At 35.9% G+C, this 53727-nt stretch overlaps 2 protein-coding genes and 1 pseudogene across 6 annotated transcripts; 1 reads left to right on the top strand and 2 right to left on the bottom strand.

Annotated features, from left to right (window-relative positions):
* Positions 1 to 1118: 1118 nt before the first annotated feature.
* LOC113062395 (MAP7 domain-containing protein 1-like) lies at positions 1119 to 35363 on the bottom strand. 4 transcript variants are annotated; one of them, XM_026232221.1, is made up of 19 exons: positions 35015 to 35363; positions 20179 to 20367; positions 18680 to 18748; positions 18202 to 18222; positions 15038 to 15201; positions 14179 to 14287; positions 12339 to 12443; positions 9390 to 9509; positions 8220 to 8362; positions 7819 to 7949; positions 6796 to 7031; positions 6360 to 6642; positions 5083 to 5242; positions 3511 to 3615; positions 3332 to 3379; positions 3193 to 3241; positions 3011 to 3089; positions 2679 to 2911; positions 1119 to 1601 (listed from the first exon to the last, which is right to left on the bottom strand). In XM_026232221.1, exons 1-19 carry the CDS (start codon positions 35079 to 35081, stop codon positions 1591 to 1593), a joined length of 2322 nt encoding a protein of 773 aa, XP_026088006.1. In that variant the 5' UTR covers positions 35082 to 35363; the 3' UTR covers positions 1119 to 1590. The 4 variants fall into 4 exon arrangements, with proteins under 4 accessions (XP_026088006.1, XP_026088008.1, XP_026088007.1 ...); XM_026232223.1 differs by lacking the exon at positions 12339 to 12443; XM_026232222.1 differs by lacking the exon at positions 18202 to 18222.
* Positions 35364 to 41582: 6219 nt separating this feature from the next.
* Positions 41583 to 49715, bottom strand: LOC113061943 (O(6)-methylguanine-induced apoptosis 2-like; annotated as a pseudogene).
* Positions 49716 to 50121: 406 nt separating this feature from the next.
* On the top strand, positions 50122 to 53556 carry LOC113061994 (chromatin modification-related protein MEAF6-like). 2 transcript variants are annotated; one of them, XM_026231493.1, is made up of 6 exons: positions 50122 to 50271; positions 50761 to 50876; positions 50963 to 51050; positions 51190 to 51235; positions 52112 to 52301; positions 52670 to 52771. In XM_026231493.1, exons 1-6 carry the CDS (start codon positions 50182 to 50184, stop codon positions 52728 to 52730), a joined length of 591 nt encoding a protein of 196 aa, XP_026087278.1. In that variant the 5' UTR covers positions 50122 to 50181; the 3' UTR covers positions 52731 to 52771. The 2 variants fall into 2 exon arrangements, with proteins under 2 accessions (XP_026087278.1, XP_026087279.1); XM_026231494.1 differs by lacking the exon at positions 52670 to 52771 and adding an exon at positions 53470 to 53556 and having other exon boundaries at positions 50123 to 50271.
* The last annotated feature ends 171 nt before the right edge of the window (positions 53557 to 53727 follow it).

The following is a 53727-nucleotide window of genomic DNA, read 5'->3' as shown; positions in this document are numbered from 1 at the left end:
TGCAAACCTGAGACCAGTTTTTGTGGCAGCATGCTCTGTCACTCATTAAGATCCCATTCGTTCCTGTCATACCAAATGAATTAAAACCCAGATGACAGCGTCTGCTATCCCCATAACTCACTTTGTATCTGTTATCATCCGTCTAAAAATACGGTGCCTGAGACAAGCATTGGACTATCAGGGCCAAGAACACATCAGTGGGTGTGTAGTGGTGAAACTTCAGGTGGACGCTGCCAATGTGTTAAAACAATGTGAATGGAGCAGTTTATTTTCTCTCTCTAGATAAAAGGATATTAATAGCATACTGTTTTCTTCATACATGCACCTAAAAATAAAAATACAAAAATTGCTGAAAATATATGCACCTCATGTCATCCTGGATGAATTTGTTTCTTCATCTGAACAGATTTGGAGAAATTGACCATTATACGGTATATCTTGCTCAACAATGGATCCTCTGGAGTGAATGGGTGCCGTGAGAATGAGAGTCCAAACAACATCACAATATCTTACAAGTAATCCACACAACTCCAGTCCATCAAATAACAAAAAGGCTGCGTGTTTGTTATAAACAAATCTATCAGTAAGGCATTTTAACTTAATAAAAGTGAGTCCATCCCAGGTTTTTCTTTCACATCAAAATCCAATAATTCATCAACATTTTTGTTTAGAACAGTTTTGGGCTGTTCACTTGATCTGTGCATATTTCTCTCAATTCAGACGAGACGGCTTTTCACTAAAGAAAGCTATATTATGGCTAAAGAACTCCTCTATTTTAACCAGAAGCAACGCAACTTTTTAAATTTTTACATTTATATCTCTGAATGATGTCCACAACTGGGTGTCCATATATGCACAGACATTCTCAAGGAGAACGATAAGATATGGAGTTTGTGAACTTCATAAATACAATATGCATAGGAAAATTAGGAGATGAATTGTTGAGCAAACATGGGTGGAAGGCTGAGTTTAGATTCTGCGCTGCGCTCTTCTGGCTGAAATGATCCACTGCACAGAAATTTTATACTACAATGTTTTTTAGTTAAAAATTGATGTGTCGAGCCCTTTCCACATTTCTGGTGTTTTCAGACGCAGACAAAAGGTGAACTGACACACAGCCCCTTTCATAAAGATTTATTCCACAGGTCTGTCATAATCAGGCAAATATACATTAACATATAGAACATCGCCCTCTTCTGATGCTCCTCACGTTAAATAACGCAAAAATTCAAGACACACGTCTACTTAAAAGAACAATAACAATACATCATAACAACAATAACAATAATAATTAATATCAGAATGATAGCCAAACATTGTGTATTTCCAAGTTCTATCATATAGTGACTCTTTTAAGGTGCACCACATAATTGGCAGGTGACTTTTTAAAGAAACACAACAATTTTGCACCATGACACACAGTGAAATACACAGAGGCTTCTCGCAAATGTTTAATATGTATATAAGTATCTTTTGAAGGTTCTCCTCCACTTGCTCAAAGTGCTGTGTTTCTAAAGTTGAAGCAGTCTGTTTGTTGGTTTGGCACACGTCGGGGTGGAAGCAGCGGTAGCGTAAGGCTTCTCTTCTCTTTCACAGGACCTCTGCACGGAAAACAAGACAGAGACAAACACATATAAAGAGTTTGACTGAGCCTTAAAAGTTTTGTTCACGCAGAACATCCACGTTGTACCAGGCAACTGAAACAGAAGTGATTGACACTGTCAAGCTCCCAAAAAGTGACAAAACAACTAAATGTTCTTTGCACAAATCTACCACATGGCTTTAAAGACAAAGAAATGGAAATCGTTCATTTTCATGCAGCGAAGAGAAGCTTGGTGATTCTAGTGTCCATTGGATCAATATGAGATAAATTATGTCAGAATTGTTATTTTTAGGTGAACCATTTCTTATAAAAACTCATCAGTATATTATTGATGAAATTTCAGTTTATATTGATTATTCTTTAATAAATATGCTTCTGACAAAGCATGTTATATATCAAATTACTAGTTATCAGGGTATCTGCATGTTTCAGGAAATGAAAAATTTTAAGATTTTTGTTTTATATATATATATATATATATATATATATATATATATATATAAATAAAATGTACAATAAAACAAAATGTTGTCAATAGAAAAAACTTTTATTCGCTATATTTATTCACTATTATTTACTAAAATACATTCACATAGAATAAAATGACTTAAGTGGTTAAAAAATACATATATATATATATATATATATATATATATATATATATATATATATATATAAAGACACTTGCTATTACCTTACATTTTTTATATATTTATTCACAAAAAATCTATGTATATATATATATATATATATATATATATATATATATATATATGTGTTGAAAAATTTAAAAACATTTCAAAGCTTTTTACCAGTATCAGTGTATCTGTGTGTTTAAGATAATTAAATGTAAGACCTTTTTAGTGTATTTGAATTAAATCTAATAATTGTGTAAAAAAAAGAATTATATATGTATATAATATATAATATGTATGTATATGTATGTACACCATACATTTATATACAGCTGTACTTTTTATGACTTTATGTTTAAAAAAAAAACTATTTTTTGTATATAACATACTTTTTATGGTAATATGGTCATTTCATCTAATCTAATAATATCCAATCTTACCTGCCACATGTTGAGGTTTCATAGGCCCCGCCTTCATCATGAACGGTTCCCCTCCCTCAAAGGCCATGATTGGATCAGCAGCTTGGCCCTGCCCACTGTTTCCACTGCCACTGTGATTGGACAGCTTGATGATCTCCTCAAAGTCTGCTGCCTCTCCATTGGAGGACAGTCCATTCTGATGCTTAGTGGGCTGGACACCATTAATGATGGGTGCCACGTCCCAGGACACAGAGCTGAGGAGGAAACATGGGTATGATTCTCATCTTTCAGTCAGATAACATGCAAAATATCTCTTTGTACATTTTGAATCAGGCCAAATTGTGCAACTTTACCTCGTCTTCACGTCTCCTTGTGATTGGTTAAAATTTGTCGCCCCACTATGAAAAGTTTCTAAAGGATTTTTCTGAATTACTGCAAGACAAGAGAATAACAGCATTATATTTTTCATTTAAACTTAAATCTTACATTTCATTTTAAGTGTAACATCGCATGCACACTACAAATGGCCTTTTACCGCTGTCAGAGACTCTGCCGTTGACTTGAGCTGGAGTCTTAACGTCTTTCTGCAAAGAAACAAGTACAGCAAGTTCATTTTCCTTTCTCTGTGTGTGTGAAATGAATTCAGACTTAATAAAAACACAGATGTGTCCCACCTGTCCTGCATCACTTTTACGAGTCCTTTTCATGATTTCTTCCAGACGCTAGAAAGATGAACACAGACGTTAGTCAAACCCACAGGAATGGAAATCACTTTAATGTCTCATGTGTTTCTCCTAGAAAACAATATATTCTTTTTTTCTCATTAAATGCATTTGAGAGTCTCTAGTTTTACCTTCTTTCTCTCCAGCCGCTCCTGTTCCTCCTTCTGGAAGTGTTTCTCTCTTTCTATCCTCTGTCTCTCTGCTTCCTCTCTGGCTTTGGATTCAGCCTCCTCTCGCTGGAAAAGACACATGAAACATCATTACCCATATATCCATTATACATCTCTAAATTACCCATAATTACCCTACAACATGATGCCAAGTGATGGTACTGAGGCAACATCAGTGTTTTTATTATTAACAAAAACTAAAACGACATTTTAAACTGTTAAAATTGTTTATATACTTAAAGCTAAAAAATAAAATAAAAATATTAGATGAAATATAAAAACTTAAAATAAAAACTTAAGGAACTTAAAATAAAATAAGTGTTAAAATTCTTTAAAAAACTGAAACTGATTTTTTTTGCTATATAGAAGTATAAAAATGAATAAAAAATGACAAATAAAACATATACATTATTAAAATTACTTAAAATGAATAACTAAACTAAAATTGAACTAAAATTAAAATGAAAACTGAAAGTAAATGCATAATAGATCAAATTAAACTTAAGCGATTTTTAAGTTGAAGCACTAAGTTACTGAAATAAAATCAGCAAAATAACTCAAGTTTAAAATTCAAAATATAAAAATAAAAACTATTTCAAAATTTTAATAAATACTTTAAAAGTATATAAAAAGTACTAAAATAACAATGATCACATCAGTAGTTGGCCAAATAATGTATTGAATATAAGATATAATATGTAAAAATAAATAAATAAATAAATACAATTTTATATATATATATATATATATATAGTTTGTAACGTCACTATTTCAAACAAACAGAACGTGTTTTAATTTAACTTTTCAACCACAAGGGGGAAGCAGCGGCCAAATATTCCCTCTGTTTGATTCCTTTTTAGTATTTTTTAAACACAGTACCTTTCAACTGCATATCAGAAAATGATATACATTGTGAATCATAGGCATAAATCCATTAAAATGCATCGCAAAAATGCTTTAGTTTAATTGTTTAAAGCCAGATGTGGCATCAAGTTCAATCTGTTCATTTACTGTACATCTGTGCCCTCGCTCACAGTTTTTAGGTCTTGAGAAAATCCTTTTTTGATGCTGCTCAGACACCACAGATGAGCTTTGTACGTCCAGAGAGCCATTAGGCCTGTCCTGCATGATCAAATCAGACCAGAACACAGGCTTCGTCTGTGATGAAACGAGAGTCGCCTGGAGGCTCACGTAAACCGCGGGAGACTCAAGCTAATGTCCTTTTATCTGACTGTGCCTCGGTCACCTTGATGCCTTGAAGGTGTTTTCTATTAAAATGATTTTACTGAAGACTGATGGATTTTAAAATATTTCGGTAATAGGCAAAAGAAGCAAATCTAATTTTTTTCAGATTTTGAATCGATAAAATACAAAACATATAAATGTATACTAAATCATATGCCACAAATATATAATTTAAAATGAATATTATTGAAGCCAGTGAAAGTGGAAACTAAAAGAAGCTTTTTAAAATCTTCTAAAACTTGGTAAGCTTGTCCTAATGGTCTGGATTAGCCCTGAAGCGCTGCTCACCTGTCTCTGCAGACGCAGGTTTTCCTCCTGCTCAGCTCGGGCTCTCTCCTGCGCCTCCCTCTCCTCCTGCAGACGCTGCTGCTCTGCCATGAAGCGCGCCTCCTCTTCCCTTCGCCTCCTCTCCTCCTCCTCACGTCTGGAGTGCTCCTCACGCAGTGCTCTGAATGAAGATAAGGCGGTGTAAATACCGCTAGTCACTCTCAGTCAACACCTCTAAATCAAAATACATTTTTTTATTACCTGAAAAAAACTGAAATGAAATATAATATAAAAAATGTACACATTTCTCATGTTCATTTAGTTTAATGTACAAAAAATAATCTAAAACTGAAATAATAAACTACAATATAAAGATATAAAAAAATTATAATGATAAAAACACACAATTTACTAAACTAAAGTGTACTAAAACTTTACCTAAAATTAAAATGAACAGAACAAAAAATATCAAACTAAAAACTAATGCAAAATATGAATAAATATCATAATAGTATTTAAATGATACTAAAATATTACTGCTCAGAGGGAACACCTATCAATTGTTAGAGTGGTCTGATAAATGTAAAAGTCATGTAAATCACAGTTTAATAATAAAAAAATATATATATTTAATTCTAAATATCTATTATATTTAATTATTTATGTAAATATAATCAGATATAAAATATTTAATCTGCTAGAATTAGCAGAGTCTCTAAAATATAATTTTAAAACCTCATATCTGATAATCATAACAACTGGAAAGGTCCTGGAACTTCACTGTTTAAAAATGACAGAAACTCTGTTAACGAGATTTATTATTATAGCTTTTATTCTATATTTAAAGTTATTTTTATTTTCATTTTAGTTTTAGAAATTTAGTTATGTGCTTTTGTCATTGTTGTTAGTTTTTTTTAAATTACTATTTCTTTTGTTTTAATGTAAGTGTTCATTTCCAGTAAGTAGCCTACAGTAATATTAGCCCTTCAAAAAACTTATTTCAGTCAGTTGCAAAGTCAGCTAATTTTTCATATTTTTCAAATATCATATATTTCAAATTTTCTAAATACACAATATTTTCAAATATTCATATTTTAGTTAGTTTCAGCTTTATTTCGATGAACAAAAATGTTTTTAATACTTTTAGTTTAACTAATGATAATGACCGAGCTGTGATCATTTTAAATGTCAGTCAAGCTGTATCTTTCTAAGTGGCCAGTTTTTTTTTTTTTTTTGCAAAAGGTGGTCTATGCAATATGTTGGCTATGCAAGACTAAAGAAGTCTGTAACCAGCTGACCTGCTCTTCTGCTCCTGTTCTCTCCTCTCCTGCTCCTCCCTCTCTCTCTGCTCACGGGCCTGACGTCTCTTCTCTGCTAGCACACGGGCCGCCTCTTCTGGATCATTGGTCCCAGCTGAGGGCTTGGCGATCGGAGGGCCGGGCTCAGGAGAGAGTGATCTGGAAGTTGTGGCTGCCACATTGGCCACCTCTGGTGTCTGAGGAGCTGCTGTGATTGGTGCAGAGGGAGTGAGGGGCGTGGCCGGTGCAGACGAGACGGTGATGTCAGGAACACTGAGGACAGCTAAACAGAAAAAACAGGAGAAAATTCCATCAAGAAGAGTAAAAGCATATGTTTCATTTATACATATTAAAGTCTTTTAAAATCATTGCTGTCACACTGATTTATCTGAAAGCAAATGCCTCTCATCGCCCGTCAATATGACATCACACTCACTCTTTGTGTCTTTGGGAGGGTCAGCCTGACGGGGCTCCTTGGCTTCCATGGAGACAGCAGCAACGGCGGGGGGCTGCACGCGGACGGGAGTCTGAGCTCGTTTGGGCCGGGTCTTGGTGCCAGGAGTCCTGGCTGAAGATGAGGGTGGTTTGGGGGACACCGCTGGATTGGGGGAGAGAGGGCGACTCCTGGGTGTCGCAGGTGATGGAGCTCTGTTTTTAGCTTTGATATTTGGGCTAAAAAGAGAACACATCCCAATATAAACCAATACAAATTTGGTTTCAACACCAAAAAAAAGTTTAGTTTAATTTAATTTCCTTTTTTTCTTTCAGTTGTGTGCTTTTTTTATTTTTAATGTATTTTTTTATTTACTATTTAGCTTTAATTTCAACTTATTTTAAGTAGATGCCAAGGCAACATTTCTTATTTTTTACTTTGCTTAGTTTAGTTTTATTTTGTAGTTTGTTGATGGTGATGGAGCTGTACTTTTAGCTTTGATTTTTGGACTGTATTTCTGGTAACACTGTAAATATAACTTAGTTATTTAGTACTTTTTTATCTTGAATTATTTTCATATTTTCATCTTTTTATTTAATTTCATTTGAAGGTGTTTTTTGTTTTTTGTTGTTGTTGTAATTTTGTAATGTGCTTTTGTCAAAACTTTTTTAATATTACTGTTTAGTTTTTATTTTCAGTTTTAGTTTAAATTCAGCTTAAGTTATTATTTAATTCATTCTTTATTTCCAAATAAAGCATAAACTGACTTCATTACATTTTTCAGAAAACAATACTTTACTAAGCTGAAAAAATAATAGTGATGCTTGCCGTAGCAATAATGTAAGAGTACAACCATACTGCTTTAATTTACTGCTAATTTATCACTTTTTCCACAAAGCAAAAAAAGCATGTACTGTGTGTGTGTGTGTGTGTTTGAGAGAGAGAGAGAGAGAGAGAGAGAGAGAGAGAGAGAGAGAGAGAGAGAGAGAGAGAGAGAGAGAGAGAGAGAGAGAGAGAGAGAGTCACCTGGCTTCTGTTTTCGTTCTGGTTATGGATTGGGACTGTCTCTTCTTCTCCACTTTTTCTTTAGACAGAGCGCATTTCTCCTTTTCATTCTCTCGTTCTTTGTCTTTCTTTTCTTTCTTCTTCTTCTCAAACTAAAAGTAAACAGTGATCGATCATTTCCAAATTCAAATCATGACAAACTGGATTTTTAGAATTAATGCTTTTATTTATAAACACTAAATGGATCAAAGATGACACTGATGACGTTTATATGGTTACAAAATATTTTCTCAATATTACTCCTTTTGCTATATAAAAACAATAAGAAATGAAACCACAAACTTTTGAACGGAAGTACATATGAGCATTATTATATGAATATTTCTGCTTTTGTGAGTGAGTTGTTGAGTGCATGGGTTCACCGGTGTAGAGTTGCGTCTCAGCTGGCGTTGTGTGATATCTGGTGTGCTGGCTGAGACCCTCCAGCGTTCAGCGCTGTGCTGGTGAGGATGATGATGGGAGCACGGCGTCAGAGGAGATACAGAAGCAGAGCGGGAACACTGATCTGTAATCAGAACAAGAGATGTTTAGACACACTCACTTGTTGTTGCTGTACAAAACACTACAGACTGAACTGAGATCATACATACACTACAGTCCAAACGTTTAGGGTTGGGAGTCTCTTATGCTCAGCGAGACTGCATTTATTTGATCAAAAATACCATCAAAAACTGCAATATTGTGAAATATTATTACAATTTTAAATAGCTGTTTTCTAATCTAATACATTATAAAATATAATTTAATTATGTGATGCAAAGCTGGATTTTCATTTTATTTAATTTTCATAATTAAAACAGTCTTCAGTGTCACATGATCCTTCAGAAATCATTCTTATTATTATCAGTGTTGAAAAAAATCTTAGTAACCCCAAACCTTTGAACAGCATTGTACATTCAGATGATCTATTATATTCAGAACAGTCTTCTAGCATACTATTGTGTGTGTGTGTGTGTGTGTGTGTGTGTGTGTGTGTGTGTATATATATATATATATATACATATATATATATGTGAGCATTATGTAACATTTCTATAAGAATAAAATGCCCAGATACTGAAATGGAGTAAAAAAAACAAAAACAAACAAACAAAACATCTCAAACAGGGTATAATATATTCTTATCTAATAAATACGTACAAATTGTATTATTCTAGCTTTTATTCAAGGCAGTTTTACACAAAACTGGATAAAAATACAACATAAAATATTTTCAAAATCATAATTGGATATTGTTTATATGCAGGTATGTAATGAGGTCATGTGGGAACAATGTTGCATCTTACTGTTTAACATACATAATGAACATAAAAGCGCATTCAGTTTTATAATATTACATACCGTGCAATATGCAGTTAGTCTCAATTACATCAAACAAAAATAGTACATACTAAGCTGGGTTTTTAAATTGCATCATGTTAATCTGAGGCTAATAAAATGTACTCATTACATGTGTGTGCGTGTATTATGTGGTGAGTGTAACCATTACCTTAAGCTCCTGACATGTTAAATGTGTGTGATGTGTAACTCACGGGGGTCGCTGCTGTTCTGGAGGGTGGCGACGCTCCGGCTGCGAGCCAGAAAGGAAAGGGTGGGGGTCATCAACCTCTCTACGATGCGGCTCTCCCATGGGCTCAGACGCAAGCTGCGGGCTGACACAAGAGGGCGCTGTTAGCATCGACACATGAGGACACATACTGCAGGTCACTCAACAGAGGGCCGAAGTAAACGTTCATCCAATCGGCTGAGAGTAACATCCAGTAACAGGATGCCTGACCAATCAGAGCAGCTGTTACTGGAAGCAGAATCCTCAGGCCCTTCGCTGAGTGAACGCTGACAGCGATTTCACGATCTGGACATGTTTGTGGACTTCTAATTCACATTACCTACACAATTGTGAATTATGATTGCAGTACTTATTTAAATTCACATTCACACACTTTATTTGATTATTTGCTCATTGTAACTTCAAGGAAGCTGAAGTTTCAATTTAATTAGTGAATTTAACCAGTACTATAACTCATGCTGGTTAAATCAAGAATGCAGAAACTAAAGCATGTTAGACTTTGATGCTTCGTTGAACAAAGTTTGCTCTTTCTTAGCTCATGAGATGTAAGGAGCTCATTAAGTACTTTTCTCTAAAAATGTCTTGTGACAACTAGAATTCTCAAAAGAGCCAGTCACTGACATATATGTAGAGTACAGAGTGATCATTTTTATATACACTACGTACCATTCAAAAGATTGGGGTCAGTAAAAAATAATATTTGTATTCAACAAGGACATGTTTAAATTTAAATTAAAATATTTCTGTTTCAAAGAATCTCGAAGAAAATATAAAATCCAAAAATATTAATCATATTTATAGTGAAATAAGAAGAATTACTTCTTGAGTTGCAAATCAGCATATTAGAGTGATTTCTGAAGGATCATGTGACTGAAGACTGATACTGAAAATTTAGCATTGCACCACAGAAATAAATTATCTTTTAAAATATATTCAAATAGAATAGTTATTTTAATTTGTAATAAAATGTACTGTTTTTGCTGTATTTTTGATCAAACAAATTCAGTCAAAAGAGACGAATTTCAAAAGCATTTAAAAAGCTGACCCCAAACTTCTTAATGCTGTAGATGGAAAGACATATGAGCGACTATGAGTTCATACTGAGATCTTTTGAACGCAAACTTTAGTATCTGTGGCAAAGTTAAACAGTTTGAGATATTATTGAGATCTAGAGGAGACAAATCTGAACACTTTGCTCTTCATTTGATCTCATTGCTTTAGATACTTTTGAGAGTTCATTTATGAATTTTCTTTCAACGAACAGCACTCTTATACCAGAATAAACAGTTCATGGATTCAAAGACATGTTAAAACTGGTTTTATTCTGGGAATTATGGCATGCTGTTGTGTTAATAATCTGGGAGCACATTAAAATGAAGTGTGTGCTGTCACACAGATGACTGAATGACAGTTCTCATGAGAAAAACAAGTTATGTGATGAAGAAATGAATCTGTGGTCTCGGTTTTCTCCCACACATTCTCCCACTCAGGCACAAACACACTCTGGATGTCATATTTGCAATCACACAACATTAAAACAATACTGTGTATAAAACCAGACCCTTGTGCTCTTTATAGCAAAAAGGTGGTGCTCAGATCTGACACACAAGAAAATTTACAACACTTCGTGACGGCTGGTCACTGGCTGTTGCTAGGCAACAGCTGCTTTTTTTCTCCCCCACTGCGGCAAATTGTGCTGTTGCCTGAACTACTGTAACAGAAGGTTGATCACGATCTAGAATATAAACTCTTGCTTCGAAACAATCTTTATACTATATTTTCTAAAAACTGAGAAACAATGTGGTATTTCCAGGAAGCATGATGCAAAAAATCACCTAAAATTGCATTAGACTTCAGCTAAAGCATGTTTAACCCAAATATTACATCTCAGAAGAAAGTGAACTTTGAGATTACTGGTCTTCTCTAATGACAGGGAAATAAGTACAGACCATGAGCTCCACGGTTATCATGCGGTGCACAATGCTGTAGTTATTATGTTGATTTATACACATTTGCATAGCCACAGTTTTGCTGACTTATCATTGGTACGTATTGCTGCATGTGGATATCAGCATTGTAGAAAACCATTATTTCCCCGGACAGGAAACTTCAAATGAGGCTATGTTCAGTATAACTAGCATTCTACTGCCATTTTTGCAGGTTCTATAGTGTGTAAATTATGCATATGTAGACTATCAGGATGGCATACAAACTTTTGATGTGTAGAATATATGATTTTCCATTTTAACCTCTTGTCTTTAATTTGACACTCAAGAAAAATTTGGAAAATAACCTTTATTTCCAATGACTGGACTAAACTTGTGGAAATAAAACATAACATACACATACTGTTAAAACATACTGTTTAGCACTCAACATCACTTATTTATATTAATTAATAAACCAGTAAATATGATCACATTAATGATCATAGAATCTCATTTCCTAATCTCCTAATTTAGTTATCAGTCCTTTGTTTTATTATCACTGATCAACAATCAGCCTTTCAAATCACACACTTAAAGTAAAAACCAACCACCAGCACCACAAACCCACACCAAAGAAAAGAAAAATAATGAAATAAAAATAGATATTGCCACCACTTACTGGACCACAAATAAATAACCATTAAAGGCTATAATGCAACAATGTGTGCACTGATCAAAAAGTGCACGGAAGAAGAGATTACCCACGATGCAACACAAGAACGAGGGGGTTGTGGGGAGGGGAAGTGAATAGGAAAGGTGTGAGAATGACCATCGATCACCAGGCACAGGCACAGGCAAGCAGGCCACCAGAAATGAGCAAATCAAAAGTAATGGATGGAAAAACACAACTGAAGAACCAAAAACCAGACGAGGGTTTGGAGGGAGGGATTTTTGGAGGTGAAACGCGAGAGCCGCTCCGTTCTTACTTCTGCAGGGCGAGTTCCAGAGCGTGGCCGAGGACTTGGACAGCCTGTTGTTAATCACAGGCTCCGTCTGCCGCGGCAGGTTGACCGTGGAGGCCGAGCATCTGCCTGCAGAGCGCAACACAGAGAGCAGAGCGTTCATACTGACCCCGTGAGCGACGGCGGGAGGGAGCGCGATTCTGGTTTTCCCGAAGGAAGGGGGAAAGAGGGAGAGCTGGAGGAGGCGGGACACTCTTACATCAAGTTGTGATCATGTAGCATGATCGTACATTTAAGATGTACATTCAATTCCATGTATTTCTAACAACATAAAGTTACATGAATGCTGACTAGGACAGCACCATTCAAAAGTTTCAGGGTTGATTGTTTTGTTTTTTGAAAAACATTTATTCAATCAAAAATGCAGTAAATACAGTAAAAATGTGAAATATTATTACAAATTTCAAATAACAGTTTTCTCTTTGAACATATTTTAAAATGTAATTTATTCCTGTGATTCAAAGCTGAATTTTCAGCAGCCGTAACTCCAGTGTCACATGATCCTTCAGAAATCATTCTAATATGCTGATTTGCTGTTTAAGAAATATTTCTTTTTATCACTGTTGGTAACTGATACTATACTTAATTAAAAAAAATTCTAACATTATGTGTTTTTACCGTCACTTTTGATCGCTTCTATGTTGAATAAAATAAATCTTTATGACCCCAAACGTTTGAATGGCATTGAGTATCTAGATAAATCAGCACTATCCTACTGAGAAGACCAGCATTATGTCCAGCATGTGATGTCTTATGGAGGATGGTTTCTAGTATGGCATGCTGGTGTCCACATTAGGTTTCTTAACTAATTTAACCATAAAAACCATGCTGGTCATCCATCATTACCAACTCTAAACAGCATACCAGACTTTCATACTGGTCTGATCTGGTCTTTTCAAAAGGGTAGGACTGAGTGATGCAACATAACATCATTGGTCACTTCAGACACTTAAACTTACAAGGAAAAGAATAGACTTATCTTTATGTTCTAATCAAACAATATCATACATACAGCAGACATATCAACACCTGTCACTGAGACATTAAAGGGATAGTTCACCAAAAAACACAAATTCTGTCCCTCATTTCATTCCAAACACGACTTGCTTTCTTCTGTGGAACACAAAAGAATTGTTTGGAGAATTATCTCATTGTTTTTTTGTTCACAAAAGTCAATAGTCACCAAATCTGTTTGATGAACATTTTTCTTCTTTTGTGTTCCACAGAAGAAAGTCACACAGGTTTTGAACAACACGAGGAGGGAAAAACTATTTTCTTTGGTGTACTTTCCCCATTAAGGCATCTCTTTTAACCTCTTTTGTTTAATAATATTGAAAACAGTTAAACCTTAACAAAAGAAAGACAAAATATCACAGTCCTCTTTCTACACACATCCAGCAAAGCTACTACAACACTAGACTAAACCAATATGTTTTAAAGAATAAACACAAACAAAAACTAAAGAAAAACCAAAATAAACCATAGAAATGATGTTCATGCCAATGATTAACAAGTTATCGTAAGATGGTTTTCTTCCCTAACATTTTGATGACAAGATGAGCTTATATTAATTAAGTCAACTAAATCATAACCAGAGGGTTACACCTATTACCCATCTACAGCAGGAACATACTGACCACACAAAACAAACTCTGCTGAAGTCAATTTTGTGTCAACGTAAGAAATTTCCATGTTCATATCAGGTCCTCTTTAAGTTCCATAGTATAGTCTTAGAAGGTGATGATATCTCCACTTCTTATTTTAAAGTCGTCTGAGGCTGTAAAGTTTGACTAATGACACTTACTCTCTCTGCGGGAGGTCTGGTTCAAGCCGCCGGCCCATGACCACCTCTGCTGACGGATCTCAGCCCACGTTTTTTTGGTTGACCTCTTTATGGCGGATTCATACCTCTCCTGCAGAGAAAAAGACAATCACAAGACCACTTGTGGTTCATTTTTTGTCTTAATAAGATTCTGAATTGCTTATATTAACAGTACAGACCAGTAACAGTTACAGTGCCAGTACATTTAGTAGTTAATATGTAGTTTATCTTCAGATTTATAACTATAAACATAATTTTCCCTAATAAACCCTTTTCATCTTCATTTTTAGCAGTACATGCTACTTTTAAATTTTTTTTTAAAAAGAAGTCTCTTGCAATTATTTGAACAAAAATACAGTAAAACAGTAATATTATAAAAAATATTACAATTTAAAATGTTTTCTATTTTGATATATTTCCATCATGCAACGCTGAATGTTCAGCATCATTCCTCCAGTCTTCAGTGTCACATGATCCTTCACAAATCATTCGAATGTACTGATTTGCTGCTCAAGAAACATTTGTTATTATTATCAGTGTTGAAAACAGTTGTGGCGCTTGACCAATTTCATACATCCTTGTTGAATATAAGAAAAAAAAGTAAAAAAAAAAAATCTTACTAACCCCAAACTTTTTTATTGATTATGAATATTGCATGAATATTGCTTTAGCCTATAATTTGAAACTTAACAAGCTTTTTTGTGAAAAGATTAGCTTGAAAATAATTTATGCATTGAATCTTTATAATATTTTGTCATGCTGTCTCAAGGAACATTATGTTTGCAGTTAGTTTGTCCTCCTACAACCCTCATTTTCTGAGCACACGGGGTCTCCTCCACACCTTATTCTTCTCTAGTTTCTGTCTCTGTTTTTCCTCCAGTAGAGCTCTTCGTTTCTCTGCCTTCAGTCGCTGTTCCTCTAACTTCCTTCTGCGCTCCTCCAACTGGCTCTCACGCAACCGCTGTGCCTTCTCCTCCTTCTCCAACCACTGAGCTTTCTTGGCCGCTGAGAGGAACAGAAAGAGTTTTTGAGTGATGCTGCCTGCTATATTTCATGACATTTTCTGTCAGAATTCTCAATTACATTTCATCTAAAAAGAATCATTCACCCAAAAATGAAAATTTGCTGAAAATGTCTCACCCTCGGGGCATCCAAGATGTAGAAGAGTGTTTTATCCTTCATCAGAACAGATTTGGGAAATTTTATTTTGTTTACTCGTTTGGACTGTTTTCACTTGTAAACAGAGTTTGATCTTGTGCATATTTCTCTCCTGATTCAGATTAGACAACTTTTTCACAAACACAAAGCTTTCCTCTTCAGAAGATTTTCTTGTGGATTATTGTGTTGTTTTTATCAGCTGTTTGGAGTCTCATTCTGATGGCACCCATTCACTTCAGAGGATCCACTGGTGAGCAAGTGATGTAACAATACATTTCTCCAAATCTGTTCTGATGAAGAAACAAACTTGGTTTGGGTTCTTGGATGACATGAGGGTGAGTTAATTTTTCAGCAAATTTTCATTTTTGACTACTGAAATATTTGTTTAAATGTATATGTTAAACTTAAAATTCCTTCTGAGCATATTCAAAGGCATTGAGTTCTTTTCAGAAATCCTCAAAGAGATGCAAAATAACATGGGTCTTTTTCTCAGGAAAAATATCTGAAAAGCAGGAAACCTCAGAAAAGTCTTAATTAAGCACAAATCTAATTGCTATCTTGCAGAAATAAATGAAATATAAAAAATATCTCATGTGAATCTATAATCAGAACTGACTTCATTAAACATTAATAATTGCACACCGAGCAGTTGATTTACTTTTGATTTAGTTTTTTTTATATATATTTATAAAATCCATTGCTTAAGGAAAAAAAAACTGCTAAAAAAGCATTTTTCTCTCATGTGGATTCAGTCGTTTCACTTTATTTTAAACCTCAAGCATGCTGTGTGGCAGCTGGATGCATTCTGCTCACAGGCCCGATTTAAGGAGCACACAAGACATCACACTGGAATTTCCTGTTTTTCTACACACACACACAGCAGTCCAGATGGGATATGAGTTGAGGAATACCAACACAAAGGAACTGCTTCCATTCACAACATTGCTTTAGATCCATGTGTGGCAACCAACTGTATTTACTTTACCCTGTTTCATTTCAAAGGCACATCTGCTTTACTGCACAGGAAATGCAGTGACTCAATGATGAGATGAGCTGTGACTCAGATAAAATCTTGTTTGAGGGTTTGAGAAGTTCACTGAACACAAATAAGGCACAAAATCTGAACAGAGAAAAATGAGGAAGGTCTGTGTTGATTAAATCTTTTTAGACCATTTAAGTGAAAAGGAGAAGTACATTGTGGTAGCAAATTGCTACCATGGTGTGTTTTGAAAAATCTATATATATATATATATATATATATATATGTAAACATATGTGTGTGTGTGTGTGTGTGTGTGTGTGTGTGTAATCATATTTTGAACTGAATTGCATTGAGAATATGTATATACATACATACATATATATATATATATATATATATATATATATATAATATTTATTTTTAATTATATAGCTTTTTTACATAAAATTAGAACATTTCAGTTTCACAATTAAATTTTTAGCTTTCCTGAGTATTAAATACTCTATGTTGCCTAATAATGTTACTGTTGCATTACATTTTACATTGATTTATTTTGCTTTCTTACTACATAAAATATAAAAAAAATTCAGCTGCATGACTTCACTTTTAACATTATCTTAAATAGTCTCTTATGTAGACTATTTCAAACTGTGTAGCAGGCATGAAGTTTGTGCTCTGAGGAAGTCATTTATGTGTAATTCTGACTTTCTCTAAATCCAATTACATAAAACCCTTCAATCCTTTATAAATTATATAACAATTCTGTTTTATATCCTTCAAAGTAAGATGATCTCAGCCTTCATTTTAAACCACTGGTCTTAGCTGCAGTGAACCGCTAGTGAGCTAAACAGCGTTTGATAATCCTATTAGTTTCATACAATATGCGACCACACTGAAAAATAGATTTTATACTCAATGCAGTTTGATGTGTAGCAACTATCCGGCTCTAAGCCAGACTTCATTCTAACAGCTAAGCCAGGTCTTTGTATACACAGCATTTGTCAAAATATTTCGTCCCAAGCTACAATAAACCCTTTATGTAAAGTCTGCTGCTGTGGGGCAAGGCTGGACTTGAAATAGTGGTTTATCTGCGTCTCTACAGTTGACAGTGAGCTGATAGCCAAGCAGGCTAATCATGCTAATGGCAAACATAATTAAAGCTAATCTGAGAGAGAGGCATGGCTAAATGAACTGTAATGATGGCACATTTTTCATCCTGTGCCTGTAGGGATCTATCAGATAGTTAAAAGTGAGGAACATGAGACACATGCATTGATTTATGAAGCCTGGTTCACATGGAAATGATAAAATATGCATGTATTTCATAATCATTTGTAGCATGGGGCACATTCTTTACATACTGCAAGAGATGTTACATTTTTTTTGGTTGTTTTATATTAATCACAGAAAGCCAGTGGGGGAAAAAAGAAGACGGATTTGCACAAGGAAGCAAAGTTAAAGTTTCAGTTCATTCAAAATAATATTCCTTAATTGTGGATAAAGAAATAGATTGATTTATGAAGCCTGGTGCACATGGAAATGATCAAATATGCATGTATTTCATAATCATTTGTAGCATGGGACGCATTCTTCACGTATTGCAATAGATGTAAAAATTTTTTAGTTGTTTTATATTAATCACAGAAAGCCAGTGGGGGAAAAAAAGAAGACGGATTTGCACAAGGAAGCAAAGTAAAAGTTTCACTTCATTTAAAATAATATTCCTTATTTGTGGATAAAGAACTGGACAAAACAAAACTGGACAAAACTAAAGGAGAAAAACAAAAGGACTCCAAGAGTAAAGGACATGAAATAAACGGAAATGATCCACTTAATCAAATTATTGATCGCATGGCGTATCTTACCTTGCTCCTGGGTTCGCTGTTCTGCAGCAGTAAACACAAATCACAAGCACATCTGTCAGTCACATCAGTTTGTACCGTTATATGATGCTGCTGACTTCACAGAAATGTGTCTCGCTGAACATCATTAGAAACCAGTTGGCCTTGTATTGGCTGGCAGTTAACGTTTGATTACCTAATTACACATGAGAATAGTATATAATTGGGTTAATTATTATTTGGCCTCACGCTGACTCTTTAGTCCCAGTAGCTTCAATTGTGTGTGTCTGTGTGTGTGTGTCTGTGTGTTGTGTGTGTGTGTCTGTGTGTGTGTGTGTGTGTGTGTATGTATATATATATATATATATATATATATATATATATATATATTGAGATATACTTCAGTCACTACAAGACAAATGTTTTGTGTGGCATAAGCATATCATTAGCTCAACAGGGCTGAACGTGTCTTGGGACAAAAGCTGTGTTTATGAAGTCTCACCCAAATATTTGGCGCGTTCCTCTCGCCGCTTTTTGGCCTGTTTCTGCCGTTGCTCTGAACTCATCCCATCTGTTGAGGAAAAAGCAAATAATGATTTAAAATGTACTTTTCATATCTTTTAAATTACACTAAAATTGACATTGACATAGGTATGTCATTTGCAAAAATAAAATACCATGCAAAAGTATGAAATGCAAATGAAAGACAAACATTAAATGGGCATGTTTTCAGATTATTTTGGCTGATATGTATCGTTTTCATAATTCTAAGGAATAGAGAGAGAATGGAAAAAATTATGAAGTATGGTGCTTTTAATCTGATGAGAGCTGGCTGACACGGTAGGTTAGACATATTCTGAGTAATTTGTCTATTAAGCTACTTCTCTCATTCATTTCTCTTCCCTGACAAATTAGAGGCTTGTAACTGACAGTTTCCATTTTCTTTTCAGCCTCAGCAGTGTATTGATTCAATCAAGATAAGTGGGACTCCAGCTCTTTAACTGCAGAGGTGCTTTACCCAAGGCATTGAAGAGAAATATGGCGAGTCAGGTATTCTGATGTAAAGGATGTTCATTACGACACATGCATCGGTGTTTCATATATATATTCTTCTTGTTAACCGTGTCCTCCTTGTAATGCATTATACATGCAACCCTTTCCCAGATAATCAAACTGTTGCCATGGCAACCGGTCTGCCCAGCGCCCACTATCAAAAGGACTCGACTAAGCCTCATACACTCGAGACTGTTGGAGAACACTCAACAAATCTTCCCCAAACACATACACAGCCCAAGGAGCGACTGAGGTGTTGATGCACAGCCATGCTGGGTTCCAGCGTTTCGTCCTCTTCATGAACAATGACTTGGCTTGCCATCATCGGTTAGGATGAATTTAGAAAAGGGTCTTTTTAAAGTCAGTCTGATGACATGGATGTTCACATGCGGTCTACAGTGACGAGGGTGTATGGATTCATCCAACATGTCTCTACATGCCCTACTTTAAATCTCATTTATATAATTTCCAAAGGTTTATCTGTAATTTTAAGATAAAGCAAACATAATCAAGGATTTGTACATTTTTCAAGAAATGCTGTGATAATACTGAACTTACCAGTAACACATTCCTCAAAATAGTGACTTTACATCTAAAACTGTATTTTTACTGAATAATTTACATATTCTAAATGGTTCTTTTCTATATATTTTTATTTTTATTACACATATTAGATAAAAATAGAAGCAAACCAAAATAAATACAATAAAAATTATTGGATGGATGGATGGATGGATGGATGGATAGATAGATAGATGGATAGATAGATAGATAGACAGCTAGTAGAGGTTTATCTGTATCTATAGACAAATACACGGACAGACAGACAGACAGACAGACAGACAGACAGATTGATAGATAGATAGATAGATAGATAGATAGATAGATATTTAATAAGAATTATATAAACAAAACTGATATTCAACATTGTATTGTGGTGTACTGTACCTTTTTTTGTCTGTGGGTTGGATCCAGGTGTGCTGGGTCTCGGGTCAGATTTGATTGGTTCTGATTTTGAGGGAGGGTCTGTTATGAGGGAAGAATCTGTGACTGTTGTGTCATCAGCTTTCAGGATCTCACTGTCCAATTCATTCTCTTTCTGAAGCGTGCTGCTCGTCCCTAGAGGAGATGTGAGAACTGGAGGAGTGAGAGAAACGAAAAAGAGAAAGAGAGGAAAAAAAAGAACATTACTTTACACTGAGGACATGAAGCATAGTTTTCAAATTAGAATCTTACTTTGAAAACTAAACAAAGATTTACCAGGGTAAGAGTAATAAAATACAGTAATAAAATACTATATGTGACCCTAGACCATAAAACCAGTCATAAGGGTCAATTCTTTGAAATTGAGATTTATACATCTTCTGAAAGCTGAATAAATAAGCTTTCCATTGATGTATGAAAATCTGGAATCTGAGGGTGCAAAAAATCAAAATCACCAAAACCAAAATCACCTTTGAATTTGTCCAAAAGAATTACAAATAAAATATTACGACATGTACAAAATATCTCCATGCAACATGATCTTGATGATTTTTGGCATAAAATAAAAATCTATAATTTTGACCCATACAATGTTTTTTTTGGCTATAACTACAAATATATCCCAGTGACTTAAGACTGACTTCTGCAGATCCTATTTATATGTCTGTATGCATTTATGAACATATTTATTTTTTTGGCAGAAAAGGTTGATGTGGGGGAAAACGTATAATTTTACGACTGTATTGAGGTTTTTGTTAATGCTGTGTAATAAACAAAAAAACTAACTCAAAAAACGTATAATCTGCAAAACACTAATCATAAAAATAACAATGTTAAAACTATGGTTATCATGGTCAATTTTGGCATCAGATATACATTAACCACGCTCATGATTTCAACTCCAGCATCATTTCAAAGACTCATGTGCATCAACACAGATTCTCCAGGACTGTTAATTCAGTCATTAGTATGCTCCAGCATGCAGTATCAGATTTTTTACAGAGATTCACTCTGCAGAAATGATCTCACTATGTTTCCTCGCTAACCAAACACTTAAACCCCATTAGCAGGCCATTAGCAACCTGTTCACACTTTATTCACATGTAAAATACATTCAAGACGGCATATGATCTCCCTCCCGCAGGATTTTCACATGAGAAACACAGCAGAGAATCATTAGACTCTTGTGTATCTCTTTTCTCTGAATATAAAAGTGTGGATGAGGCCTAGAGGAACAGCTGGGCCTTTAACCATACCCCATATGCGATAAACGTTGACCGTACCCTTACTAGACTTTGCTCTTCCAACTTAATGCTTTCATTAGTTTAATGCAAGTCTTAAACTCTCCCGCATTCTTAACATAATGGATTTAGTGGCTTCTGAAGGCTTAGCCGAATGCTATCCTGCAGAACTCCATGACTGCAGCCCTTCAGATGAGTTTGGATAATGATCATGGCACGAATCTAATAAGATAACAGGATCAGTAGTGACTGCTCATTTAACAGCTGACTAAATATGTTTATTCTCTTCTCATCAGATGCAGAAAAGAGCTTCAGATGCATTGAGCAGCGAGACCCTTTTGAGAGACAAAATGAAGAGCAATTAAAGGGAACAGCTGGCTTCAAGCCAACAGCTTCATCTCGGCTTCAAACAGACGCTGCTCAGCAGAGGGAGTTGAAAATTGGCAAGTTCATTTTCATCTGTAACAATTGCAGCTAAACGATGAAGAAACCATTTGCAAAAGTATCAAATGTTTCTGAATCACAACAAACGTATCAAAGTCAATTAATTATACCAAAATTTTATATTAGGGTTTTCCAAACTGGGGTTTATGAGGGAACTGCAGGCAGTTGATTAGATAAATACACATTTAAGATTTAAATGTTAGCATCTCTAGATTTCAGTTACAATATACTTCTTCTGGTGTATTACTATCTTTTATTGGCATCAATATTTCAAAGGGTTTTTTATTTATTTTCTGGATGTTGATTTATGAAGTAGTAATTCAAAATTGACACAGAGAGAGAGAACGCGCGAGAGAGAGAGAGAGAGAAGAAGAAGAATTCTGAATCTGCCTTTATCCAATGTTCAGATTTGTCTTCTGGGAATTTATACACATTAAGAATTAGAATTAGAAATGAGATATTGCTTCATTAACTTCTAATACAAAACAATTGTCAAATAATAATAAATATAAATATAGTCAATCAATCAATCAATTTCAACTTAAAATATATGGATCAGTGTTATTTTAGTGTCATTAAGATACTTATAGTTGTTTATGTATGTATGTATATATATATATATATATATATATATATACATACAGTATACATACATATGTCTTTGTGTATGAAATCTTAATATGTCTTTTATAAATGCATTAATTTTAATTTAAATTTTTTTATTTTAATACATTTACTTTTACTAAATACATTTATTTATTTTTAAACTAAATTAAAATGAGAAATGTTGCAAAATATAACATATTTTTATACTTCATTTTAACATTTATTTTATTTTAAGTTACATTTTTTTATGTTAATTTTACGTTATGTTCTTTTTTTGTTAACTATAACAACCCTTATATGCACTAGACACTGAACAATTGTAGTTTCAGACTACAGGTAAAAATAAAAAATGTAAAAGAAAATGTAAAATAAGAGTTTGCTGATTGACTACTGAAAAATTTGCCGCTAACCTTGTGTCAATCATAACTACTGCATCACACCAAGTTTAAAGCTAACACTGAACACTTGACCTCTGACCTCACAGAGTAAACATGAGGTCAGCGTGGGTCAAAACATCCTGTTTTGATTAGAGGGCATGTCTGTGTTTCTCCAGTTGTTTGAGGTCGATGAAGTTTCTGTCGTTGAATGTGCAGCTGTCGTCTTCTTAGGAACGACCTCATGACAGATAAACAAAATGCTTGACTGCCTAATGACACTACTGCTGTTTAGAACTGCAAAGAGACAATCGCTGAGCTTTGCTACTGTAAACAACTCAGAGAAACCCATGTAGCAGTAAATAAAGTTCACTGTTAGCAATTCAATTCTGAGTGCCCATGTTCGCTCTGTAAAGGTTAGCAGCAGGCCAATGTCTCACCGCTGAGACCAATGCGATAAACTGTCTGCATTAACAAAGAAATGCCATCTGTCCTGGGAAAGACACAGAAGTGTGCCATTTTTCCTCTGCTTAGAACGCTCCCACTGATCAGATGCTAAATCACTCTAATTTGGAGATGGAATTAATTAGTTCTTCACAGAAGCAATTATTCTGGAACATAAAGCATGTTAGACGTAAGATACCATAAGCAGACACTGATTTGTTATCAGAAAAATGCACCAACTTTAGGACGGGGATTTAATGTATCAGGAAATCTTTAATGGCGCCCACTGACTGCCGAAGTCAAAAGTTCAAATGTCAAATCTTCCACATGAAAACAAACGCACACTCTGTGATTAAGATTTTCAATGATGCATCAACTGCATTTAGACCTGCTAGACTTCAACAGAATTATAGAAATGACCTTCCATATGTTTGCAAAATACACTAAAAGTGGGTCACATGGGGGACTTGAGGTTATTTTGATGTTAGTTAGGGCTGCAAGATTAAATAAATAATAGAACCGGGCTCTCTGTGGTTTGAAAATGAAGAAAATAAGCTGTAAATATCAGTATTGTAATTTTAAAGCTATATTGTAAAATAGAATGATTATCACTTACATTATTATATCACTTTCAAAATCATCATTCTGAGATGGGGTTTGACTGTGATTTATAATATCATGTAAAGAAAAACTGATGACAGATTGTTGAATTATTAAAAAAGAATTACTGCACCACCAGAGGTTGCAATGCCAGATGAACTGCGCTTTAGTAAGAGTAATTGTACTAATTATAAAGGCTGAAACTGTCTTTAATTACCCATCAACAAAACCTCCAAAGATGCACTACGAGGGGAAAAAGAGGTCATCCCAAAGTTTTGTGAGCTTGAAAGAGAAAGAAAAACATTGCATGTGATCCAGGGATGAGGCAATGTTTGGGCAGAGGGACAAAGAGATAAAAACAGCAGTAAAACCCCAGACGAAAGCATAAAAAGGGTTTAGGACATGTCCAGGCAGATCATCTGAGACACAGCAAGGGAAAACCTCAGTACAGAGAAGAAAGGGCTGGCATTTCGGGTAAAGAAAAAAAAAACAGAGAGAAAGATCTTCCTGACAGGCTTTGTGCTGTTTCAGAGAAAAGGCCAGGAGGAATCTTCATCCTGATGATTTGGTTCATGCAGGCAGCTCTGTAGCCACAGCAGAGGACATCGCAGCTTCAGCACATCTGACTGCAGTCAGCTAAACATGAAGACACTTGGGTTTGAGTAGAAAAGTTCACGTGAACACACAGACACCGATCTGTCAGGCCCATTGCAGCTGGATCGAGTTTCTAGCTGCCAGTAAAAATAGACCCCACAATCAGCCATAAAAGGAGATTAAACTATTAAAGACTGAATAAAAAAATAAAAATACAAATGAATATAAAATATAGGGTGTTGCTATGCAAAAACTAAAACTATAAAATAATAATGAAATAAATGAAGTGAAATTAGATAAAATATAAATATTAGATGAAAAACCAATAATGAAATAATAGAAATAATGCTTTTTCTAGCAACAACTAACTAAATTATTAACTAAATAAAAACTGACCTAAATAGTAATATATATATAAAAAAATGGTTTGGTGACATGGTTATCATCGCTAATTAAAACTAAAATAATAATAATAAAAATTGTTAATTAAGCTAAAATTAAATAAATAAAAACTTAAAATTAATACAAATTAAAATAAAACAAAATTTTATTTGTAATATAAAAATAGTAATATAAAAAACAAATGACAAATATTACATAGTTTAAAGAAATATAACATCGATATTATATTACAACTGTAATAATTTCATTACAATTTTAACAATTATAATATTCCGATTTTTTATTATTTTGTTATGTACTGTTCATTTATATATATATATATATATATATATATATATATATATATGAAGAGTCATGGTACCAAAATGCAATAAATCCATTTTGATTAAAGAGTCAAAGGCAAGGAAAGTGACAAGATGAAAACCATTATTTTCTGTTTCAAACTTTCATATAGCATCTTAAGGTTATAATAACATTAAAAAATCAAATCCAGGTTTTGATTTTCAAAGATTTATTATAAAGTTGTATACATTTTTCCCCAAAATGCAATAAATCCATGATACTTTTCTTTCATTTTTAATCCTTTGAATCAATATGAAAGTTATTTTTCATATTGAAACTGATGAAAAGACACAACATTGTTGATAAGTTGATCCACATATGACATCCTCTGAACTTGGCCAGTACTAAACTTATAAACAGGCACTGGACAAAAATACATTCATCAACCATCGCTTCCAACATGAATTCAACAGGTCATCTTGTTAATGTTATAAATTAATTACAGCAATAAAAGAAAATTTCATCATGATAAAGAACATGAACAATATCACATTAGAGCAAAGACATTCCAAAATGACATTTACCTTACATTCAACTTCCGAAAGTGCATTCATCTTTGCCACGTTACATTCATTCAGTTGATCAGTGCTATGTGCTGTATTAACAAAAACATAAATGGCATTAATAAAAACACTAACACTGACAAGCTATGCTATTTCGCATTCATAAGTGATATACTCTATCGTGTTTAGTGCATTTTGGAACTAAAATCTTCAAATATACATGTATATAGGCTTAATTAAATTTGTATTTGTGTTTTAGTTTTAATTTATTTCCAGATAGCAATTTTTTGTGATTTTACATTAATTTATTTTTATTTATCTGCAAACCAAAAATGTTTTTTTTTTTAGTTCAGTTCATCTCATTTTACATTTAATTTGAATGTTATTTCAATTAACAAAAGTGTATTTAATGGTTTTTGTTAATTATAATAACCCTACATTGAAGAATGAATCCATACAGAAATTAGACAACTAATTTCATAGGGACCACCTAAATTATAGGTCTACAAAACTCACAACTATGAAAAATAGTTCATACTGAAATCAAGCACAAAGTGGAGACACTTCTGTTTGCTCTATTTAATCACACTCCTATCTAGATGAAAGGACGGACATATGAACAAGATCTTCCTTTGAAAACCCTGATGTGATTTAAATATACAGCTGTAATGTGTGGTTGTTGCATTAGCATATGTGCTCGGTGAAGGGATTTACAGACACAATGGTGTGAAGTGGGTCAGTGGCACGTCCATAACAGGTCTGTGTGTGTCGACAGCGGAGGGAAGAGCACAAGGCTCAGTGGATCTGGGTCAGTCGGACCTCAGGCATGTGCGGCATGTGTCTCTACTGTTTGTGTGGATGGCAACAGAGCATAACATGGCACAGGACACCTGAGATCTGCACACACAGATGACGGACAGAGAGCAGCAGCGGAGCTAAACAAGGAGACGGAGAGACGCAGAGAGACCAACAGAGTGCAGATCTCCTACTGTTTACACTTGAAAATGCCACAAATACCAACCGCTAATTATTTTATTGTAAGTGTCCTGCAGGCAGTCAACTCATTCACAAGAAACTGTGTCATTTGTGTTCCAATGACTTGCTGCTGCTATAATTAAGACGATTCTGAAATGAATCACAGTATTTGATAGATTTAACAATTTTTATTAAATAGTGCAAAAGAAACCAAACTTTTTATTTCGCTTTTTATCTGAACATCAGATCATTTGCATCTACTGTACCACCTCAACTAATTTGATCTAAATTCAGATTCTACATTGAATATAAAGGTTTGACATTTCTGGCATCATATTTAGGCCAGTTACATAATTAGAAATCTTTTCTGACCGGTTCAAACATGCTTAAGCACTTCAACTTTGCATGAAAAAACTATTGATTCGTTATATATATAAATTAATATGTTTTTCTTGGCATAAACAGCAAGCAATATTGATTGTGATTAATGTGGTGATCTGTGATGTCAACAATTTTTCTAGTTTAGGTTATTATTAGCCCTTTATTATGACCTTCACCGCTGTTTAATTCATTTTAAAGTAAAATATTTTTTTTTATCAAGGATGCATAGAAGTGAAGTGACAGTAAAGACATTAATGTTGCAAACTTTCAACAAAGCACAACATGATACCTGAAAATTACAGCCACAAGCATAGTTTCCTGAGAATGACGCAGTTGTACGTCTGACGGAGTAGTAATAAACTACATTAACTGTGTATATCTGATGTTTTAACAAAAATACTGAAATATTGTAAGCTGTTCCTGTCAATCTTAAAATCTCAGTGTTTCAGTAGCCCTGATTTACTATACTATATGTTCTACTTTTAAATAACAAACTATGCAGTAAATCACTGTTACTTAAATAAAACACCTGTTTCTACATGTCTAATACTGAGCATATGTATTATTCTAGAGCCTTTGTAATGTGATGAGACTAAACTCGACCCTTAAGGTATGTTTAAATCCAAATCAAGTACATTCACAGCACTAAAAATACAAAACAGAACAATGAAGAGCATATCTCTCTTGGGGTTCTTCAGAAGTTTCCGATGGAGTGGCAACAATCTGTCTCGCAGATCAAAATGCCGGATAAACTGGGTTACACTCATCTGCATTGACACACACACAGTACTTCAGAGGAGTGCTGGAATCGTCCAAACACCATTAATAATTTAAGAACACTCTACATCTCTCCCACTCAATGAAGTCAGACATTAGCACAGACAGAAACCTTCAGAAACAGCTCATATCTTTATATACGGCTGAGAGATAGTAGGGCAAGACTAAACGTGGTTCTTCATTAGACAGCTCATAGCACAAAAAAAAAAAAAGATTACCAGTCCAACAACCACACAGCCTAAATGGTTGCCCCGAGTACAGACACAACAACGGCAATTGTTTTAAACCAAAGCTATGCCTGTAAGCGCTATATCACATCATGCTGCAATTAGTCTCCTACTGAGATACTTCATGTTTGTTTGGTGTGTGATTATTGAGATTGATCATTTAGCACCAATAAACCCTTCAGCGCATCCAGGGTACAATGAGACGTTATATTTTATAGAATGTATATGAGAATATAACAGTTGTTTGTGTTTTTCATGGTGTTATTTTCAGCAAGCATCCAAACCCTCAGATGAGTGAAAATCAGATAAGCCGCATTAAGGGATTTTATCAATCTACATTAAGAGGCTCTGTAATGTAGGTTTAATGGAAAGAGCATCCAATTGTACATTTGTGTCCCTGTGTGTGTTATGTGTGTGGACGTGAAAGATGCTGGCACGGTGACTTTGTTTACATGTGAGTGACCTACATCTATCTCTCCATCCACATGCCTTCAGCAGCACAGCCATGAACTGTCAACGTGAAATAAAATGAAATGTTTTTACTTTCTTAATGCACATTTCTGCATATACTGCTTCCTTTTACATTTAAATGTATCAATTTGGCAGATGCTTTAACCCAAAGTAGTTTACATTGTCTTTGCTAGCGCCATGTCCCGCTGTATGAGCTACAGGAAGGCTATGTGCATGACTTATGTGTGCCTTTGTAATCTTATAAAGTGCAACATAATACAAAAGTGGACTGAAAAGTATGGGTGCCGTCAGAATGATAAAAACCAAACAATAATCCATATGTAATCCACACGGCTCCAATCCATCAATTAAAATCTTGTTAAGTGAAACACTGTAATACGTCCTTTATCCATAATATTGCTTTCTCCACTGAAAAAGTTACTCATCAGAATCAGGAGAGAAATATGCAGAGGTCAACCAAAAACGGGCCGGAAGAGGATTTTGATGTGAGAGGACAACTAGAGGAATTGTTATTATGGATTATGGACACCCAGCTTTTTGTTTCACAAAATGTTGAAATGTGGACTGGAGTGGATTATTGTGATGTTTTTATCAGCTGTTTGGACTCTCATTCTGACGGCACCCATTCGTTGAGGATGCACTGGTGAGCAAGTGATGGAATGCAAAATGTCTCCAAATCTGTTTCGATGAAGAAACAAACTCATTTACATCTCAAATGTCCTGAGGGTTTCATTTTTGGGTGAACTATTGTACACATAATATCCTTTATGTCCAGGTCCACACAGAATCCGCATCTACAGAATTCCACTGAATGCTCAACAAATTTTCACTAGAATATTCTGGCTAATTTAATCATGCTTTCTGCTAACAATAAGAGTGCAGTGCTCTCAGCTCAATCTCTTGGCCTGAATTGTGGTTGCTTAAGCAGGCCACAAGAATAACAATAAAGCCTAAACTAAATGAACTGAAAACTATCCATGGCCATGCTGAATTTTCAGCATTATTACCCCAGTCTTCAGTGTCACATGATCCTTCAGAAATCATTCTAATAAAATAGGTGATCCGAATGAAATTACTTGATGCACAATTTCCACACAAATAGACACCTAAAAACATGAAAAAGAGGATATCTAGGTTTGTCTGTGTCACGTCTAGCTGTCTCTGTGTACACTGAAGCATAAGAGGACAGATATAAATATGTAAAACAGAGCAAACTTATGCTGCCTGCCATTGCAGCTTATCCAGCAAAAGTATCAAGGGTAAAGGCTCTTTGACATATTGCAGTATAAAACAACTGTCAGAAGTCTTAAAAATAATGAAAACCATAAAAAATGTGAATTGAATGCCCTAATGGTTAGATCCTTGAACTACAGGGTTTTGATCTTTAAGACTTTAAGATCACCTTCTGAAGCCAAGTGCTTCAGAAACAACAAATTACTCCAGGCGCACATTGCAATAAGCTGCATTTAGAGTTGCATATCGGTCGAATAAAAAGTCATTGTCTAGATGCAGCCAAACAGAGATAAGCGCTGCATGTTTAGGAGGAAATGCTCTATAAATGCACACTCCTTCCATTAAGAGCCACTTGATACTGAGGTCATTTTACGGAGGACGGTCGACCCGTGTCCTTCACTAAGCCTAGATGAAAATGGAAATGACACAACCTAGCAAAGCCAACATGACTCGACGTTTAAAACATATAAACCAACGACCATGCAGCGTTCTGTGAAGAGCATCTAATATTACTCTCATCATATGACCGCGTCTATAAATACCTACTGGTCTATTCAGACACACTTGGGGGAAAGTATTAATGTGGCTTCCTGTGGGCTACAGCGACAGATGATTTACTCTGAAGGTCAACAGAAGCAGATGTGAGAACATCAGGGAAAGAATCCAAGAAAATATGAGGCATGTGACTCTTTCCCAGCATGAAGCACCTTCTGAGATCACAACACATGCTGCAAACACTCTCTTACTGCACTGTGTCCTTATAGATGTTTCTCTAAGCAATTATACTGCATCTGTTTTAGATTATATTATGGCTGCTGAAACAGTCTAAGGTGTGTGGCAATGCTGTTTCTAGATCAGTGTTATAGCTGTGGCGCTAATATTAGCAGGCTGGTCCTGTGACAACGGGACAGGCAATGGATGAGTGTGTGAACACACACACAAGCACATGCTAATGACTGTTTTCTCTTTCTGACACACACGTCTCTCGTCAAAACCATACTGACGGCTACAGCTGCTGGGGAACCAATTGAGACTTCATATGTGCACCACACAAAGTTCATACTAACAGCCTTAACATACACTAAACAACAGCATCTGACAACTAACACACATTGTTTTCAACGTATACAAACCAGGGGCAGATATATACCTATTTGATTTGATTTTCAGGAGCACTTTTTATCTTTGCGTACAATTATTTTGCAGTCACATATGTCACTCAGTCTAAACATTTATGAGTGTCACTTAGATATATATATATATATATATATAAATTAAAACAATTAAATTACTAAAATAATTTAATAAAAATAACAACAACAATAATAATAATAATAACAGTTGTTAATAATAAATGTGCTTTCTTTTAGGCATTGCGTCTCGCCAAACATAACTTCTTCACTTGATAAAATCACTTTTAAGCATAACCTGTAATAGCTTTTGTCTGTTGGTTGGTAAAGACATATTCATTCAGCTTAATTGGAAATATTCTGTCCTTGAGGGGATCCTGTTTTCTCATGTTTGGACTCAAAAGGAATTCACACGCCTCGCTTACGTCAGACGGAGACTGATTTCCACTGCTTTCCTGCCGCCAAGACAAAGTCATTGTGCAACAGTGAAGACGTGATCTAATCACGCAAAATTCTCACTTTGTTTACATTTCAGCTGCCGCGACAAAACAGCTTTGCCAACAAAAACTGGATCGTGACTTCACGGCCCTGCAGATGCCACACCTTATTATGGAAGCAGAACTGCAAATTAAGACGATCGCTCTCTAATTTCAAGATGCACACAGTCAGTTTAAAAAGAAATGCCTATGGGATCTAAAACATCATTACACGCCATAATGAGAGCTTTAGGGTAAACAAAGCTTGGAGTGGAAAGATATACCAAATTATGGAGTTTTTCCATGTTAAGATCTGTCTATTGCCACTTTTTTTTTTCTGTGATTAATTCAGCAAATAAATCATATTAAAAACATATATTTTCTCACATATCACTAAAATCCATGCAGACAGATTTTTATAGCACTCTCTAGTTCTCTCTTTTTTCAGATTCAGGCTTCTGGAAACATCCAAATGAGATCCTTGCTGCTGCTTCCTTCCTCCTCCCTTTCCTTCTTCCCACACGGTTATGACACACAGCTCTTGCCAAACATACCACCAAAAATAGAAGTCATCCTCTCTCATTACTTGGTCTACTTGTATATAACGACGTTATGGTGAAAACAGTCACGATTACTCGTGGCCGACACCATCTACCATCATGTTTGAACCACTAAATCATACAAATGTGGTCAAATGCCATAAACTACTCAAATTTTCCACTGAAAACAGAAGTGAAAATGGATCTATATTTATTATGGCATAAAACCATGTTGGTTTATTGCAACATTTGTATGATTTGCAGATTTAGATTATTAGCATACTGTTCAAATCACCTCTGGAAGCTTTGTAGGATGTTAGTTTTGCAGGAGAATGCTTTTAAAGCATGTTTCTTTTGATATAGCAGTCTGTTGGTAATATTATAAAGAAATTCTTAGTTAAAACCTGTCGCAATAATCCCACGCAGTCTGCTGAGCTGGCCACTTTGGCCAGATATCGAAATTTCCAATCCTCAAGACCTCTTGGAAATATTTCGTCATTGGCTCTGAGTGTCTGAGAATGAGAATATCCACGTCACACATTACTAACACAGACAAGAGCCTTCGGCTTGAACAATACATAACTCCATCCCACAGGAAATAAACCTTTTCTCATCTAAGCCTGGTTTTCAAACATGAAGGCTCTTTAATGGTCCTCTGCAGCACTTTAGGTTTAACTGCAGCACTTTTTTCTTCTGAAATCGTTTTGGCTGTACAGGGTTTGTGGAGATTTTTAAGATTTTATGTATGCGCATGCCTTGCAACATTATATGTGGATAAACATTTGTAACTGCAAATTCTGCTGATTTGAAGTGAGTCACCATACTGAAACTGAAAAATGCAAGAATGAAAAACTGCAAAAGAATCAGTATATGACATTATAGCCGCAATATTAGCAAAAAAACAATAACAACAACAACAAAAACATTTTATGACCTAAAGGTTTTCGTATGTCAAAAGGCTCTAAAACCTTCTAGGTTCTTATTGGTATCTTTACTGACACGAGAGAGCAAATTAAAATAGTGTAAAATTAAGTTCTATGTTATCAAGCAGAATCTATATGTGTAGCGTACAGAAAATGTCTTGCAGTTTGTGTGAGAGAAAACCTGACAAAGTCTTTGTATAGTGTCATCTGTGATGGGGAAACAGTGTCCCTTTGAACAAGTTCAGTCCTGAAGAATCTTGGTCCTGTGCCCACAACGCTCACCACACAGCAATCAATGTTGCTGTACAGAGGATTCTCTGCCTGTCTCTCTCTCTGGTTCTCTGGGCCTCAGTCTACAGGACAAGGCCTCCATCAGAGCTAATAATAATGACACACTGGTGTCCATGACTCAAATGGCCCAAGGTGTGAGCCATACAGCTGCCACTGATCTGAAATCAGCTTCACATTCACAGGACATGAATAACTGACACAAACAAATGTGGGAGGAGGTCTTTTAAGATGGCAATAAAAACACAAAATAGTCATTATACAAGCTTTCAGACATAATTCAAAATAGTAAAAAGCTTGGACAGGAGGATAAAAAGAGAAAAAGTGAAGGCAAAGTATTTTATTCATTATTGGATGCAGTCAGATGCTCATGGAAGAGATGCATTTTCAGTTGGGCATGTTGGACATCCAGCCAGAAGAGCATTGCAATAGTCCAACCTAGAAATGACAAGGGCCTGGACGAGAAGCTGTGTTGCATAAATACATATACCAAGAGACAGGAATGTTCACAAACTAAGATCTTGTGGGACACTGACTAGCTGTTTCCTTAGTATAACTCACACCAATCTATTGATATTGCTATACCTGCAACTGCAAATCTGGAGGCAGCATCTGACCTGGCCGTTAAAGGAAATTTATTAATGTACTCTAGTAAAACCTATGGGGTTGCATCCGATTTCAGAAGACACTTTCATTGCATCAAAACAGCTTACATTGCATTATAACTATTCCTTGCTCAAGAACACAATAGCTGTTGATCATGAATTATGCCTTATGGGATTTGAACCTGCAACCTCTAGGTTTCAAGCCCATACTGCAGAATCCTTTTCAAATATGATCCCGTGCAAAATTAATAAATCAACATCAAATTTGCACTACAAAGGAGGCACAGAAACATTTCTAAAGTGGCATTTAGGCTAGGTGACGGTTTTATGTTGCTCAGAGGTGGCATAAGTGCATTTATGCAGCAATTGCACCTTTCTAATACTGTTGAGGCGGGCCAAAACAGGTGTAATTTAGCCTGGGTTTTATGTGGTATTGCCACTTTACACAGAAATTACTCCAAAGCTATGCAAGTTGGGAATCAGTATCTTTGTCCTATAGCCTAGACCTATATATTATTAACTATATCAGATATTTAAATATATGACTAGATAATCAATATTTTACCACATTGGCAAACTGCTTAAAATTTAGCATCACAAGTAAATAAATCTTGTTTTAAGGATATTTAAATATTCTTTTTTATTCAAAAGATATCGAAATACTGATTAAGAACTTTCTTTCTTTTGTAGTTTCTAATTGCAGGATCACATTGAGTTTTGTATTATATCAAGAGGAGGCTTAATCACGATGCAACAACGAAAAACCTGTGGGCTTTCATTTGGTGCTGAATAAGGACTGTTAGCGGGCATTAGACATGAGCAGGGCTGTGAAACCTCTTAATATATAAACTCACTGACGCTTTTCTCGTGGAAATATAATGATCAAGCAATAACAGCGAATATGATGTCCGAATCATCAAAGAGTGCTGACATTAAAACGCCACTGAATGTTGCTCACTGAAGTGCGAAAAGCCCGTTATCCAGGTCACAAACACATATGGGGACGCTACTTTTGTTGTTTTCTTAATGACAGGTGGCACAGAAACCCAAATGAACAAGCTTTTACATAATAATAGCTTCATACAGAATATAAACACTATGATACATGACTTAAAATATGCGCACATTGTATTATATTCTGCGTCCTTTGACCGCCCATGCGTTTATTCAGGGTTTCATGGACATTTTGTACGTAGCCTATTTGTTTTATTTCCGTTGTACTTACGTTTGTCTGACAGCGTCAGTTTTTCTTCAAAGCTGCTCTCTAGAGCCTTGTTCTCCATTTTGTTCATGGTTTGCGGTCAGTCATTCCTTTACAGGCTCCAAAAGAGACGCGTGAAAAAGAGGAACTCCCAGTTATGAACACACCCGAATGCAGTGGCCCTTTAAATCTGGTCAATAGCGAACAGTTGAGTCCAATTAAAAGAGCAGTACGATCGATGGTAGATTAAATTCGCTATTCCCACTGAAATGTGTGATCTCAGCTGTGAAAACTAAAGATAGAAAAAGAGGGGGGCCCAGGTCCGGGGCCCTGCCCACCACACAGCAGCCGTTCGCCGAATAGTGCCGCTGGATGCGGGACGGTCTGTGCCTATCCACTGGAGCGTACCATTAATCTGGAGGGGGGACACTGACGCGCAGTTTGCACATTTGAAAAGGTTATTCGTGGTTATACATTATTTAAATTTTTATATCTCTAATTTACTTTAAACACATTTATGAAAATACTGGCGTCTTCACATGTGCTGTAAAGGAAAAGGTAGATCTGTAGGTTTTTGCAGAATGGCTCCCTCTCTCGGTTTCTAAAAGCTGGATCTGCGGAATCAGGATGGAGGCTCAAGGGTACACGTCCTTTACTGTGTCCTGCTGCAAAACTGAGGTGGTGGATCCCACATTTTATCAATCACCTGATGTACACTATGACCTGGTGCACCTGCAAACGCAATATATTTTATTCCACAGGTAACAAAACAAAAAGAAAAAAAGTGTTACATTTGTTTCTAAAAAATGATTCATATTTTTAATTTAGTATTACGTAAAACATTATATATATATATATATATATATATATATATATATATATATATATATATATATATATATATATATATATATATATGTGTATGTGTGTGTGTGTGTGTGTGTGACATATCAGGACACAACTTTGAATAATGGCATGACACAGGTATTACAAGGAGAGGGTGACTTATGAGGACATAACCCATGTATATATATTTTTAACTTTGTAACAATCTTAAACAAATCTATTGCAGGTAATTCTAGTTAAATAAAAATAAGCTGTAAAAATAAATTGCTTTACTTGAAATAAGATAAACATTAACTAAAATAAAACAAAAATCTAAAAGAAACCTTTAGTTTAACTTGATGTACTAAAATAACTAAAGCTAAAACTGAAATAAAAATGTACAAAAACTTTATCGATATAAAACAAAACAATAACTAATAAAAATTACAAAAACAATTAACTAACTGAAAAAAAAGAAGAAGAAAAAAAGTAGAATAACATCTCATTAAAAAATAACACTGATTTCAGAGAGTGGTCCAAAAAGTACAGTTCTCCCCATTAAGATGTATTAAAATAAACCATGCCAAGTCTTATAATAATAATAATAATTGATTCATTAACTGAATTTTACTGTACATTTCTACCATACAGTATGTACATCAATTTGTGATAGTCACCACTGACAAGCTACTACTAAATATATTGTAGAAACTTAATTTTCAGCAAAGCTGCTTTGCAACAATTTGTATCGTGAAATTGCTATACAAATAAACTTGAATTGAATACAGTGCCAATCAAAGTCCCCTCACTCAGACCCGTATTACTGTGACCACACCTATCTGAGACTGCTGGAAATGTCAGTATAGTTCGAACTGGATTGGGTCATGTGTAAACTAATGTGAGTCTGGTCTTATTTAAAGGGGCCATATGATGCGATTAAAATTTTTCCTTTTTCTTTGAAGTGTTACATGCTCTTGGTGCATAAAGAAGATCTGCAAAGACTAAAGTTTAAAATCCAAAGAGATATTCTTTATCAAAGTTAAGACTCATCATGGCCCCCTAAAATGACTCTTTCTAACACACCCCCACATCTCTACGTCACTATGTGGAAATATTTGCGTAATGCCATCCAAATGTTCATACCTTTTATTCTCGCTGTTGCCGCCAATGCCATTTCGTGGAGAAGCTGTGTATTTCATTGTGAAAGTGAAACTACTTTGTTTGGCCTTCCAAAAGAGAACGATATCCGCTTCGTCATGCCTAGAGCTGATCCGTACTGGTCGCTGAGGAAATACATCAACTTCACACTGTGGATCGCCCGATCAGCTTTCACTGTGGACGAGGTGGAGTCCAGCCTGGGGCCGTCACATGTGGTTGCTATAAGCCCCGTTCCTTGCTCTAGCCGCCGGCTGCTGCTCACTCAAGCCACTGGCCATTCTTCACGCTTTACAAGGACAGTCTGGCGCTTCTGAATCACGGTTTGTAAGAAGGTTTGTCATTCCTCTGATCACAAATGCAGACATGGTTTTATGTTTACGCGGCACGATATGCAATGCAACAGTAAAAAGACGGTATAAGTCATTATAATGGATAATTATGTCCCCACTGGATGCAACAACTGCCTCGTTTGTAAGGGGTTTTATTGTTTTTGTCCAGACACTTGAAACATTTGGCCAATCACAATGCATTGGATAGCTGGCCAATCAGAGCACAGCTCGCATTTCAGAACGATGAGCTTCGTGAAAATCGATGCGTTTCAGAAGGTGGGGCATTGAGGAGAAACAATAATGTACATTATGTGGAAAACCACATAACCACAGAACCACATAAACACATTTCATTACACCCAATACACCAAATATTTTTTTTTTGGCATCATCATATGACCCCTTTAATACTTTAACTATAGAGCATTTAAGAGTTGAAATCAGGCCATTATAGCAGCACGAAGCAAATCAGCAATCTGGTGCCACTGATATAACCCTGCCAATAACAACTACCATACCTACACTGAACCACTTACATTTGTGTGAATAATCTACATTTCCAAAACATACTATGTAAATGGTTAAAAAACATTTAAAACAGACATAAAAATAATGCATGGGTCAAAAAACAGCATACACTGCAGTCAGGCGGAGTGTTTCTCAGACTGCTTTACATAAAAAACTTGTCTAATGTGGTCTGCAAGGCAGAACCCACAGATAGTGAAGAGGTTATGACTGAAGGTATTTAACAAGCACTATCCATCACTGATAGATCAAGGGCAAATTTTTTCTTTTTTGAAGCCCAATTTAGTCACTGGCATCTCCTTCAAAACACCTTCACTGCACATTAGTGAAATGTGTTTAGAATGAGTCTCAGTACGTTTAAATGGTTAGAAACACAAAATGGATTGGATATTGCTTTCTTGTTGTGGCTAAGTAACTCTGAGAGTCTAATATAAAAATAAAAATAAAAATGAGGGACAGCTAACCTTACGATGAAAAAGGATAATACACCCAAAAATGCAAATAATACTAAAATACCTAAAACTGGAATAAAAACGCGATATAGATAGATTAACATATTTAAAGACGCAAAAGAAAAAATAATACAAATGACAAAAACACAACAAAATTACAAAAACTTTAACTAACATTAAATGTAAATGAAAATACAAAATTAAAAAAATTAAAAAAGGATACTATTTACATACTATTATAGTATTTATTAATATTTTGAATAAACTATTATTTTTATATTTTCAGTTTTCACTTTTATGTAAATGTTTTAGCAATTTTTTATGCACTTTTTTCTTTTTTATATGCTAAATAAAACAAATATGGTCAGAGTATGTGTAAAAAAATGCTATTTCAGTCTTTCTTTTTCAAAAATTCTAAATTATGTTTTGTCGTTTCTAATTTCTTAACATTAACATTTAGAACTTAAGGTTATGGTTAATATTTCTCTTTTATTTGATTTCAGCTTTTAATTGACAATAATGCTTTTTAATAGTTTTAACTTTAGGTAATGTATAATTTTCAGTAATGACATACAGCACATTTTGGGATACTGATCACACAAAGGAAGACAGACTTTAATTAAAGGTATTTTAACTTTTTTTGGACAACCATATGTTTCCACTTTCATTGAGTTCAAACATCTCATTTTGTGTTCAACCAACAGAAACAACCTATAGGTTTATCATAAGAGCATATTTTCCATTTTGAGGTAAACCGTTCTCTTAAGGAACCCCAATTAAGGCTGATTTCTTCTCACATGAGATGTACAATGACCGTTCAGACTATGCTCACAAGAAGCACCAGCTCTCAAAAACCTCACATGCACATTAACAGCTAAGATCAATTCATGAAATCTGTAAGATATACACATGATATTAAAGAAAAGCCGTTTTGGACAATGGTGAGGTCAGAATTTGAATATATTGACAGCTGCTGACGGGGCTGGTTGAACAGCTGCAGGGATTGAGATATCAGCAACAGACCACATTGCTGCCCTCTTATTACTCCAGATATTTCATTGAATTTAACTGTAAGGATTCCCATACTGAAAATATCTAGAACACAACAAACCAAAGTAAGATAAAAGTAGAAGTATAATGGCTGCTGAAAATTCAGCGTTGAATAACACTGGAATAAACTAAATTTTAAAGTATACTCAAATAGAAAACAGTACTATTCAATTTAAATAATATTTCACATTATTAGTTTTAACTGTATTTTTTGATCAAATAAATGGAGCTTTGGTGAGCAATTGTCTTTTATATTTGGTAGCAAATAACATAACTGTTTTAGAATCATAACTGAATCATCTTTTATATTGTTACATCACAATCTATAAAAGTTCAATCAGATAAAGGTGGTATTAAACAGCCGAAAAGTAATGTTGACCGTGTCCCGAGGTCATTCCCTGATGCTCCAGAGGACATTTTCCTGTCACGATCGTCTGAAATCCCCTCAGAGATTTTCATATTGTTCAGATGAGCGCAGACCTCCACACCCTCCTCTCCCACAACAGCTGCTCCTAGCCCTGTATTACACCACTGACCCAGGATCAGCTGAAGCACATCCCTCACAATATAATGTTGCCCATCCAGCAGGTCCACGATCAGCGGCTGAGGGATCAAGGGTTTGGAGCTCAGCTGTGTCTGCTTTGACTTTCAGCTGTTCAGACATGACTCAGACAGAGAAAGCAGCTTCATGTTTCTGAGAATGCTTTGATACATTTAGTGACCAAGCCTGCATTTATTTGATCAAAACTACAGCAAAAGCAGTAATAATGTAAACTATTATCATAATGTGAACTATTTTTCTATTATAATATATTTAAAATGCTATTTATTGATGCAACTTACTGTCAGTGTCACATGATCCTTTACAAATCATTCTAATATGTTGATTTGCTCCTCAGTTATTGTCACGATTCCCAATCTGTGTTCCACTGTATTGTGTTCAAGGACTTTTATGTTGAAGTGTTTTCTGTCCCCAGTGTTTCTGTTTTCACTTCCTGTTATTCTGTTCTACCTTGTTTGTTGTCATAGTGATTCACTGGTTCCACCCCCTTGTTAACCTTGTATATATACCTCTGTGTTTGCCTTTGTAAGGTGTCAGTTTTTGTTTCCTGGTGTTGATGCTATGCTGTGTTTTGTTTTTTGTACCCTGTGTTTAGTTCTTTGTTTATGCTCCTAATAAAGGCTACTGCAAGTGGATCATCTGTCTTGTGTTTCCGTGCCTCCTGCATTACAGATATTAAAGCTGAAGTCTGTATCTTTTGCCGCTCAAGCGGTTAATAAACAGAACTGCTTGTGTCATGTGGAAGAACATCATAGCCAGAACTACTTCTCTCTGTTTATGTCTGAAGAATCACAAAGGTACTGGGTTACTCCGCCGCGGTACCCCCGAAGCAAACAAAGTTACGGACCGCAGCTCTGATTGGTTGTTTCTTAACGGGAGCGATGTATTTCTGCAAATGACAATAGGACCACTGGGAGGAGCCAGAGGAGCTTGATTTTTTTCACAGATTATCTGTCTCATATTCTACTGTCAGGACATAATGACAGGTTTAACAAATATGTAAAAAATATTTTTTTACAAAAGTTACCTACTGCAGCTTTAATAATAGTCCTAATATTATCAATGTTAAAAACAATTTTGTTGCAATGCTTTCACAGCTTAATATTTTTTGTGGAAACTGTGATACATTTTCAGGATTTTTTGAGTATAAAGTTAATTGAACATTTATCAGTGCATTTATTTAAAATGTATTTTGTTGTTGTTGTTGTAATATTGTAAATGTCTTTACAGTTACTTTTGATCAATTTAATGCATCCTTACTGAATAAAATTATCCATTGTTTTCTTATTTTAAATCATGCTTACCTCAGACTTTTGAATGGTAGTGTATTAAGGTTTCCTGTATACTGTAGATAATGTAATAATATAGATAATAATTCATAATGTTTCTTGAGCAGCAAATCAGCAGAATGATTTGTGAAGGATCGTGTGACACTGAAGATTGGAGAAATGATGCTGACAATTCAGCTGTGTGTCACAGAAATAAATTAAATTTGAAAATATTAATATAGAAAGCAGTTATTTTAAATTGTAAAAAATATTTCACAGTATTTATGCTTTTACTGTAATTTTGATCAAATAAATGCATCCTTGCTGAGCATAAGAGACTTATTACAAAACATTTAAAAATCTTATTTATCTGTATAAACTTTTAATTATTATTATTATTTTTTTTTTTCAAATTAAGTTTGTTTAAACTGGTATCCACATTTTTGCAGGATTATACAAGAATGATATCTTTGAAAGGGCCGTGGGTTCATAGAAACTTGGGAGGAGGAGATTTAGGATATTCAGTATATGGATACATGATAAATGTTAAAATGCTACAGTTAAACCCTACTTTAAGGTTCCCTGTCTTGTTATGTAAATTAAACAATAAAAAAAAAAAACAACAACACTACTTTAAATGAAGTAAAGGTTATACAAGTGTTACCGGGACCAGGTGAGTCCTGTCCTTTTTCGTCTTGTGTCCACCTGCTAGTCCCAGACAGGAAGATGGCACTAGATACAAGGTGTTTGGCCAGACGATTGTAGTTACCTGCGTCATAATGTCCCGGGCCAGGGAAGGGTAGGTAACAACAGATACAAGAGTAAATCCTCTGAAAAACCCATGAAAAACAAGACATCTGAGAGATTTCCATGACTATTCTTATTCTGCTTTTGAAAATTAATAAATGATAAAAGCAGCTGTTTTTATTTAAGATATATTTTCAAAAATATCTGAGGCGTCTTCTGAAGCGAAATGTCACTCACATAATGATATAAAGATGGATAGATCCATAATCCGTAATTTATTTTGTTTGTCTGGCACATTGATTTGAGTAGACTGAGACTTTTAAAAATGTATATGTGAAACAAATTAATTAATAGCACAGGAATATCTCTTCTTTTCCAATGAATATTATACCTAATTTCACTTCTGAATTTAAAATATGTACAGTGGTTGTATTTATGTGCACATGCAAACATATGCAAACATATGCTCACTTTCTTGAAAAGCCAACAAAACTCATCAATATTCCTTTGTTTTCATATAATGTTGTTACTGGAGTGTTTTAACAGTTTGCATTGCACTTCTAACTTAATTATCTTCATCTTAACCCGAGTTACTCACAGGGAGAGGGTCCTTTAGAGTTGTCTGAGACACTGGCACTCCGTCTGGATTTAGAGCAGAACGCACTTTGAGCTGAAACGGATGAATTTTTGTCCACAGCACTATAAGACACCTGACATCAACATGAATTAAAACATACATTACCATTCAAAAGTATGCGGTGTTGTTATAAGAAATGCTGTTTTAAAACATTTCGCTGTGATAAAAAGCAATAGTATATGTCTGCCGAAAAGTTATATATTCTGAGTAATACATAGTTACATACATCATATTGATTTGGTGCAGGATTTTCATTTTTTGTTTCTTCTCTCTTTACCTCAGCAGGTGCATGTGAGATATATGAACCAGGCCCTGGATTCTCATTCTGAAATAACCTACTGTAAACAACGTTAATCAGCAAACGCCAATAAACAAAATAAATAAATGTTTTTTTTTTTTTTTTACAAATTAATGAAGATTCTATTTTTATGATCCAATCGGGTAAATCTATATTACTATTGAATACATGTATTATTAAAGGGGGGGGGGGGGTGAAATGCTCGTTTTCACTCAATATCCTGTTAATCTTGAGTACCTATAGAGTAGTACTGCATCCTTCATAGTTTTTAGTTTTATTATATTCATAAGAGAAAGATAGTCTGTACCGATTTTTCCCAGAAAAACACGACCGGCTGGAGGCGTGACGTGTGGGCGGAGTTAAAGAATCACGAGCGCCAGTAGGCTTTTGCGTTGAAAGCGTTTGGAAGCTGTGACATTAACGTGAGGAAAAAAACATCCAAAACATACCATGGCTAACAGTCAGATTCAGCGTATATTTATGATCCAGAATCAGATCCCGAGGCTGAAACTGAACGAGAGCAGCAGCAGCAGCAACGACTCGCTCCGAGCGTGGCTCGAACCCGGGTCTCGGCATGGGAGGGGACGCACTAACAAGGAGGCAGAGATATTTGAAGCAGTTTTACTCACCGCCTGCGGTTCCAACACACGATCGTGACCCTTTTTCGTTGGGATTGCATCATCCTTATGAAATAAACGATACGCAAATCCGTCGTCTAACTGGGCCTTGTTTGTAAAACAAGCATCTTCGAAATGCAGGGAACAAACACAAACACTTGCACAACTCCGTTGATGCTCTGTAAAAATAAACTCCATCCACTGGTCCCTTAATGCTGTTTTTTTTTTGGTAATCTGTGCAGGGTTGTCTTGCCCTGGCAACCAAAAATACACTTCTTTTGTGACATTTCGCGACGCTCTCGCTCTGATCACTGAATGCCTCTGCTCTCAGTGCTGTAGAGTTGTGACGTTCGCGAACGAACCGATTCTTTTGAACGGCTCATAAACATGAACGATGGGAGCCGAGTCGCGCTGGAGGGGAGCCGTTCTTTCTGTCATTCATTTTCCCTATGCGTGTTTCACACAGATGCACTCAAATAAGCTCCTCCGCGAGACAGAACAGTTATAGGGGGAGGGGCGCACCCAGCGTGATGATATTAAATTTGCCCAAGGACAAAAAAAGAGAGGCAGAAAAAGCCATAAAGTAAGGAACTGCTATGTATTTATTTACATTGAATTTTGTGTTCATTTAAAACTTGTTCTTTTAAAAACATTAAAATGTTCTTTTGTGATACTGTTCTTGTATAGAAATGTTTCACTAAAAGCTGTTTTGCACAGACATTCATTGCAGCCCACTTATTGTTCATTGACTTGAAGGGGCTGATGTCCTATTTGCAAAGTTTACAGTAGTAATAGTATGTAGTATGTAGACATTTCCATTTTATTTATTCTAATTTTATCTACTTTAAATATTTTTTTGTTTTCTATCAAAATGTTCTTGTGTGATGTGATAACAATGTTCTTGTGTGGAAGTGTTTGTAGTAAAAGCTGTTTTGCACAGAAATTAATTGCAGCCAGCTTTGTTTTTGATGTTTATTTGTGAGTAGGTATTGTATGAATAACATAAGTATTGGTGTGTCATATCTGAGTTTTAATTATTTGACTACAAATCTCACCTCATCATTCCTCCCAGTGATTATTTCCAGGATAAACTGAGATGCCCCCAAGCTGGCTTCTTAAAACTGACTAAATATTTAAAAAGAGCCAAAAGAGCCGTTCTTTTGAACGGCTCTTTGAAAGGAACGGATCGTGAAGATCCGGATCCCCTCAAAGAGCCATAAATCCCATCACTACAGTGCTGTGCTATACGGGAGCGCGCGCTTTTCCGGCAGACGTGCCCTAGGACCCATATAAGGAAATTCCGCTCCATCTAACGTCACACAGAGCCATACTCGAAAAAAAACTTTCCGAAACTTGTGACAAACCGGAAGGAGTATTTTTGGAACAGAAATACTCCTTCAAACTTAAAGGGGGGTGAAATGCTATTTCATGCATACTGAGTTTTTTACACTGTTAAAGAGTTGGATTCCCATGCTAAACATGGACAAAGTTTCAAAAAATTAAGGTGTATGTTTGAAGGAGTATTTCTGTTCCAAAAATACTCCTTCCGGTTTGTCACAAGTTTCGGAAAGTTTTTTTTCGAGTATGGCTCTGTGTGACGTTAGATGGAGCGGAATTTCCTTATATGGGTCCTAGGGCACGTCTGCCGGAAGAGCGCGCTCCCGTATAGCAGAGCACTGAGAGCAGAGGCATTCAGTGATCAGAGCGAGAGCGTCGCGAAATGTCACAAAAGAAGTGTATTTTTAGTTGCCAGGGCAAGACAACCCTGCACAGATTACCAAAAAAAAAAAGCATTAAGGGACCAGTGGATGGAGTTTATTTTTACAGAGCATCAACGGAGTTGTGCAAGTGTTTGTGTTTGTTCCCTGCATTTCGAAGATGCTTGTTTTACAAACATGGCCCAGTTTGACGACGGATTTGCGTATCGTTTATTTCTTAAGGATGATGCAATCCCAACAAAAAAGGGCCACGATCGTGTGTTGGAACCGCAGGCGGTGAGTAAAACTGCTTCAGATATCTCTGCCTTCTTGTTAGTGCGTCCCCTCCTATGCCGAGACCCGGGTTCGAGCCACGCTCGGAGCGAGTCGTTGCTGCTGCTGCTGCTCTCGTTCAGTTTCAGCCTCGGGATCTGATTCTGGATCATAAATATACACTGAATCTGACTGTTAGCCATGGTTTGTTTTGGTTGGTTTTGTCCTCACGGTGTCACAGCTTCCAAATGCTCTCAACAAAAGCCTACTGGCGCTCGTGATTCTTTAGCTCCGCCCACACGTCACGCCTCCAGCCACTCGTGTTTTTCCGGGAAAAATCGGTACAGACTATCTTTCTCTCATGAATAAAATAAAACTAAAGACTTTTTGGAGTTATGAAGGATGCAGTACTACTCTATAGGTACTCAAGATTAACAGGATATTGAGTGAAAACGAGCATTTCACCCCCCCTTTAATTTTTGAAACTTTTTCCATGTTTAGCATGGGAATCCAACTCTTTAACAGTGTAAAAACTCAGTATGCATGAAATAGCATTTCACCCCCCCTTTAATATAATAATTGCTCTTGGCTTCACATCAGTTGTCCATTTTTCCCCAAAATAGGTTTTTACTGGGCCGTCTGTATATACAGTAGGCAAGGCAAGGCAAGGCAAGTTTATTTATATAGCACATTTCGTACACAATGGTAATTCAAAGTGCTTTACATAAAAGAAAGTAAAATAATCATGAAGAAAAATAATAACAAAAATAAAACAAGCAATTTTAAAACTTTTAAAATGATTAAAACATTTAAAAACAGTTAGAAAATGATTTTACATAAAAAAAACAAATAATAATAATAAAACAGTGAAAATATAGTGCAATCAGTTCGGACATTGCACAGTGCTCATTCAACAAATGCACAGCTAAAAAGATGCGTTTTGAGTCTAGATTTAAATGTGACTAGTGTTTTAGCACATCTGATCTCTTCTGGAAGCTGATTCCAACTGCGGGCAGCATAGTAACTAAAGGTGGACTCCCCTTGTTTTGTGTGAACCCTTGGTATTTCTAACTGACTTGATCCTAGTGATCTGAGTGCTCTGTTAGGTTTATATTCAGTGAACATATCTGCAATATATTTCGGTCCTAGGTCATTTAGTGACTTATATACAAGTAAAAGTACTTTAAAATCAATCCTAAATGTAACTGGAAGCCAGTGTAAGGACCTGAGGACTGGTGTGATATGCTCAGATTTTCTGGTTCTAGTCAGAATCCTGGCAGCAGCGTTCTGGATGAGCTGCAGCTGTCTAATGGTCTTTTTGGGAAGGCCAGTGAGAAGACCATTACAATAGTCCACCCTGCTGGTGATAAAGGCATGAACAAGTTTCTCCAAGTCTTGACTGGAAACAAAACATCTAATTCTTGCGATGTTTTTTAAATGATAGTATGCTGATTTAGTTACTGCTTTGACATGACTACTGAAACCAAGGTCTGTCTCCAGAATCACACCAAGATTCCTGACTTGATTTTCAGTTGTTTGACCCCTAGAGTCAAGGTATGCATTCACCTTGAACACTTCATCTTTGTTTCCAAATGCAATGACTTCAGTTTTTTCCTTGTTTAACTGAAGAAAGTTCTGGCACATCCAACTATTAATTTCATCAATGCATTTGCAGAGGGATTCAATGGGGCTGTAATCATTTGGAGATAAGGCTAGGTAAATCTGGGTATCATCAGCATAGCTGTGATAGGCAATTTGGTTCTTTCTCATTATTTGACTTAGTGGAAGCATATACAGGCTAAACAAGAGCGGTGCAAGAATTGACCCTTGTGGGACTCCGCATGTCATGGACGTCCACTTAGACTTATGCTCTCCTAGACTCACATAATAGCCTCTCCCTTCTAAGTATGATCTGAACCATTTGAGTACCATCCCAGAAAGCCAGACCCAGTTTTCCAGTCTCTCTAGTAGAATGTTATGATCGACAGTGTCAAACGCAGCACTGAGATCTAGCAATACCAGCACCGATATTTTGCCAGAGTCACAATTTAAGCGAATATCATTTATTATCTTAATGAGTGCTGTCTCTGTGCTGTGATGTGGTCGGAAACCAGATTGAAAATTGTCCAGGTATCCATTTGAGTTTAAGTATTTGTTCAGCTGATTAAAAACTACCTTTTCTATAATTTTGTCTATAAAAGGAAGATTAGATATTGGTCTAAAATTGCTCAAAATTGTGTTATCAAGATTGGTCTTTTTCAGGAGGGGCTTTACAACTGCAGTTTTTAGGGAGTTTGGAAATGTCCCAGAAAGAAGTGAGGCATTCACCACTTCTAAGAGATCTGCTTTTAAGCAGTCAAGCACACTTTTGAAAACAGATGTGGGAAGTGTGTCAAGACAGCAGGTTGATGATTTTAGGTGCTGCACTATGTCTTCCAGAATTTTGCTATCAATTGTTTCAAAATTAGACATAGTATCTTTTTGAGATTTTGGCTGAATCTGTCTGACCTCTGCATTACTTGAGGATGTGCTAATCGCCTTCCTGATATTTATGATCTTCTCAGAGAAGAAAGAAGCAAACTCATTGCATTTGCTGTCTGATAGCATATCACTGGGAATCTGACTTGGTGGGTTTGTCAGTCTCTCAACAGTGGCAAAAGAGTACGAGTGTTATTTAAGTTACTGTTTATTAGGTTTGAGAAGAAGTTCTGTCTAGCTGTGGCTTGTTTCACATTAAAAGCATGAAGGATGTCTTTATAGATGCTATAGTGAATTTCAAGTTTCGTCTTCCTCCACATCCGCTCTGCTTTTCTGCATTGTCTTTTCATAGTCTGAACTGCTGTTGATCTTCTCCAAACTGATTTCTGTCTGTTTGTTTTCTTACTGACTATTATTGGAGCAATATCATCAATAACATTCTTAACTTTTGAGTTGAAGGAATCAAGGAGAATATCAACAGAGTCTGCAGAAATGCTTGGTGTTAAAGATATAGCCTCCATAAATAGTACACTTGTGTTCTCGTTTATGCATCTCCTTCTGACAGAGACCGATCTAGAGTCAGTGGTAGCAGAGATCAATATATCAAAGAAAATACAGAAGTGATCAGATAGTGCTACGTCCTTAATAACAATGGATGAAATGTTTAGACCCCTACTGATGATTAGATCCAGAGTGTGTCCACCTTTGTGTGTGGGTCCATGCACATGCTGAATCAAGTCAAAGGTGTTTAGAACTGTTATCATTTCTTTTGTAGTTTTGTTTTCTGCATTATCTATGTGAATATTAAAATCCCCTGCAATTGCAAAACAGTCAAACTCTGAGGAAATTATTGATAACATTTCTGTGACCTCTTCAACAAATCCTGAAGAGTATTTTGGAGGCCTGTAAATAATAATAAACAGAATGCGTGGAGCACCTTTCAGCACAATCCCTAGATATTCGAAAGACAAGTACTGACCAAATGACACTTGCTTGCATTGATAGACATCTTTAAATAGAGCAGCTACACCCCCACCTCTCCTAACAGTCCTGCAAACACTCATGTAAGTGAAGTTAGGAGGGGCTGCTTCATTGAGGACTGTTGCACTGCAGCTGTCTTCTAGCCATGTTTCATTTAGAAACATAAAATCCAGATTGTTTGTGGTTATAAAGTCATTGATTAGAAATGATTTATTTTTCAGTGAGCGAATGTTTAAAAGTGCTAGCTTGATGGCAGTGCTTTGTGTCTTTACATCAATCTTAGTTTGATGCATAATAGGCCGCAGATTAGATGAGTTTGCCATTCGGCTTGAGAAGGCCTTAGACTTTCTATCATGTGATAAAACTGAAATAGAGAAAGCTACAGGCACACTGGGTTCCCGCTTGTTCAGTAGGCATTTGTAAATGTTGCTGCTATTATAGCGGGGACCCGACACATATCACTGAGAGCTGCTATCAGTTGTTTTTGGTTCACCTTCAGCAGGCGTTGTGGCAGCGGTCGGAGAGCTCTCATAGGAACAGGGCCCACATTAGTTAATGCAAAGAAAGTTGCTTTTATAACAGGTACTCTGTCGCCGCTTGGTGGCCAGTGGCTTTAAATGTTGTGCATGTTAAATAACAGAAAAGACAAAAAAAAGCGGGAGAAAGCGCGAGAATGGCGGAGATTTTGTTGTGCGGGACGCGAACGCGCTCCATGTTAATAATGGTGGCCTAAGGCAAAGAGAGTTCATATTGGCTAGAACTCTAGAAATAGTACTCAGAGCGAAAACCCAGGGAGGCGTGGCTTACCTGTTCACGCACGCGTTTCATTTGTTAAGGAGGAGGGTACGTCACATGGAAAGGTCTAAATTTTATCCAAATGCGAATTAAATAATCTGTTATATATTTCTTGGATATTGTAAATAACAGTATTTTTAGGATTACAGTATACACCCTAGTTTATCAGGATTTTATAATTAATAAAATGATTCCTGTCTTAAAACTTATCGTACGCAAATTTGATGTAAGGTTTCTCTGTTCATACGAACGCCAAAACGTGCAATCCTCTACAGTTAAGGTGCATAACAGTTCTCATCCTACTGAAAAAATCCCTGCCCGGTTTTTACACATTTTTACCATTTTACACATTTTTGTTATCTGGAGCATTGACTGTATAAAAACAGCTCTGGATGCGAAGCGCGCGCCCCCTGTCGGACCGGAATACAAGCGCAGTACTGCAGTCAGAGGTCTCCATCTCAGCTTTTCTCGGTCTACGAGTAGCTCAGTCAGCTCCATCATGGCGATGCACGCCAAAGCGACTCCACCGCAGATCCCCGACACCCGCCGAGAGCTCTCCGAGCTGGTCAAGAGAAAACAAGAGCTTGCGGTAATAATGCTCCTTTCTAAATGTCCAAAACCCTACAAATCATGTTCACGCGGCACCAAAGGAGACCGGAATAGCCGTAATTGCGTTAGCATACAAACACGAGTCTGAAATAAAGGGTTGTAAATATTTTAAAATCGATGTATGAATTTGTGTTTGTATTTATACTCCAGAAAGTCTTATTTTACCCTATTTGTACTACATGTGTCAAAATGATATTCTAGTATATCTACTGTATATATATGCTAACGTGCTAACTGTGTTAGCCGCTTTTGTTGTGGTGGCTCTGTATGCACGACACATACAGCAAAACGGTATAAGTTACAGCAATTTATTTAAAAAAAAAAGCATGCCACTTGTGCATAGATTCGGTTTACAAAATAAACAAAGAAAGTAGAACTGCACAGAGAACTCATATTATTATAATATGATTATATGCAGGTGATGAGTGATTGACAGCTGCAACTTAAATGTTATTTGTGTTTTTAACAGGAGACTTTGGTGAATCTGGAAAGACAGATTTATGCATTTGAAGGCAGTTACCTGGAGGACACTCAGATGTATGGTAACATCATTCGAGGATGGGACCGATATTTGACCAATCAAAAGTGAGTGTGATGTGACTTCATGTGGTTCAGTGATGTATATCAATCTTAAATACGTACAGATTAGCATCATCTTTCTCCTACTTCAGGAATTCAAACAGCAAGACGGATAGGAGGAATAGGAAGTTCAAGGAAGCGGAACGACTTTTCAGCAAGTCCTCCGTCACATCAGTGGCGGTCAGTATTTTATATATAATATATACTTATATCTTATTTGTACATGTATAATAAGTAAAAGAAAAGTAAGAAATAACAATGAAGAAATATAGCAATAACTTAGTAAATGATCTAAACTGTTTTGTGGATTGTCGTACAGGCTGTTTGTGCTCTTGGAGGAATTCCTGATCATATGAATGAAAAACGTGAGTAGAATCTAATGCTTCTTGTTTCTGCAAAAGATTTCTATAAGTCATATATTTTTTCTTTAAGTATTAAGGGCTTTGTTTTAAAACCTAGTGAGCTGAGGACACAGTTTTGTTTTACCTAGACAGCATTTGATTAATGTCAAATTAAAATTGAAAACCTTTAATAGTACATGTGATGCCCATATATTATGTTATGATAAACAGTCAATTTGATGGTTGTTTTGTAAGATTTGTAAGTTACTGAGAATCAGTGTATTTAGTGATTTAATCTTTGAATCATTTTAGCCTCTTTCACACTGTACGTCAGACCCGGAAAATTGCAGGAACATTGCCAGGTCGCCTTCAGTGTGAATGCAAACACGTCCCGAGATTGATCCCGGGTCGGGGACCTAGTAACATTGCCGGGTTAAGTCCCAGAACGAGCACAGTGTGAACAAAAGCCAGATCTAATGCCGAAAAGGGTTTGTCGTAGTGATGACGCACGTTATCGCGTGACTCTTTTACCAGGTGTTTTGAAGCAGATCAACGCTCGCGGAAAAAAACATATGTGCAAACTGTAACAAAGCAGAGATCAGTTAGTTCCTCAGTATTCGGGCTGATGCTGAGATCGTTCGGCAGCTTCAGTGAAAGTATAACGTGCCTAACGTTTTCGACTCATACATTACACGTCACGCCCTGATGTCACGTGTCGTTACGGGACCTTTACGGATTGAGTGTGAATGCACTCACATATTCCGGGTAATCACTGGCAGTGTGAAAGCGGCAAAATCTGGCGACCCGGGAACAATTGCCGTGACACATTACCCGTGTATTTTCCGGAATCGCAGTGTGAAAGGGGCTTTTGTAAGCTTTCCTTTTCTTCTGCCTTCTTAGGTGAACCAGGCAGCGGAACAGAGAGCGACACATCCCCAGATCTCCAAAACCAGGAAAACGAACCCAGCCAGGAAGACACAGAGGATGCAGATGGAGCCCTGCAGGACCTGAAACCCCAGAAAGCTGCTTCGTCGTCTTCTGCAAGCCACCATAGCAGCCACAAGAAACGCAAGAACAAGAACAGACACAGGTACCTGATCTCCAGCAGGCCCTTGGGGTCCAGGATATAAAATGGTCCTTTACTTACAAACTCATTCTGGCTGTTCTAGTGCTAATTAAAACAGACTGTTATTTGATTGTGAAATGTTTGATGTCTTGTGGACTGAGTGAATATTGGAGCAGTTATAAATAAACATATTCAGAGATGATTTTGTAGCCAGCCACATATCTTTTCCCAAACCGGAGGGTTTTACTTCAGTTTCATAATGCTGTGGCTCCTGCTCAGCTGAGTTTGCTTTGGTTTCTCTTTTTTTAGCATATTTATCTGCTCTTTCCTTTCGTGTAGATCCAGCCTAAAGACTCTTACTCTTTCCTGATGTTAATCTGATTCTGTTCTAGTTCACTTCAGACCGGTTTGATTAGAGAAGATGCTCAATTTTCAGATCTGTGTTTGGATTAGATGGACAGAAAGAAGATTTGGAGAAGTTAGTTTACTTTGATTCAGCCAGAGTGGCTCCTACTGCATTTATAGTGCAAAAAAGTGTTTCAAATGAACCTTAACCTTAAAATGAACTTTCATGAAATAAATAGTGACCTGTTGTCAGTATTTTTTTTTTGGGGGGGAAATACATAATGCATTGTATTTTTTCTTCAAAACAAAATTCAGACCCCTGCAATTTTTTATTTTATTGTCATACAAATAAACCAATTTGTTGCCACAATGAATATGTGATGAATGAAATATTGGATTTTTTTTAGAAAAGGGCAAAAAAAAATGTAAGCACAAAAATTACACATTTTTTGTTTTAATGTTAAACACAACTATATTTGAATTAATTTTTTTAATGAATTTTAATTAATCACATTTTAATAATTTAATGTCTGTTACATATCTCAGCTGGTCAACAAGCTTTAATTGCTTTTCAAAACCCATTTCTCTGGTCTTTCTGGCTTTCTTTTGGAAATGGATGGTTGCATCCAGAATCACTTCAGATGAATAGATGAGAACTAGTTAGGGTCCTATATTTGCTAACACCCTAGAGAGGATTCGATAGTATCTGTCCTGTTGAGCTTGTTCATCTAGTGTACTACTAACCACACATTCACACCCTATGTAGTGGACTGTAGCACTGATGTGCTGCTCAGTGTAGTGCACTAACCTCTGATGCTCTCTTCCTTCCTACCGCTGCTCCCTTCAGCCCTTCTGGCATGTTTGATTATGACTTTGAGTAAGTCTCAATTTTACTTCCTGTTTCTCACTCCCGTGTCTTCTGTCCATTAGCTGTGTAGGGCCGTCGTCCACATCACGTGGAAGAATGCTGTGACGCTTGCTTCTACCTGAGCATTTGCAGATGTTGCTGCAGTTTCTTTTTGGCTTTTGTTTGGTTTGCATTTATTTTTCAGCTGCATTTTGTTTGTGGAGCTCATAGACATGGTGGGGATTTTTTTAGTTGCAT

Source organism: Carassius auratus, chromosome 44, assembly GCF_003368295.1.
Source record: "Carassius auratus strain Wakin chromosome 44, ASM336829v1, whole genome shotgun sequence".
NCBI classification, from domain to species: domain Eukaryota; kingdom Metazoa; phylum Chordata; class Actinopteri; order Cypriniformes; family Cyprinidae; genus Carassius; species Carassius auratus.
This window is presented reverse-complemented; position numbering and strand designations above follow the sequence as displayed.

Excerpts from the sequence above, each read along its gene's own strand:
- LOC113061994 (XM_026231493.1), top strand. The coding sequence starts at position 50,182 with ATGGCGATGCACGCCAAAGCGACTCCACCGCAGATCCCCGACACCCGC. Across the intron at positions 51,236-52,111 it reads TGATCATATGAATGAAAAAC|GTGAACCAGGCAGCGGAACA; the intron begins GTGAGTAGAATC and ends CTGCCTTCTTAG. Across the intron at positions 52,302-52,669 it reads AAGAACAAGAACAGACACAG|TTCACTTCAGACCGGTTTGA; the intron begins GTACCTGATCTC and ends ATTCTGTTCTAG.
- LOC113062395 (XM_026232221.1), bottom strand. The coding sequence starts at position 35,081 with ATGAACAAAATGGAGAACAAGGCTCTAGAGAGCAGCTTTGAAGAAAAA. Across the intron at positions 18,749-20,178 it reads CAACCCACAGACAAAAAAAG|ATGGGATGAGTTCAGAGCAA; the intron begins GTACAGTACACC and ends TTTCCTCAACAG. Across the intron at positions 3,616-5,082 it reads ACCTGCGTCTGCAGAGACAG|CGAGAGGAGGCTGAATCCAA; the intron begins GTGAGCAGCGCT and ends TGTCTTTTCCAG.